This window comes from Populus alba, chromosome 15 (genome assembly GCF_005239225.2).
Source record: "Populus alba chromosome 15, ASM523922v2, whole genome shotgun sequence".
In the NCBI taxonomy this organism is placed as follows: domain Eukaryota; kingdom Viridiplantae; phylum Streptophyta; class Magnoliopsida; order Malpighiales; family Salicaceae; genus Populus; species Populus alba.
In genome coordinates this window covers 13,085,834-13,152,922 of record NC_133298.1, presented here as the reverse complement: position 1 = coordinate 13,152,922, position 67,089 = coordinate 13,085,834, and the positions used below count along the sequence as shown (strand labels likewise).

The window sequence follows — 67,089 nt, the reverse complement described above, 5'->3', positions numbered from 1 at the left end:
AAAAGGACGTTTCCCAGATAATCACAGCATGTTTCTAAGCTAGCTGGCAATGTTGCTTTTCACATGGAGGTTGGTTGGCCCTGCTTGAATTTGACCTTACATGTGGAAATATTTCTAATTTAACTAATATTTATCCTCTAAGAATGCATCTTTCTCGTATAAAAAAACATTGATGACTGATTTAAAATTACCAATAAAAATATAATATAATTTAAAATAAATATTTAAAATAATTTTTTTATAGATATTGAGATCGTAATAAATTGAATTATTTTGTGTTAATCTGGGTTAATATGTTAATCTGTATTCGGATTATGAAACCATAATAATCTCATATAAAACAAATTAAAATAAATTTTAAAGTTTAATTTCTAATAAACTCAATATTAAATAAAAAAATAAATAAAAATTAAATAAATCTCAAATAAACCTTGGTTAACCTTTCAAACCTACGACTCAAATCATGAGACTGTTATAACCTTATAGAAAGCAAATTAAAACAAATTATAAAATCTAATCTCCAATAAATCTAATGTTGAAGAATATAACTAAAATTAAAAAAAAAATCAATAAAGAAATGACATAAAAAATGACTTCAGTTAACTCGAATTAATATATCAAATTTGTGACCTGAGTCATAAGATGAAGATAACTTTTTAGAAAACAAACTGAAACAAATTATAAAATCTAATTCCTAATAAAGTCAATGTTGAATGATGAAGTTAAGAGGAAAAAAAAAAATCAATTAGAAAAGGAGAAAAAAAAACTCGAATCAACTAAGTTAATTGATCAAACTCGCAGTCCAAGTCAATGACTGTAATAACCTCATAAAAAGTAAATAAAAAAATTATAAAGTTTAATTCTTAATAAATCTAATGTTGAAAAATATAATTAAAATTAAAAAAATATAGTTTAGAAAAAAATTACTAGAAAATACACATACACATAAATAGTAAGTGAATCTGTTAAAATTAAAGATTAAGAGCGTGTTTGACAGTGTGGTAGTGGTTGCTTTTCAAATAACTTTTCGTGCCGAAATACATGCCAATGATTTTTTTTTTATTTTTTAAAAATCATTTTTAACATCAGCACATCAAAACGATTCAAAAAGTACAAACCGCACTCAATTTTAACAAAAAAAAATTTAAAATTTTATAAAACGCAGGTAGAAATGCAGTCCCAAACGGGCTCTAAGTGAATCTAATAAATTTGTTATAGAGTGTTAAAAAAAAACCATGAAGAAAGAGAAAAAGAAAAGGTCAATAATGGCCCTCATTTATTTTTTAATTAAGTAGGAAAAAAAAGTGATAGATAATTGCATGTCACAATTTAAAAAATAATTGTACCCCTTACACTCGTGACCTCTAGTCAACCACGCTTGTTAACCGACTGAACTACAGCACAAATTTATTATAAAACATTTTAAAATAAATATATCAAGATTACTTATCATTCTTATAAATAATAAATCATCATGAGAAACACCAAGGCATGTGATTTATAAATAATTTATTTTAATATAAAAATATCCATATTTTAAATAAAATAAATAGTTTAATTTTTTTTATATACGTTGAGGACTGTCCAGATAAATAAATAGAGATGGAAGCGAAGTATCTATCTTCCTTTGAGAAATTTGAATCCACTTATATATTTTTTTTGTTCATTAAGAATATATTTTTAAAAAACAAAAATGATCTTTTAAGATATTTTTTTTTGAATTTATTTTATTATTATTTATGTTTAACTATATATTCGAATTATATTAAAATCAAATAATAATAATTTATTTTTTTACTATGCATTAATTCTTAAATGTTTTTAGTAATTAAACAAAATATTTTTAATTTAGGGGGAATCCTCTAACCCATCCCAACTTGATAGGAAAAGGAATATTTATTCCATTGTGAACTCGATAAATATAAAGTGGAGATAGATAAGGTAAAACCAATCATATTTTCATCCCTACTCCCTATATATATATATATATAGATATGTTCTTGATTTTTATAGAAGGAATGGTAATTTAAAAAAAAAAAAAACCTCATGAACAAAATGAAATTCACTAGCGCATTTAACTAATTTAGATGTCATGTTCTTAAAACAAACTACATTGTGATGTCTAAAAAACATGTACCAATGTATGTTATTAGGATTAAACATGTTTTTTTTTTTCTTGTATTTACTAAATATATACTTGCTCTCTATTTTAACCAGATTGCCATGTTTAATTTTTTTTAATAGATTAAGAGAATCACTAATTAGGTATATAATTTAATGTTTTGACCAAATAATCATTTTCACACAAATAAAAATAGAAAGCCAGATAATTTCTTTAATAAGATAATAATGAAAAAGATTAGACACACACACATACATATGCGCGTGTGTGTGAGAGAGAGAGAGAGAATGTGAAAAACTAATATGTCTATAATGTATGAAAAATAACAAGGCATCCACATTAATAAACAACAGTAAAACATCTTTTTTACTGTAATTAATGGTTCTTACCAACGAATCATAAGTTTAGATAGAAAGGACTTCTTTATTGACATTGTTGAAAGAGATGTTCTACCATTGCTCATTTTAGGTGAAGAATTGTATAATGTGATGTTGAAGTACGGTGGCATTGTGTTTGATTTTCAATCTAATAAGTAAAAGTTTCATGGTTTTGATTTGATCTATAATTAGGTAAAGCGAATTATTTTTTAGGAGCTTCCTTATTAGACGACCCATTTTTTTTTTCATAACACTGTTGTCATGCACATAAAAAAAAAAATAAAAACATGTTTGAAAATATTTTCAACATGATGGACATGAAGGGAAAGACAAATAACAACATTAAAGCTAGAATAAATATAACTTTGTTTTATCACCATAAAAATATGCAATTGATTTATGTTTGGTTATAGGTCGCAAAACCCAAAGTCAGCTCTATTTTAAAAAAAAATGCACGATTACTTATCTACCAATAGCTTAAAAGTCTGTGTTTTTCTAATTGACTTACCTCGAACATATCAAGGTTAGTGAATTTAGAGGATTGTAAATTATATAGAATGAAGAGCCATGACTTTCATATGTTTATGCAAACATTCATTCTATTAGTTTACCGGGATTTATTTTCAAAAAGGATATGAGATGCACTCACGAAGATTAGCCACGTTTTTAGAGATATAAGCTACAACAAGTTGCAGACACAACACATGAAGAGGCTTAAAATGAATATCGTCCAGACGATATGCAAACTTGAAATGATATTTTCTCCATTGTTTTTTGTCTCAATAAAGCAACTACTCATACATTTATCGTTTGATGCAAAAGTTAGAGGTGCAATCTAATATAAATAGATATATCCATTTCAGATATTAGGGTTTACACATGCATTGTCCCCAGGGGGCATAGCGTGATGGCAAAGGGCTTGAAATCTACACAACAGGTCTCGAGTTCGAGTTAGGGTGTGCACCTCTTGTAAGAACCCGGGATAGCCAGGGTTTTACTCGCTCACCTGAGCCTACAAAGTGCGCTTTCCAGGAAAGTGAGGTTTCCTCGAATCAAAAAAAAAAAAAAGCTTACACATGCATCATAATTAAAATTTTATTTTATTTTATTTTTTGCATATTTCAAACACATTCTTTTAATTCCATGCAAGTATTTGTTCAACTTTAAAAGAAAAGTAAAAAATAAGACACAGGCTTTGATATGCGAGGCCTATATTATTAAAGAGATCTCAACATTTATCTCGTAAAATTTTAAGCCTTAATTAAGAACATGAATCAATTGTGTTCCAAGGCATGACGATGATGGGGAAATGTTTTTGAGTGAAAATTTGTCAAAATTCAAGATTCGATCTCTATTATTTTGATTGTTATTTATTTTATTTGAAATAATTTATGAAATTAGTTTTTTTTTTATAATTTTATTCACATTCAAATTTTTAATTTGTAAGATTTATTCACCTTATTATTTTAATAAACTTGAAAAAAAATATTAATCATTTATTTTCTAGCTCATTTTCCATGATATAGCCGAACACTGGAAAGTGTTTTTTAATTATTTTCTATGATACTACCAAACATCAGGAAAATAATTTATTTTTTAAAAATCTATTTTTTAAATAAACTATTTTTCAAAAAAAATTTATTTTTCAACAAACAATTAATGTTTTAGACCTTTCAGAAAAAGAAAATAGTTGATCATCACTTTTGATTTCACGGGCGGGGTTTAATTTTGAGAGGCTACCAATACATTGAAGATATTTTGATTAAATTTGATTTGATTTAATGGGCTAGTGCAAAAATTTACGTGATAAATAAATTATATTAATATCTTTTAGGATGAAGAGCATTTATTGCAATTTGATAGTTTAGAATATAATTGCTCAAATCTTAAAGTTTGGGGACCTAATTGAAATTGCATATATAAGTGGGGAACGTCTTTGTAGATTTTTTTTTCATGTAAAATGGTTATATGAATTGGGGAATAAATTAAAAATTAGTATTTCTAGTTTTACAAAAGAACATGAAAAGAGGGAAAATGATTAATTAATTAGTTTTTTTAATTAGAGATATTATTTAATTTGTGTTGCAAAATTGTAGGGACTGATTTATAACTTATGAGCAGGGATAGGATTTGCTTACAACATCAGGGACATTAATTGAAATAAGGTATTTTTTTCTGCAAGACGATGTGATGTATAAACACAAAGATGACATGAAAAGAAATTACAAGACCTTCGATTCATGGGATAATTTGGAAATACTTTTTTTTTTTGTCAAGAAAAACTATGCAATAGTATAAACACAAAGATTGACTGTAACCTACCAGAGAGGATGTAACGATGGAATTTGAGTACAATCTATGAAATTTAGGTTTGAACTGATTTTTTTTTTTATGATAATAAGTTGTGCATCGAGTCAATTTATATTTTTTTAAAAAAAATATTTAAATGTTTCTGATATAAAAAAAAAGTTATGTGTGAATTAATTCAATATGACTCGATGATATATCTATTAATATCTTTTCTTATAATGTTGTTGTTAAATTTATTTATCGTAAACTCTCGGATCGGGTATTACTTAGATGTGAAACTTGCAAACCTCATTGGTTGTGATATTGATCGTCACGGGGGGGAAGAAATCTAAGAATATATAGACTTGTAGAGACCCTCTATGTAGTTGTCTATCTAGGGCGATCGATCTACATCTTTCCCCATAGCCCTGGGGCTGTGTCTCGATCTCCTACGTGCGAAATCTGAGGGACTAGTTCCTATGGAGATTCCCCTTGGTCTAATTCCAGGCCTTATGACGTTTCGAAAAGGGAGTCGGTGTGGCGTAAAGTGAAGATCACGGGAAGTAGAGAAGAATTCCCTTTCTGGGGTATTCCGAAGGTGTAACCTAGACAACGAAAAAGGGCCCCGATACTTCAACTAGAAGAGCGACCAGTTGGTTCACCAAACCCCGACCCAGCGTTACACGTTTTCCAAGTCCGAAGGGATCCAGTGCCCAATTACCGACTCCTCCCGGAATTGCGTTATCGGAGCCGAGCCAGGAATGGCCGTTAGTGGACACCCACCACTTTTCACCGGTTAGAGAGGCCCTCTTTAATACATTAAGAGTATATATATATATATATAATGGGTGTCCAGGTCAGCTTGTGTGCACTTCAACTAATCCTACAAGCCCTAAAGTTAACGATCATGTAAGTCTCCAGTGACCTTGAGGTTTGTGAGACTCAAACTGGTGACCTTTAAAGAGCAAATCCAGGGCCTGATCAGTTGAGCTGCACCTCTCGGAGTTAGATATGAGATATTTTTTTATAAATATTGAGACGGAAATATATTGAATCAATTTGGATCAACTCAGGTTAACTTGCCTATCAGCATGCCGGGTCATGAGATCATAATAACCTCTCAGAAATAAATTAAAACAAATTATAAAATTCAATTTTCAATAAACTCAATATTGAAGGATGTAATTGAAAACAAATTCAATTTTTTAAAAAAAAAACAATAAAAATAACTTAAGTCAACCCGGGTTAACTTACCAAAACCGTAACTTTGATCATGAGATCAATATAACCCAATATAAAGTAAATAGAAACAAATTATGAAAAATAATAAAATATAGATTAAAAAATGACTTAAAAAACTACTAAAGTCAACCCAAGTTAAACCGCCAAACATGTAACCCGAGTTATGAGAAAAGAATAACCTTATAATAATTAAACCAAAACAATAACAAATCAACTCAATATTGAAGAATAAAGTTGAAAAAAAAAAGTAAATGACAAAAAGGGAAAAAAAACTGGAGTCAACCAAGTTAACTCGTCAAACCAGCAGTTTGGGTCACGAGACTGAGATAATGTCATAAAAAGTAAATTACAAAAATTTTTGAAGATCAACCCCCAGCAAACATAATATTGAATGATAAAATTAAAAAATTAATTAAGAACAAGAACACAAAAAACAACTCGAGTTAACCCACTAAACATGTGACCTGATTCATGAGACATTGATAATTTCATAAAAAGCAAATCAAAACAAATAATGAAGTCTAATTGTCAATCAACCAAATATTGAGAGATTAATTCAAGAAAAAAAATTAATAAGAAAAAGAGAAAAATCTCGAGTCAACCTGTCAAACCCATAGTTGAAATAATAAGATTAAAATGATTTCATGAATAGTAAATTTAAAACAAATTATGAAGTTAAATCCTTAATAAACCTAATATTGAAGAATGTACAATTAATAGTGTTTTTTGTGAGGAGAGGTACAATAAAATCTTCTCTTCTTTTATTTTTTTGTTGATAATAATAACTTTATATAAAAAAAAATTAAAACAAATAATAGAGTCTAGTTCTCAAACAATTTAATATTAAATGATGATTTAAAAAAAAAACTCAAGTTAACCCGTTAAACTCTATAGTCTAGAGATTAAAACAATCTCATAAAAAGTAAATTGAAAAAAAATTATAAAATATGATTCATAATAAATCTAATATTAAATAATATAATTAATAAAACTAAAAAAAATACTATTATAATTAATAGTATTTTACAGAAGAAATACAATAAAATTCTCTTTTCCTTGAGTTTTTTTTTTCCCTGTTAATTCTCCTTTCACAATTTTTTTTTTAAATAATCATTTTCCCTTTGATTGAGAGCTACTTGTCGTGTTCATAGCTCAATTTCAACCAATAGGTACACCGATGTGACTATGTACCTGTTCGAGATCATTATATAGATATTTTCGCAGAAGAGGTCATATTAAACATGGAATTGGGCCTAATTTTTAAAAACTAACGAAGCAAACGTGATAAGCTCAGATTTATTAAATACAAAATTTTAAAAAAAGGAAATAAAATGATGAGCTTCGTATTAAAAAAAAAAGTTCAATTTTTTTACTATGGTTATAGACATAAGAAAAAATTATAAAATGAAATAGTGTAAATATAATTTTATCCTTGTCAAACAAATGATTAAGCCTTTAAGGGTAATTTTTTTCTTCATAGGTATCATTGTAAAATTTATTAGGGATAAAATGATCCGAACATATTTTTTTGTTATAGTGTAATGACTATTTTTCTTCAAAAAAAAAAAATATATATATAAATTTTTTGGGTGAGGGGCTTTTTTTCTTTTTAAAAAATAAACATTAGAGTTATGGTTATGCCCTTGAAAAAGAACAAAATATACATGCATAGAAAAACTTTTCCATCCTTTTCTTTTTTAAAACAGTAAAGTAGTGGAATTAACCTTGCAATTTTAAAAAAAAAAAAGCTATTTGTGAGGATGTTTTGATATTTTTTTTACTAGTTTTGTTGTAATTTTTAGATTTTGTTAGGGATGGTTGATAATTTTAAAATTTTAAATATTATTAAAAAAAAATTATTGATGCACACTCGTTAGCATATAATGGCCTATGTACCATTCAAGTGGCATGTGAGAGATCGTGCAATGATCAAAGTCCTACTTTTACCATGGTGGTGGGAGGGGTGTGTTGTATTTTTTTGTTGACGTTGTAACGCGTGTTTACAGAGGAGATCTAATTGGGTTTTTATAAAGTTTTTTTCTCTCTCATTTCCTAAAAAGCACGCCTGAAATTCCAAAAAAAAAATTGGGTCCTCTAGTTTGTAGTTTTATTGATTTTAGTCATTCTTCTTTTAATTATTGTTTATTTGGCTTTTAATGCTTTTCAAAGTTTAGATTATTTTTTAATTTTATCCCTGGATATTTTATTCAATTTGATTTTTTTTGTCCGATTCAGTCCCTCTACTTTTAATTGCTCTATTTATGTGCTTTATACTTTTTTTTTAATTATTTTTTTTTTCACAATTTCATCACTTTTAATTATTTTGTATTTTTTTTAATTCATTTTTGATCTTCGTTATTTTGAATTGTTAAATTCTTATCATTTTCTTGATTTATCTTTTTTTTTTCAATTTTGTCCCTTAATATTTAATTTCATTTGGTTTTTTTTTATCTAGTTTTAGTTCTTATTCTTTCAATAACTTTTTTTTTAATTATTTTCTTAGTTTTTCTTATTTTCCTATTTAACCCCTAATTATTTTCTTTTAATTTTTATACCATGTTTGGTTTGTATTGTTTGGTTTTCGAATTATTTTATAGTTGGATATTTTACTTTGTTATTTTTTCATGGTTACCTTCCAATAAAATATTTCTTTATTGAATTTTATTTTTTAAAATTCAATATTTGACATTTGGTTATCAAGCCCTAAGCTCCGTTGTTTTTTGCGCTTTTCTTTTCGTTAACTTATCACAATTTCATATATCGAGTAATAGGTTAGTTAAGTTAATCATGGTTGTCTCATATTCTTTCCCCTTGTTTCTTTATGAAACTAATTTTTTTTTTTAACAATTTCCCACTTGACTTTAAATTATTGGTCGTTGAGTTATATGTTTTATTTATTTATTTTTTGTTGGGTTATACTAAGTGTAGGTTATTTAAGTTAATCTAGGTTAACTTTTATTTTTTTTTATTCAATATTTTATTATTTAACTTTGATTTTTTTGTTTAGTCCATTTTTTATCCTGATTTCATGTTACGAATAGTGGGTCAATTGAGTTAACCTAGATTTATTGGGCAGATGAGTATGATAAAAATAGCAGCATAACAGTGAAATCCCAATTGGTAATAGACTTGGCCTCTCCATAGTATGAAGCACTAGTTTCTACAGAACCGGAAAGAGCATAAATTTATTTTATAAAGGTTATTTTTATATCTTTACTATACACATTTATATCTTTACTATGTCGAAAAAATAATGAAATGCTGCCTAATAAACATTTATATCTTATTTTTATTTACTTGGTCAGACATTTATTTTACTAATAAAACCTTATAAAAACATGTATGGCAGATATCTATTACACTGAATATAAATTTTTTTAATTAAAATGTAGCATGTAAATTGAACTGATTATTGAATTTAGTAAATTATTTTAAATAATATGTCAAAAGCATACAAAATTTCTAAATTATAGTTAAATTTTAACTTATTAACAATCAAGATTCAGTATTAAAAACGCAAATGAAGGAAAGAGATTTCATTTATATATCCACATGCTCTTCAGCAGTAGTCAAACATTATGTGGCTTCCAAGTACGTATAATATAAAATTTATATTTTATATGCAATCTTTATTTTTTATATATTAATTTATTCAAACTTTAATTTTAATTAATTAGGCAGGTGTGGAACGGGAGCCGGGAGGTTCCTGTGGACCAGGGGCAAGGAACGTGGAGGCACGAGCATGGCACGCAGCGGGCCCAAGTTTCACACGTGCACAAATAGCGACACTAAAATTTAAGGCTGGCAAAAAAAATAAAAACTTGACGCGGGACCAGGGCACAGGCGACGACAATGTACGGACGGCGTGAACAAAGCCCTCTCTGAAGTCTGACCAAAACCAATTTGGCAAGAAGTGGAAAGGCTATGATTCTTTCAAAAGCTCATTAAGATAATCACTTTGTTAATTAGAGAGATAAAGGTTATCAACCACGCTCTTAATTATGGCGTAAGTTGCACTCCTTTGTTTAGAGAGAGAGAAAAGTTGACAACTTGAGCTTTCGGATGGGGTCTCATGTAATGTTGGTGATTTTCATGCAATTTGAAAATGTGGTTAAAATAATGTTTTATAAAAAATAAAATTTTTAATGTTTTTTGGATTATTTTGATATATTAATATTAAAAATAATTTTTTTAAAATTAAAAAAATATTATTTTGATATATTTCATAACAAAAAAAAATTAATTTAAAAAATAATAATTATTACATTTTTAAAATTCTCAAACACTTCATTGGTAATGGAACAAAATGAAGCAAATATCATAGTTTTATATTTTTGTTTATCTTGGATTTGTTAAATGGACATTTCTATATTTTTGGATTTTCAAAAGTACAATAACAAATTCTTAATTTTTTTTGGTTAAGATTAAATATGTAATAACATATTATGATATTCTTATTTTATTTTAACTTTCCCTTTATTTTTATTTTTAGATGTTTCACTTTTTTTGTTTGTATAGTAATATTCGAAGTTAATTTGTACCAGCAACAAAATCGAAATCTAGTATCTTTTCTAAGTTAATTGGAAAGAACAACGTAACTTAAACTATCCTTATTCGTTGCATTTGTTTTTTAAATTAAGGAAACTGTATTCATTAGTACTCAAATCTTACTTCAAGCAAGAAATTAAGCCCCATTTGTTTTATAAAAAAATAAGTTTTTAAAATTTTATTATATTTGTAACATTTAAAAAATTAATTAATAAAAAATTTTTAGTTAAAAAAAATTATTTTTATTTTCAAGAGAATGTTTTCATTTTAGGAAAATTTTTATATTGTTCATCTCTTTTATTTTATATGTATAAAAAACACTTTTTTCAAAAATAAATTACTTATATTCCTGAAATTTTAATCACAAGCTAAACATGACAAATCAATGTTGTGATTTGAACCACGAATCACGTGGAAGATAACGTTTTTTTTTTTTAATAGAAATATCTTGTTATTTTTTGATTTTAATCCTCAATCTTTTTATTGCTATATATTATATTTTGAATATTTTTTATTTCAATTCCATCCTTTAGAATTTGATTTAATTTAATTTTTATATAAACTTTAGTCCTCATTCTTTTTATTATTATTTGCTTTTCTCTTATCATTTATTTAATTAAAAATATTTATATGTCATATTTGATCTTTATTCTTTTTTATTGTAAATTTATTTTTATTTAAAATAATTTGTGAAATTATAATTTTTTTTAATTTCATAATCTTTCAACTTTTTTATCTGTTATATTTGATCTTTATTATTTTAATTATTATTTATTTTATTTAAAATAATTTAAGAAATTATATTTTTAATTTTATCCTCTAAATTTTTTATCTACAATATTTGATTCTTATTTTTTTTTTTAATAAACTTTAAAAAAAATTTAAAAAATTATTTTTCAGCTTATTTTTCATGACCTAGCCAAATACCAGAAAATATTCTCTATGACATTACTAAATATAAAAAAAAATATATTTTTTAGGAATTTACTTTTCAATGCAACAATTTTCCAGTAAACAAACAAGGCCTTACTAAAACTTGTATTTTTTTTTTTTGTAATTCTAATTATATATTTAAAGTAGCTTTGTTGAAAATATAGTTGTGGTGTGTGTATATGTATGTATGTATATATGTGTGTGTGTGTGTGTGTGTGTGAAGAATGTTATTTAAAGTCTTCTTTCCTTACAATATGTGATGTATAAGTTATTAAAAATATATATTTTTAATATACTTTCAAAAAATCAAATAAAAAAAAAAGGATTTATGGAAAATACCATAAGAATGTTCAAATTATTATTTCATTCTCTTTTGATGTATTCATCAATTATACTCACGCATGTATCATTAATTTGATATTGCAAATTAAAAATATGAAAATTTTTAATAGTGAGAATAATTGAAATTACATGGATGAACATCTATAATGTACTAGATATGTTTCTAGAAGAATTCTCAAAATATCCCTTATAAATCCAAAATAATACACTCCTTTTGTCCCAAAGTTATTATCCATTTGACTTTTCACAAAGATAATAAAATGTAATTAATTACATGTCATGTTATTTGTTTTAAAGGTTCTTTTTAATGTTGCTCTTATTTTGTTTTAGGATGAAAAACTCATTAAATGGATAAAATTAGTCTACTAGTGGGAGGTTTATTCACCACTAACAAATTGAGATGGGTTCAAATTTTAGTACAAGAATCAATTTTTTTTTTTTTTACATATGCTAGTAAATAATATTTAGATTTATACAATACAATCAATTTTATTTTTATAAAGTACCAAACTAAAATTTTCAAAATATAATTGGTGGTATACCAAAAATAAGTTGCAAATAAAGATATTTATGGTAAGAACTTGGTCTAATTCTAACTAATGGTGCAATATATAATATAACATGTCCCCAAATAGATGTGGATAATTTTAATTTCATAAGTAATAGTCTAGCAATTATTTGAAGGCGTTTTATAAATGATTATGCTAAACCATTTTGAATATGTACATGAGCAATAGGGTGTTCAACATTAATTCCAATAAAAATACAAAAAATATCGAATGCTTGAGAAGAAAACTCACCAATATTGTCCAATTGAATTTTCTTGATTGGATAATCAGGAAATTGCACCTGTAGTCTAATAATTTGTGCTATTAATCTAATAAATGCAATATTTAAACTATAAAGTAAACAAACATGTGACCATAAACTTGATGTCAATCAATATATATATATATATATCTTCTTGAGTTCTTTCTGGAAAAGATGATGATTCTATAACAACCTTTAATGGAGATGGTTTGGTAATTAATTTACCTTGAGAACATGTCGTATATGTATTTTCACTTGGTAAAAGAATCTTTAGGTTGTTTTATAGAATGCCCATATGAATGTCCAATAATCCTTCTAATTGTTATTGATCCCGGGTGTCCAAGTCGATCTTGCCAAAGCATAAATGTTTTTTAATCGAAACACTACTAGTGTATCACAATATTTATTTCAATAGATTTCATGATCATATAATAAATTTCATAAAAGAAAGCAAATATTTTTTTAAGAACAAGCTTTTATACTGAAATACATGAAATAATATAAAGATTTTCTTTTCTATCTTCATCTATTATTTCAATATGATAACTATTAGCATGTATATCTTTACAGTCGAGTAATTATTTTCTAGACTTAGGTGAATATAAATGCATTTTTGATGCCCGGTTTTGTGTTATTTGTTAACAAAATATTAGCTCTTCCAAAGTCTTTAATAATGTTTGTTAGACTTGATATAATAGGGACATTATCTTTGGTTAATGTAAATTATTCAAAGTATTTTTTTTAATTTGAAAATTGTATGCATTGTTACAGTGTTTACCAAACATAAATCTCCATCGAGAAAAGCCATGCTTCTATTCAAAATATAATTAAAGTTTATTATTTAACTGAAATAAAATTGACATTGTTTACTAAAAATACAATAAAATAAATATCCTAATGTAAATAAAAAATATTAATCATCCTCAAGGATTCCACCACTAAACATGTTATATGTTTTATTTAGGTTTTCAAAGAAATAAAAAAAACATCAAACATTATGATCTTTAAAATCATTTTTATGAATAAAATTAGTCTCAAATGCATTTTATTTCAAAGAGATTTGATATAAATCTGTAAGATGTTTGGGCATGTGATAAGTGCAAAAGCAATGACCATGCATACCACACCCATGGCACTTATCTTTAGGTTTATGCAAATTCTTTTTCTTTTCTTGTTTGGGTTCATTATGTCTTCACTTCTAGTAGATGATGAGTTGGCTTTTAAAGGATTATTTCTTCTCTATTTCTATTTATTTTTTCAATATCTATACCATTGGTTATTTCTTGTATTTTGGACAAAGGTTCCATTCACTTTAATGAATGGTTTAGTACTTATAGGATGAGATTTATGAATTTTCATCAAAAGCTCATTATTTTGTTCAACCACAAGAATATATGAAATTAGTTCTGAATACCTCTTGAAATTATGTTCTCTATATTGTTGTTGCAGGACAATATTTAAGGAATGAAAATTATAGAATGTTCTCTTTAATAATTGTTTTCCGTGATATTTTCACTACACAATGTTTTTTGTGAGGTAGTTTTAAAAAGAGCAAAATAACTGATTTAAAATTTTGTAACCTCAAGTGCAACCAATCATAATGAGCTTGAGGAAATATGTTAAACTTCTGTTGGTCATATATTTTCTTTATATTTTGCCATAAAACAAGATGATTTTTTATTGTGAGATATTCAACTTTTAATCCTCTATGAAGATGGTGGTGAATGAAAATCATTGCTTTTGCTTTTGTGCGATCTTATAAAAATGTGCTATTTTTTTCTTTGATGATCTCTATAAGATTCATAGCTTCCAGATGAATCTCAGTGCCAAGAATCCATGACAAATAATCATTTCTAGAGATATTAAGAATGTTAAATTCAAGTTTCATCAAATTAGACATTTTTTATATAAAAAAGGAAATAACTTATCAAATAAAATCATGAATATAAAAAGAAAAAAAAATCAGTCTTTTAAGACTAATATTTATTTAGTGTTTTTAGAAATACCAGTTTCTTCAAGAATTGTATTTAATTTATTTAATTATTCAGGGAGATACAATACTAGTTTTAGGAACTTTAAATCTTGATGAATAATAATAATAAAAAAAAACTATCAAAATAATTTATAGAACCAAATATATTCCATAAAATATGAACAATAATGAAAAGAATGAAAATTGATACAAGCCACGTAACACAGGATTTTATGCATGCCAAGATTTCAAGTAAGAGCATATATATATTCATAATAAAACTTAAAAGATAAATTCATATATTTTATTATATTTTTTTTAATACATAGAATACAAATCAAATAGTCTATTTATAGAATAAGAAAATGAGAATATTAAAGGACATTAGAAAACCTAAGTGTCATCGAAAATCAAAAGACCAGACCCAAGAGTCATAAAGTTCAAAAGACTCTAACGGGCATCCAATATATATAATAATAGATTTTATAACAATTTCCAAGAAATTTCTTTCCAACCCCTTCCTTTTCATTCAAATACAAAATACAAGAACTAAATATATTAAAAAATGGAGCATTTGACATCATTTCTATTTTTTGTTTTTGTTTTTTAAGTTGTTTTTTCAAAAATTAAAAACTTGTTTGGTTGGGTAGTTATTTTTATTTATAAAACACATTTAAACACATATAGTCTTAATTGAATATTCAAGTTATTGGTATTGATGTTCATGTTATTAGAAGTTCAAGAGTTCGTTACTCATTCCCTACTTAATCCAAAAATACACCAATCTTGATATTAGACGCCCTGAATTTAGTCTTTGCTAATCCAAAGCATTTTTTAACCCAACCTGAGACGCCCTTAATTCAACATCATCCTAATATGAGCTTGGTCCAATCCCTAGACATTGTTAACTTGCCCACTCTCAAACCTAATGTGCCCGATACTCAAACTTGAATAGCCTCATTATTGCTTATGATATAAATAGTGTTTGTTTTTATAGTTCAGCTTGTCTTTTAGGAAATTTTGATTTTTTTTTTTGCTTAAAATTAGTTTTTTAATGTTTTTAAATCATTTTAATGTGCTAATATTAAAAAAAATTTAAAAAAAATTATTTTAATTTATTTTCAAGTGAAAAACATTTTAAAATACAACATCTATTATAATATTAAACACACTCTTAGTTGTAGCTTAACCCTCCCTGTTATTGCTTACAACATAGTTCTAACCTAACCTTTCAACACCTTAAACTTGCTCCTTAGGCTCTTAGGAGTCAATACCCAAGTTCCTACTTGATTTCAAATACCACAAACTCGATCTTGACTTTATTTTTAGTGTTCCATGCTTGATATTTAGATCCAAATCTATCTCAAATCTTGATTTCTTGAGCAACCCTCGAGAACCTCGGACCCAATCAGTCTAATATTCTAATGTCTCGGACTCAAACATAACTCAACCCTTGCTATCTCGATTAAGCAACGCTTTGCATTTAATTTTTGATTCAATTCTTGCCATCACTAACCCTAACTCAAGGATTGCACCTTTAGATTTGATAGTAGCTCGATTCCAAACCCATTATCGACCAGAGACTCGGTCATCGCATAATCGTCAAACGCTATGAACTTGGTTCGAAATAGATTTACGATAAATTATTAGGTATCCATGAGGTGGTCCGATTCCAAAAGCACAAAAGATAGATCCACCATGATAATCACAATGCATCCTGCTATCATGGGCGTGGGAAACCTATGCTTGGAAAAGACCTAAACATCTCTGCAAACTTATTTAGAAATTAGAATTGGCGCGCGCTTGGGATTCCAAAGTCAATAGCGAAAAAACAAAGCTGCTAGGTACAACGTCTCAATCGCGCTTCGTGGCAGACAAATATACAAATCACCAATACATCAGACCAGATCATCATAATTTTTAAAATAATCAATCTATCAATCTTACTACAGAGAGACCCGAATCCCAAACTTTCCTGCAGCTATATCCTTCTCTCCCTCTCCGATGCCAAACGTTCCCCCTCTCTCTCGATCGCCTCCGTTAATGTTAAAATTATATGGACAGCTCCGGCGTCGGCGATTCTCCGAAATTACCGCCGGATAAGGATAGAGATGCGGAGTCGCCATGGCCGCCGATCGTGGTGGAGGCGGAGTGTTTCTCCAATATCCGGCTCACAGACGCTCCCATACTTTTGCTTGTTCATTTCCACAAGGCACTGCGGGTGGAGATAGCTGACCTCCGCCGTCTGGCAGTCACGGCCTCCGAGGCTGAGAGTGAGGCTCGTCGACCCGAGCTGGTAGTTGAGCTCCGTCGAAGATTCGATTTTCTCAAACTTGCGTATAAGTATCACTCAGCTACCGAAGATGAGGTGTGTGTGTGTGTGTATAAATAACCGATCACAAGCTTATCTATTATGAGTTTTTTTTTTTGTTGTGGTTGTTGAGAAAATTGAAGAAGAGAAATAAATGAAAAAAGGTTTTTTTTTTTTTCGTTTTAGTTATGCAAAGTAAAATTTAGCTCTAGCATTTGTCAGAATTAGGCTTGATCGAGATAGAATTTATTATCTGTGCCCTAGATTTCTAAGCAAACAAGCAGAACATGCAATTGAATTTTGGTTATATTTCTAAATCCGATGAGCAATTGGTTATTTTAGGGGGGGGGATTGTAATGTTTACTTGGCAAAATTCAGGTAAGCAGCCTCTCTCATTTCTGAATAATTATTTAATTACTTAATCAAAGAATATGAGCTAACAAATACATGAAGTTGACTTTCATAGCCACTACAGTTTATTTGCGGAGAAGTTTCGTTGAGTCAAAGCTTTTAGGAATGCTAATAAATCGGGCTTCATCCCTTCATAGTTGGGTTTGTTAAGATAGATGTTCAACATATGTAAATACTCCACAGAATTTATAACTGATAAGGGAAAGATACGTTAATCCTCATATTGAACATGTTTATATTATGTACCCAATGAACAAGAGACTGCTAGTTTTAATTTGCCTGATTGACGCACGTTAGTAACGATATTTACTTGGGACATAATTTTGAAACCAGGGGAGTGAGATTTTGATCTCTTAAAATTCAAAACGCCATGTACTTTGACTTTCATGTTCTTAAGTTTGTGCTTCTTGTTCATGTATATGATTTAGCAATTATGGGTCGTTTTCATGTGGCAGGTTATCTTTCTTGCATTAGATACCTGCATTAAAAATGTTGCCCGTACATATTCGCTTGAGCATGAAAGCATCCTTGACCTCTTCGGGACCGTTTTTCATTGGTTGGACCGATTGGAGGAAAATAAAAGTGGTTTGAAGCCCTTTCAGGAACTTGTAGTTTGCATCGGCACCATGCAGTCCTCCATATGCCAGCATATGCTGAAAGAAGAAGAGCAGGTAACCATTGTTTTTTCTTGATACTGTCAGTCACATAAATTACTGTGTTTCACCATGAACAATGCTTTTTTTTTTTTTTTTTTTTTTTTTTCTGGTGCACTCTCCAGGCAACATGCAGAATTTTTCTTCTCCACTTTGTTATCAATTGTGGTACTGCACTAACATGTTTTGTTTTTTGCTTTTGAACTGAAACACGGTTCTAAAATTTTAAAAAAAACTTCTGATTGCTATACCATTTGGTTACATTTCTGTATATGAACGGTTTGCATGGAAAAGGATAGGCCTCTTTTGGATGTCAAAGAGCAATCACTTGAAATTAGTATTGTTGCATTTCTGAGATTTTTGGCTTAGTCACTAATCACTCATGAAGTTTTCAGAATTTGCTTTTTGTCTAATGTACCTCTATTCTAAATTTGAATATCCTTTGTGCGTGGACCAGAAAGCTTCTAGAACACCATGGTGCGCCATCTGGATCATTCAAATTGGCAGCTAAATCTCCTATTATATTCAATAAAAAATTGAATTTCTATGGTGAAAAATAGAAATGAATGAGAGGTCAACTTTGGGCACCAAGTTTGTTTTTGTTGGCATCCTAAAGATAGATGAAGAAGACATGCAAGAATTGCAAACGAAAGGGGCAAAAAAATGATGCAGCTTCCCACGTAGTTCTCTGCTCTTGGTTTTTGCTACTACAACAATTGGTCTACTGCCTTCAACATTATATTAAACTAATTCATAAATATGCCTAATGTCAGATGCAACACCTAGTAACCACCTTAATATGTGCTTCAATGTACCACTATTGGACGAACATACCAACTAAGCCTTCCTGTTACCAACAACAAATTAGAGCAAGCATAGCCTTTTCTGCAACTGTAGATTATTCCTACCCTTTTGGAATTTATTTGGAAACGCAAAAAATAATTTTGCAATAATTTATCACATAAAGTAATAGTCAGTGTTGTGATGCTAGACTCTCTAGGTAAAACTGAGGGTCATCCCAGCCTCCAACTGTACATTTTCATTAAAGCGAGGAAGATGAAGGACTCAATTTAGAAAAAAACCAGGAAAAAGGATTGTACTGCTTACTTCTTTCATGATGCAGCTTCCATTTAGCCGTCATTCCTCAACTGATGCCCAACAGGATGTTGCCTCCTGCTAGCTTTCATAATTGTTGAACTAAATCCATCCAGGAGTTCTTTGGGAGATCTTACAATGAATTGCAAGACTAGGACGAGTTCAAAATAAACTAGCTATCTAACCAATTCTCTGAACAACATTCAATCTGATAATCTCATGCACTGCACATCATGTTTGATATGATTCAAGCTTTTGTTCTTTGTATTAGATATATCATAACCATGGTGTATGTATATGCCTCGGGGTACAGGTTTTTCCTTTGCTTATGCAGCAGTTCTCTCCCAGTGAACAGGCTTCACTTGTGTGGCAGTTCATTTGCAGCGTCCCTGTGATTGTGCTGGAGGATTTGTTGCCATGGATGTACTCCTTTTTTTGTCCAGAAAAACAAGTGGAGACTGTACAATGCATCAGACAAATGGTACCCAAGGAAGAATCATTGCAAGAGGTAGATCCTGAGCTAATTTCTCTTCCTAGTATAAATCAACTCTCTGACTGTGATTACCTCATATGGTGTTGAAGGTGGTAATTTCTTGGCTCCTTAGAAATGATCAATCCTCTCCTGGGGCCATCAGGATTGGACAAGGAAATCAGGATGTACCCAACAAGATGAAAAGCATACTGCAATTGCAATCCTCTAAGAGGCTTTTGGAACAAAATCAACAAAGAAGGAAACATTGTGTCCAAACTGACGGTGGAAAAAGTCTGGTTGATTATCTACATCTTTGGCATGTTGCCATCCAGAAAGAGTGGAAAGAAATTTTGGAAGAGTTGTATCAGATTGGAACGTTAATCAGTGCTTTAAGTGTAGATTCAATACTCTTCAGGCTGAAATTTCTCGCTGATGTGATTATCTTTTACAGGTAGTTATCATAGATAACTGAGAAATTTCTGTTTTACTAGACGACTCAATTTCATAAGGTTCCAGGTTGTATATTTTGATTTTTTCTTCGCTTTTTTTTTCCTTGCAAATATCTATTATCTTTTTGTTCATTTTATATATTTCTTACAGGATGTTTTCTTGTAAACAGCATTGCATTGAAGAGGTTCTTTTACCCTGTGTTAAAGCTTGCGAACAAGCACATGTTCCCTTCCTCCAGTGAGCAGTCCTCCATTGAAAATCACATAGAAAGCCTACACAAGTTGCTGTATTGTCAAAAGGGCTTACCATCGTGCAAGTTTGTAGAGAAGCTTTGCCAAGAAATGAAATCTTTGGCGATGGATGTTACCAAACAATTTAATTTTTATGAAACTGAGGTACTGTTTTGTTATCTTCTTTTCTTTGTCGTGTTGCAGAAGTCTTGATCCAACACTAGTCAGTGATTAGTCATTACATACCATTCACCACATTGTCAAATGACAGATTCCTGTCTTAATCAGGTGTTTCCCTTTATTAGCAAGAACTGCAGCCTTGAAACACAGCTGCAGATTTTGTACAGGAGCCTTCATGTTATGCCACTGGGGTTACTGAAGTGTGCAATCACTTGGTTTGCAGTTCACTTGGCCAAAAATGAATCCAGGTCCATTCTTGATAGCATGAATTTGGGAGATGTTTCAGCCAACAAATCTTTCACTTCTCTTTTACTTGAGTGGTTCCACACCAGTTATTCAGGCAAAACCTCCATGGAAAATTTCTGCAAGGATTTGGAGAAAGTGTTCAGGAGCAGATATTCTATTCTACCTGAGCAAATCAAGGATGTTGTTTCCTTATCCTCACAGACTCAGGCTTGTAAAGAATCTAAATCTATTAATATAGAACTGGTCTCTGCAAACAAGGGTAAAAATTTTCTTTCTTATGCTTTATCTCCTGGTTCCCACAAAGGTAAGGCACGTGACACATCCTACACTAGCGAAATAAATCTGCACATATTTTTTCCTGGAACATTATGGGCATCGGATGCTTTTCTTAAATTGCCTGGTGGAGAGAGTTCTTCAACTCCAACTATCAATCAACCAGTACCGATGGATTTCATTTTTCTCTTCCACAAGGCTCTCATGAAAGACTTGGAAGACCTTGTCTTTGGTTCAGTTAAACTGGCTGAAAACATCGGATTCCTAACAGAGTTCCACCGACACTTCCATCTCCTGCAGTTTTGGTATCAATTCCATAGTGATGCAGAGGATGAAATTGTCTTTCCAGCCCTGGAAGCTAAGGAAGAAGTTCGAAACATTAGCCACTCCTACAGCATTGACCACAAGCTTGAAGTTGAATACTTTAATGAAGTTAGCCACTTGTTAGATAAGATGTCTGAACTGCACATTTCCGCTTCTATTGATGATTCAGAAAAGCAGGATCAGATATTGGTGAAACACAATCGACTATGTATGAAACTCCATTATACATGCAAGTCAATGCATAAACTACTGTCTGACCATGTTCATCGAGAAGAAGTTGAACTTTGGCCCATGTTTAGAGAATGCTTCTCCATCCAGGAGCAAGAAAAGATCATTGGACGCATGCTAGGGAACATTAAAGCCGAAACGTTACAAGATATGATACCCTGGCTTCTTGGTTCTTTAACACCTGAGGAACAACGTCAAATGATGTCTTTATGGCGTCATGTGGCAAAAAATACAATGTTTGATGAATGGTTGCGAGAATGGTGGGAAGGGTCTGACATAGCTCATGTGGCAACGGAGTTGAATACTTCATGTACTCCTGATCCTCTGGATATTATTGCAAGATATTTACCTACAGAAGCCCTTGACAAACAAGGTGATGATCTCAATGATACCATTGAGTTTTCACAAAGAGACTTTTATAGTGTTAATATTGAGAAGCAAGAAGAAGAAAGTTTCGATGATAAAGTAAGTATACATGATGGAGATCAAAACAATGATGAATGTTCAGAATGTAAAAAACTACTTTGCGAGGGTGACAAGGAGAGATTTAATGAAGTTTCTAATCTTACAAATAAGACTGATAAACCAGGCCAGCCTCTTCAATTAACTCTGAAGTCCAAGTATCACGAGCGGCTTCTGAAAATGAGTCAGGACGATATGGAGGCAGCAATAAGAAGAGTATCTCGCGAATCATCCTTGGATCATCAGAAGAAATCATTCATAATCCAGAACCTGATAATGAGGTGGGTTTAAGTTTGTCTTTATTGTTATAATTTTAGAATTTTACCATAGTGAAAAATTTATGATACTTCATAAGCATAATGTGTTGGTCTACTAAAAAAATGGCTTACATGGCATCATTAGCGCCTCCTTTCCATACCGAGGAAAGACTACCAATAAAACTTATGCTTTGATTTCAACCAGAATCTTTACTTGATTGAAAAAGATAATATTCTGTCTGATCAATTACTTTTAAGAGTTAGTGCACTAGGTTGGAGCAACAGACCAATTTATGCTATTTGGTACATCAAGAAACCAAAAAAAGATGATGTAAGCAAGAATTATTTAACCCCAGTCAAACATCAATAGTATATGGCTACTTTACAATTAATAAAAAAGAACTTGATTGAAACACTTAATGACACTTGAAGTTGTCCATGATTGCAAACATATAACCACATCTATTGATGTTTGCTAATTAGAGTCATCAATGTTGGCAGACACTGTTAAGCTCAGGCACTGCATTCTTTTTCTTTCTTTCTGTGACCCCTCTGCCCCTATCTGCTAATGGAATATTAACAGCAGCCTCCATATTGTTTCAGCCGTTGGATTGTTCATCAAAAGATATCTCATACAGAAGTAACCATCTCAAGTAATGGTGGGGAAGAAATTCCAGGTCAGCATCCATCTTATCGGGATTCTCCCGAACCAATCCTGGGTTGCAAACATTATAAAAGAAACTGTAAGCTTGTCATGCCTTGTTGTGACAAGATTTATACGTGCATACGTTGCCATGATGAGTTGGCTGATCATTCAACTGATAGGTATGACAAAACTTTGAATAACATTCTATTTGTGGCCCTTTGAATTTGTTGGCCTTTTTTCCTTCAGTTCTTTACATGTTTATATTACTTATGCAGGAGAGCTATTACAAAAATGATGTGCATGGAGTGCTTGATTATACAGCCAATTGGAGAAACATGCTCAACTGTCTCCTGTAATAATTTATCGATGGGAAGATACTATTGCAGGATCTGCAAATTGCTTGATGATGAAAGGTGATGCATCCTTACAAACTTAACTTTTCTCAAATTTACTATAATTTATCTTGTTGAATTGATAATCTTCAAACAATGATAAGCTAAAAAATTTGTCTTTTTCCCCAGTGTTATCAAAATCTTCTTTCATCTCCCAACACTTTTCTTCACCCCCCCCCCCCCCCAATTTATCTGAGAAAACTTATTGCAGCCAGAAGGTAGATATGCAATATGTATGATAATCTATAGAAGTCAGAAATCTTCCTTAAAATTAACTGAATCAGGCATTATCAATTCCAATTTTTGAAGAAACATGGTGAGCATATCAAGAATGAAAATCAGCAAATCTTGGTCAGAGACACAAGATTGAGGAAAGGAAGAGAACTTATTTTGACTAGTTGTTTGACAGTGGTCACTCTGGGGAAATCTTTGAGATCTTATAACCTCATTAGGTGCAAGAAACTCTGAATATACATGTTGCATTTGGATGTCATAGGTTGAAGGAGGCTTTGAAGAAGATGAGGATAAGGAGAGCAAACAGTACTGGCTGAATTCCTATAGAAGTTGGATGAGCAAACTACAAAGTTGCACAAAATATTGGGCACTAAACTTAATAGATACTGTATTTAGTTCTGCGAAAGGGTGCTTAAGTATGATTAACTGAGATGCCACAGGATCTTAAAAATAAATTAGGTTTAATGCTTTGGAGATTGTCTACGGAGGTTATTTTTCTCTTAAAAAGAATAAGAAATTTAGGAAGAAGAGACTTTCCTATGGTCTTCATGATTTAGAGAATGTTTATGATAAAGAGTGCCAAGGAAATATTTTGGCAGGTGTTGGAGAAATAAGGAACCCCATCTAGTAAATAACTTGAAAACAAAGTATATGCATTGCAATTTTAGCAATGACATGGTTATGTGGTGGTTATTAACCAATATACAGTAAAGTTGATAGAGTCTGAACATTTTCAACTAGTCACTAAACAAGAGGAGAATAAAGATGAGGATATTACGGGTGCCGTAGTTGGATAGGCGGATTAAATGGAGAAATGAGATTAGAATCTTATGCATAGAAAATCCTAATAGGTTAAAGGTAAATTTAATAAACCTGTTAGTAGACATTGATGTAGAACAAGTAGATGGACTGTGGAATGGTAAAAGATATGAAACCTTGAATCTACTTAGCTGACCAGAATCCACTAGGCTAAACCTTGAAAACCACAAAGGGTTCTGTCTAGTTCTTAATTTTGCCAAACTCAAACACTAAACAGGAAGTTATATGTGCAATGTGCTTTCAATATTTTATGTAATCTTTACCCCAACATTCCTCTTTTATTGTTCATCATCTTCCTTTTATGTTGACAATTATATATGGTAATAGTGCTCTCCTGCATCAGGTCTGTGTATATTTTTTATTTGAGTTTTTTTTGTAAAGTCCGAACTGTCAAACTTTTAACATGGAATATGTTCAATAGGGAAATCTACCACTGCCCTTACTGTAACCTCTGCCGAGTGGGGAAGGGATTGGGCATCGATTACTTTCACTGCATGAATTGCAATGCCTGCATGGCAAGGTCTCTTTCCGTTCATGTATGCAGAGAAAAATGTCTGGAGGACAACTGTCCAATTTGCCATGAATACATTTTCACATCAAGCACCCCTGTAAAAGCCCTTTATTGTGGTCATTTGATGCACTCAACATGTTTTCAGGTGCCTGGCTAAGCTAACCTGCCATTTTCATCAAATAATGTATATTTATATAATTTTACTGGTGTTTCTTATGCTTCTGCTAGGAATATACTTGCACTCACTACACCTGCCCAATCTGTAGCAAGTCACTTGGAGACATGCAGGTCAGTTACCTTATGCTTTTCTGTCCTTTTCGTATTCAGTTTCTTATTCTTGTTTTTTTTTTCCTCGTTATATTCCATTCTCTCTTAAGCAGTTTGTTTACATTTTTTTGATGTTTGAAGTATTGCCCAAGTACTAATATCATAATCTTATAACATATTCTTGATCATCACATTTCCACTTTATCGTGTTTTCCCCGAAGTAATCAATCCACTCTGAAAGATGATTTGTTCAATGCTAAAACTGAAATTTACTGTGAATAAAATTTACTGATTTGGAAAAGAAGGAAACTGATTTGCTGAATTTAAAAGCTCATGATTATTGACAATAAGTTCTTCAAGCTAAAGCAGTTCTAACATATATTTGACCACTTTTGAGGATCAAGTGGTCAAAGTTTAGTTTGACCTGTCTTCCAGGGCTCATGTCATCTCTGAATTTCAGGATAGAACCAGGGCAGTGGTATAACCATGAAAAGCTCTTGTTTCTGTGGCTAAGTATCAGTACAACTCAGTAATTGCTGTGAAATTGTTCAAGTGATATCATTTTAAACTTTAAGGATCAGTGTGTATAATTTCCAAGATGAATTAATTCCTATCAGCGAACAAATGAGCAGGCAAGACATTAAAGGTTCTAGTTTGTATTCAGTTCTGATTCAACTTTAATGTAAGAAACTATCTTCATTGCTGCTCCAGATATGCGTTTCTATGGAGAAACAACTCTCTGTGTACGTAGTTGTGGTTCTCTCGACAGTCTTGAATTTCTCTGCATTCATTTTTGAGAATTTTGTGGTCTTATGAAAGGTCATCTGTTTAACAGGCTTCTTTGTAAGCAATTGAATATTCAATTCACATGCTAGTTTTATTCAGCTGCTTTACTATTGTGGGACGTCTTGAATTTCATTTACTATACTGTTTGAATATCTTTCAGGTGTACTTTCAGATGTTGGATGCATTACTGGCAGAAGAAAAAATTCCAGATGAATATTCTGGACAAACTCAGGTTTATAGATCTCCTTCCCTCATTATTCTTGCGAAATGTTATCAAATATATCCTTTGATTGATTGTGAAAGGGATTGCAGGTTATACTCTGTAATGACTGTGAGAAGAAAGGAGCTGCTCGTTTCCATTGGCTATATCGCAAATGCCCATACTGTGGCTCATACAACACCAGGCTTCTATGACTCTTGCTGATCCAAAGTGAGTGTCAACAATTTCTTTCCTCAAGATACCGCATGGAATGATGAGCTTTTTGTATAATTGTTTGTCACTTGGCATTAGATGAGAGTGATAATAATTTTGTTGCAGCTTCATAACTTGTTCTAAGGTAGTCTTTCTTCGATGAGATATGTAGTAATCCAAAATTCTTCGCTAAAAAGAATAGCCGTTTTTTTCAAGACTGCTTTTATAAAGTTGCTTGGATTTTCTGTTTTCTCTTGTTCTTCTAAATATAGCTCATACATACTACAGTAATGAGAAGAAGACTTGTAACTTCTTTTGACATAATCGATTTGAATTATTTTTTTTCCTGTTTGTTTTAGAAAAAAAACAAAAAAAACAAAAGCATGTTTATATACTGATACAGCATATAATTTGACTAGATCCTTCTGTAGTTATGTACCCCTTCCTGACTTGAACGTCATATAGTGGAGCCATGAAGTTTAAACAAGCACAAATAGCCAAGCCACCTCCATTGTATTTTCTCATCCTTTTCCTACTCCCTGCTGGATGCTAACAATACCTCCATCGTTTGTCTAATGAAATGTCAATCAACGAAGTTTGCTTTTACTTCTGTTCATCTTGAATCTGTTTCATGGAACTTTACACCAGAATACCTTCAACCAAAACGACCACTATATTATCCATCTACCACATACTGAAAATCTTGAACTAGCCCCTTCAACGACACCCTTCTCAAAGATCTTGATAACTCGGTCATTGATTTAGAAATCGGTGGTCTGCTGCTGTAGAAATTGTGCCGCATAATGTTTTCATATCCTAATTAGCAAATTAGTAATTCCTTAGTGCTTCAACAACCAATGGGTTTCGTGTAAGAATAAATTCATACTAGTAAAGAAATTTTGAAGTAATCTGGGTAGGGTTTGCCGTCATTGTTCATAATATATTGATCCACAAAAACCTGATCAACATATTCTCCAAAAGAAGTTATGTATTTGATCACTGAAAACTAACGCGTTGAGGGATTATATAATTGACTAAAATAAAATCAAGTTATGCATGCTAGAACTTCATTCTAAACAGTGAAAAGAAAACAGAACCTCAAAATTGTGGAATGTACTCTATGGCATTAATTAGAAGGGGGGAAAGGTAATGTAATTGAAATAAAAAGATATCTCAGTTCTCTTATCTTGTTCCTAATCAATTGATACTGGTAAGACTAAAACATGCAGCAGCACTCTTCAATTCATTCTCTGCAGCATGCTCCATAGATGGTGCGGTGTCCTTCAATGATTCTTCTGAGCTGCATGCATGCATACATAAAATTTGCACCATAAATTAATCAGGAAACCAGTATGACATTAAACTAAGACATGTATGAAGATCGAATAGCTTTTAGCACAGTAAGTTTAATCGAAACAACTATCTCTTCGAATTGCAACCCGTGGAAGGAAAGATGAAAGAAAAAGAATGAAGAGAGATAACACACCTTGATTCATAGGGTTCTTTAGTTTCAATATACGATTGCCTGTCATCAATAGAATCAAAAAATGGATGCATCTCATCATAATCTTGAACAATTTCTTGTTGGGTGGCTAGTGGCTGTGAAGCAGCTAGCTGAGACTGAATAATTGGCATGGAATTGATGTTATAGTTAGTAGCATAAGGATGTTGACCCCAAAGTGAGTTCCCAGCATTATCATTAGAATCCAAGTAATTAGAGCTGTAACCGGTATTACTACCAACAATAGAGTAGGAGTATTGTTGGGTCAAGCAAGGCTGAGGAGGCGCCATTCCTAATTCTAATTGGGATGGAACATCCTCAGTCAAAGCTGCAATCTGATGCTGATGCTGCTGCTGCTGCCTGTACATCTCAAGGTGCGCAAGGACAGCACGGAGCTCTTCTTCGGCCTGCCGAATCTGGAAATGCAGTTTACAGATGATCCCCCAGCAGCCATGAACGGGAAACCTGTCGCGAATATTGGCCTGGTAAATGATAGAACGCATTGCTTCCTCGTGTTGGCGAGGATCAATATTCTCAAGTATCTTGAGGATTTTGCGCACACCAAACAACTTATGAGTATTTTGGAACAACCTCGGTTGGTCAGGAGGGAAGTAAGGCGCTAGAGGACACTCAGAGGAGCACTTTCTCCTTTGATACTTGCACGAAGCACAAGCTTGGCTGGTGCCTCCCTTAAGAGTCATGTTGTGAACATCAAAGAAGATGATAAGAGCATGAATGGCTAATGAGAGAGAAGGTATACATTAAGGAAGTTTATTAATAACAGTGGGGAAGAGGGAGAGGGAGAGGGAGAGAGACGTGTGATTGTTTTAGTAGTTGTTTAAACTGAAATGGTTAAAACGTAAAACATTTTGGTGCTGAACAAGTCTGATAGGAGCGGATTTGCTGGATGTGAAGAGACTGAGTAAAAAGAGAAGATTAACGAAGATCAAAGAGAGCGATTATGGCGGAGGTTGGTTTTTATTTTTTCCTTTCTTAATTAATTTCAAGCATATATTATTATTGTTGTTGTTATCATATGACACGGGGAGGGACAACCGTAGCAATTCTAGCTTCCACCGCTCCTATCTTTCTGCCTCATCTTTCTATGACTATATATGGAATGGAATGGTCAACTCTGCCACTTGATTACTCTTAATTAGTGTACTGTTTACGTGGCCTGTAATAGTTCTACATGCCTGCAGGTTTGGACTGTTTTACCAGGTGCGGGGATTCCTTCGGCCTGTCCAAAAGTCTTTCCCGTCTTTAAGGTTGTCATGGGGTGCCATGGAGTTTTAAAGCTCTGCTATAGTAAGCCTTGCAATTGAGCCTCTAATAGCTAGCTTGCCCTTGATACACATATATATGTCAAGGGCACACTTCAGAATGTTCCTTTGATAAGGTAAGGTTAACTGGCCATTTTAAATTTAGTTTTTAATGTTCATTTAAATAAATTGAGCTTGAGCTCTAGCTCGAGTAGAGTTTGACTTATTTTTTTTTTAAAAAAACTTTAATTAAAAATCTCTGCCAGTCCCTTGAATTTTTCTCTATCGATAAGTATCCCAACTTGTTAAAATCTATATCCTTAACAAGGAGTAAATATCCTCTTGATTTAGAAGACTCGATCGCACAGATTTGGTACAGTTCTGAATCATTATAGCGATTCTTTCTGATTCCATCGCTGTAGAAAACGTTCAAATGCATTTGCTAAAAAAAGACCGAAAGCATTTGCGATTAAAGAGATTATACGATTAAGATAGTATCTGACCAAAAACTGGTTGGCTTCTTGCCTCTGCTTTCACCGTCCGATAGGAGCAAAATTGATTTGGTTCATGATTACGCCCGTGTCTAGTCCAACGTTAATTCTTGTTGGCTATCGGCGGCGTAAATGATCAGGCGGTTCTTCTAAACCAGCATTAGCATTTTGCCCGGTATAATCTTCTGGTTGGGATCCTTCTTGCGCAGGGCTTCCAAGCCCTCAAGCACGCCATGGAAGCAGGCAGCTAGAGCGAGCAGCTTGCGATTTGACGACCAATTCAGAGACTACTGGATACTAACAGTGAATAATCAGGTGGTATCAGTTACCGGGTGGCTAAGTGGCTTGAGGGATTGGTTTGCTAAATAGACACACGGTACGGATTGCCACCTCCCGTTCATAGTTTTGACATAGATGATAGATCTTGATCTTAAAGATAGAGCCTTGAAGCGGTGACTTCTGCGACCTGCTCTCTTTGTATGCTCGAAAAAAAGAACCTTTAGAAGGATTTGAGTTGCTAGTTTAGTATGACCAGTTATTTAAGCTGAACGAACAGTTTTCTTCATAAATTGTAGGCGTTTTTTTATCCAGGAATTACTACACTAAGATATATTGTCCTCGTAGAAAAGGCTAGGAAAGATTCATTGCTAAAGCTAAAGATTCTCTATGTGGTTTCTGTTTCTATTTGAATCTGGTTTTCAAACAAATTTCTCGCTTTGTTGGTTCAGTAATGTCAATGGATCATAAGATCAAGCCAACCGTGAAGTCCCAGTTAAAAAACAATCTTCAAATGGGTTTTGATCTTGGTAACGACGACATGAAAGACAAGCAAACCTTTTGGAATACGATCAAATGCCTACAATCTTCCTTCAACAAGAAGATCTCGCAAAATGTCAAGTCTGTGCATACAAACATAGAACAGAGAAATGACAGCAAACAGTCTTGAGGGATTCTAGACAGTTGAATCTCTTAAAAAATCTCTACATTTTGTTCAGCCAACCAATCTAGTCTAGATTTGAAGATGTCATTACAGGGATTAGAGAAAGGGGAATTCGGGGGTTTTTGGTTCGTTTCCCTGCCGAGTCCTTGTGATTTCTATTTGAGGGGATTGAAGCTTTTATAGAAGGAATGAGTATGTTTGAGATTTTTTTTTTTTTTTACGTGGGTGTTCGGGCCATCCTGCGCGTACCACGACTAATCCCATGGCTCACTGAACATCCTGCAAACTCAGTGAGCATGTAAGGCATCGTGGGGGTGACAGGCGTGCACGGTGAGGTTTGAACCCAGGATGCAGAGAAAGGAAACAAGTCCTTTCAACTGCTGGTCAAGACCTCAAGTGCGAGTATGTTGAGAATTAATTGTAAAGAATGTTGCAGGTTATGAAAACCTAAACCTCGCGCTTAAGAGGCAAATCACGCACTGTTTTAAATATGAATTAACTAGCTGAAACTAAGTGGGTGTTTGGTATTGTGGCTGCGGGTGAGGTTCACCCGCAGCCACAATTTTTTCTGTTTGGTAACCTTTGTACCACAGTTTTTCAATGGTGGACCCCACCATTAACTGTGGTGCAACCACAGGTCTCAAGAACCAGCTCTCGGCTGCTTCTTGAAATGGAAAAATGGATGAACAGTGGAGCATGGCTCTACTGTTCATCCATTTTCTTCTAAACAGTGGAGCCATGCTCCACTGTTCACATGAACAGTGGAGCATGGCTCCCTGTTAGAAGACGTTTTCTTCTAACAGTGGAGCATGGCTCCACTGTTCAGTGAACAGTGGAACCATGCTCCACTGTCACCATGTTTTCTTTTCTTTTTTTTTTTTTTTTTTTTTTTTTTTTTTAATCAATATAAAAAGTTTATTTATTTATTTATTTTTAAAAAATCAGTGAGCAAAATTTATTTTTTCCTCCAAAAAACCAGTTCAGTTAATCGTAAACAATATATTTTTTTTGTTTTTTTTAAATTAGTTTAAGATGAATTAAATTTATTCGTATTGTAATCTCAATTTTATTTATGATAATATTTTACCTAATTTTATTGCACGCTCAAAAAATCATGGAAACTGTAATTGTCGAATAACTTTTGTACGTAATGAAATTGTAATTTTTTTAAAAAATTGTGTTTTACTCGAAAAACTAGTATTTAATATTATTTAATAACACTACATAAATTAGAAATATATCGCATGATGACATAGTATTTATGGAATTTGATCGCAATTCCAATAATAAATATATCACAATTTTTATTATTTTAATAACACTACATAAATTAAAAAATCAGTTTTTGTTGTTGCGCGCTTAAGAAACCATGAAAAATATAGTCCTTATTTGATAGATTTCGTATGTAATGACATTACATATAGTTTAATGAAATAATAAAAAATATTTGATATTAATATTATTTATTTCATGATGTAATAAGAATAGTTAAATCTACAATATTTAAATTAAAAATCATTAATATTAGTATATATATATATATTAATTATTTTATAACCTCAATTTGAAAGCATTTTTTTTAACCAAACACATTAAACTACTTTTTGTTCAACCTCAATTTCAACCACAGTTTTAACCAAACACCTATTTTTCCAACCCAACCTCAATTAAAAGTACTTTTTATAAAATTACTTTTTTAAAACCACAACCACAATAGCAACCGCAATACCAAACACACCCTAAAACGTTTGACATGTTAGATGACTGATGTCACATGCCACGTCATATTTTATCAACATGGTAGATTAATTTCAGTGTAAATATAACATGGGAAATATTCCTTCATTTGTAAAAAGTAAATAAACATGAGGGCATTATTTATACTAGAAATAAATATTTACGTGTCATTGTATGAGAACACTAATTATTCATTTCCATTCAAAGAAGATAAGTTAAAACTGATTATAAATAATATGATTAATCAAAAAGTTCAAGATCAACTAAAAACAAGGAAAACATAACGATGACCAATCTTGAAAATAGAGTCTATATAATCAACTAAGATGATGTTTTCAGCCATAAAGGAAAAGTTCATTTAATTAACTAGAGTATCTAAATCAATCTTGAACATGAACCATCAATGTATATAAAAAGTTAGGGTTATATAATAGATTAGGACTCGTGTTATTATTAGAAAATTAGCTTTGTTTAAGTTAGAATACATTTTGTTTTGGGATTCGACATGGAAATTTCTTACTCGATATGAATTGTCTTCATAGAATTAGGCTTAAGAGATTACTTTGGATTATAAAAACTTATAACAATATAAATATGATCATATAATTATTGTAAATGATCATTAGCCTTGTAAAGTTTTCATTTAATTTATCTTTCTTACTTTTATTTATTACCTTCATTATTTTTCAGTACCTTTATTTCTTTTTTTCTATAGTTTTCGTCTCTTCTTCTATATGTTTCTTTTATCATTTGGTGGTAAGTATTCCTACACCACTTAGATTTTGCAAAGATGCCACTTACTTTTACTAAGGATTAAGTTTTTTTTTATTTAAAAAAGTTAATAAAAAATATTTTTTTCTAAAAAACAAAAGCATGAATTGGAAAGAGAAATTCTTGCTAAATTTTTTCTCTCCATAATTTAAATTATTTGATTTCTTTAGAATACTTATTTTAATTTACATAGAATTCAATAAAATTTTTTTTTCCAAAAGAACCTCGCAAAAACACAAGGGAAAACTACCTAACAAAAATAAATAAAAACAAATATATTGTGAGAAATTCAGTGAGATGTTTTGATTTTTTTAAAAAAATCCATTAATTAAACCCCCCCCCCCCACCACCTTTTTTGAGAACAACTAGTTTTCTCTCTCTCCTAATATCACATTAATGGAACTTTGTAATAAAATGTTCATAACTATATAAAAGTACTAACTTTGAGTCAAAACATTTATTTGACTAAAATACCCTTAATTTTTTTTATTAACTTGATAACCAAAATAGCAATTTTAATACCTACTTTAATTCTTTTTATATATGAAGCTAATTATTAGTAGATGTGTTAATATTTTCCTTTTTTGGTACCGTACAAATTAGTAGTTGTATTAACATTTCCTTTTTCTATATGAATATAATTATTAATAGTTGTATTTTCGTTTTTATAATGAGTCACCATTAATCAAAGTCTAATAATATTTATTATTTTTTCTCATTGTACATTGTCTTACAAATACTCTTTGTTTGTTTTTTTGCCCCTATAAGTATCCCAAACATATGAGACACCTTGAAAGCTTAAACAAAAATCGAAAAGGAATCGGTTTACCAATCCTATACTAATATATCAAATTGCTATTATTATTCTTTTTATTAAAGCTCACTTGCTATTTATTTTATTGACTAATCCAGCTTTATTAGTTAAAGGAAAAATGCATTTAATCAATTAAATTAAAAAATTCATAAGATTTATATTTGTGCCTATAATCTTAATTATGTCAAAATTCAAAAATTATTAAATTGGATCTGTTATAAAATCTATAGTTATACATATTTAATGCTTATTAAAATCTCTTAGACTTTATGACTCTTTGATTTAGTATTTTGGTTTTCCATGACACTTGAGTTTCCTAGCGTTTTTTAATGTTCTCATTTTTTTTCCTATAAATAGACTACTTATCTTGTATTCTAAGGATTAAAAAAATATATATAAGAAAAAATATGAATTTTTCTCTTTAAGTTTTATTATGAATATGCATGTTCTTACTTGTTCTTTATTTTTTTAACATGTTATCAGTATAATCATTTTACTTAATTTATATTGAAATCTTGGCATGCATGAACTCTTATGTTATGTGGCTTGTATCAATTTCAATTTTTTTTCTTTTTATTATTGTTCATACTTTATGAAATATATTCGGTTCTGTAACTTATTCTGACAAATTTTCTTTCATTTTTATTCATCAAGATTTAAAGTTTCTAAAGAACTAGTATTGCAAGTTCATGAAAAATTAAATAAATCAAACACAATTCTTAAAGAACTTGTATTTCTAAAACTAAATAAATAGCAGTCTTAAAAGACTGATTTTTTTTTCTTTTATATTCATGATTTTATTTAATAAGTTGTTTTTTTTTAAAAAAAATAATGTCAAATTTGACAAAATTTGAATTTATTGCTCTTAATATATCTGAGAATAATTTTTTTGTCATGGATTCTTGACGCTGAGATTTATCTAGAAGCTATGATTATTGGAGAGACCATCAAATAAAAAAATAACGTATCCTCAAAGGATCCGTGCAAAAGCAATGATTTTCATTCTTCACCATCTTCATAAAAGATTTAAAAGTTGAATATCTCATAATAAAAAATTCACTTCTTTCATGGCAAATCTAAAGGAAAGATATGACCACCAAAAGTTTATCATATTTTCTCAATCTCGTTGTGATTGGTTGCACCTAAGGTTGAAAGATTTTAAATTGGTTAGTGAATATAATTTGGCTCTTTTTAAAATTATCTCATAGCTGAAATTAGATGGTGAAAATATCACAGAAGACCAAATATAAAAGAAAACATTCTTTACTTTTCATGCCTGAAATATTGTCCTGCAACAACAATAAAAAGAATGTAATTTCAAGAGGTATTCAACACTAATTTCATGTCTTCTTGTGTCTTAACAAAATAACGAGTTTTTGATGAAAAATCATCAATCTCATCCCACAGGTTCTAAACCATTAACTGAAGTTACTGGAACATTTGTCCAAAAAAAAAAAAAACAAGGGTATAGATATGAAAAAAATAAATAGAAAAAGGAGAATAGATAATCTTTCAAAAGACAACCCATCATACCACCAAAAGTGGAAACACAATAAACCCAAACAAGAAAAGAGAAAGAATTTGCATAAACCTGAAGATAAGTGTCATAGGTGTGGTATGCATGATCATTGGTCTTACATTTATCACGCACCAAAATATCTTATAGATTCATATCAAGCCTCTCTAAAACAAAATGTAGTTGAGACGAATTTTATTCATAGGGATGATTTTGAAGGTCATAATGTTTATCTTGATGTTTTTTATTTCTTTGGAAAACCTAGATAAAACATATAAAATGCTTAGTGGTGGAATCCTTGGGGATGATTAATATTTTTTATTTGTATTAGAATATTTATCTTATTTTATTTTCAATAAACAATATCAATTTTATTTCGGTTAAATAATAAACTTTAATTATATTTTGAATAGAGGCATGACTTTTCGTGATGGACATTTAAATCTAGCAAATAGTGCAATAACACACACAATTCTCAAGGAAAAGATATACTTTGAATATTTGATATTAACCAAAGTTAATGTCACTACAATATTAGGTCCAACATCATGATTAAAGGTTTCAGAAGAGCTAATCTTTTGTTACCAAATAACACAAAACTTAACATCAAAGATGCATTATATTCACTTGAGTCCAAAAGAAATTTACCTAGTTTTAAAGATATACATGCTAATAGTTATCATAATGAAACAATAAATGAAGACAAAAAAAAGAATATCTTTATATTATTTCATGTATTTCATGTTAGAAGCTTGTACTTGAAAAATTGCATGCTTTCTCTTCTGAAATTTATTATATGATCATGAAATCTATTGAAACAAACGTTGTTATACACCATAAGTGTTCTGACTAAAAAATATTTATGTTTTGGCATGATCGACTTGGACATCCAGAATCAATAATGATGTGATGAATTATTGAAAACTCATGAACATCCTTTAAAGAGCCTGAAGATTCTTTTACCAAGTGAAAATCCATGTGCTACATGTTCTCAATGTAAATTAATTACCAAACCATCTCCATCAAATGTTGTTATAGAATGACGATAATTTCTCAAAAGAATTCAAGGAGATATATGTGGACATATTCATCCACCATGCGGATCTTTTAAATATTTTATGGTATTAATTGATGCGTCAAGTAAATGGTTACATGTTTGTATACTTTTTAGTCAAAATGTTGCATTTGCTAGATTAATAGCACATATTTTTAGACTACGAGCACAATTTCCTGATTATCTAATCAAGAAAAGTCGATTAAACAATGCTGGTGAGTTTACTTCTCAAGTATTTGATAATTTTTGCGTTTTTATTAGAGTTGATATTGAACATCTTGTTACCCATGTATATAATCAAAATGGTCTAACAGAGTCATTTATAAAATGGCTTCAATTAATTGCTAAACCATTATTTATGAAATGAAATTTGTCTATATCTGCTTGGGGACATGTTATGTTACATGTTGCATAATTAGTTATAATTAGACCAAGTGCTTACCATAAATATTCTTCTTTGCAACTTATTTTTGGTATACCACAAAATACATTTCATCTATGAACTATTAATTGTGCAGTTTTTGTGCTTATAACAACCTTACAAAGAACTAAAATTGGTCCACTATGTAGAATAAAAATTTATACTGGTTTTGATTCTCTATCTAGTATTAGATTCCTTGAACCTTTAATTGATGATGTTTTTAAGACACGTTTTGAATATTGCTATTTTGATGAGAACATTTTCCCATCATTAGAGAAAGAAAAGTTTGTGCCTGAAGCAAAACAAGAAATTACTTGGAATAACTTGAGTTATCTCATTTTGATTTAAGGACAAATCAATGTGAACTTGAAGTTCAAAAAATAATTCATTTATAAAATATTGCAAATGAATTACTAGATGTTTTCACCAATAGTGAAAAGGTGGTTAAATCTCATATTTTATCTGTAAATGATCCATCTAGAATTGAAATCCTTGAAGGAAAAAAAAAGGTAATATAATAACAAATGAATCTAAACCATGTATGAAGCACGAAAGATTTGTTGGTGCTAAAGGAAAAAAAATCATAGAAAACTAAAAAAATGATGGTTCTCTTGAAGATTCCTCATCCATAAAACATGCAATAAATATTGTGTCAAAATCATCTTCTAATATTGATCATCCTGAAGAGGCATCTCTTGAAGAGATACATCATACAAGTACCTAAAAATAATGAGATCTCTATAAACTATGTTCACACAAAAAAGATTTTAATCAAAATAAAATTATCATAAATGATGTATTTGCATTTAAGGTTGCTTTTGGAATCACCGGAAGTGATGATGAAATTGAACCACAAATTGTAAAAAAATGTCAACATAGAAATGATTGATCAATGTGGAAAGAAGCAATCCAAACAGAGTTAAACTCACTTATAAAATATGAAGTATTTGGACATGTAGTTCATACACCTAAAGGTGTTATACTCCTTGGATATAAATGGGTTTTTGTTAGAAAACAAAATGAGAACAAAAAAAAATTTCAATACAAGGAACGACTTGTTGCACAAGATTTCTCATAAAGACCTGGCATTGATTATGAGGAAACTTATTTTCTTGTTATGTATACGTTTAATAGATGTAGTTACAACATATCCATATGGAAATCCATGATGGGTTCAAAATGCCTGAAGCCTTTTATGATATACCCAGAATTGTTTATTCTATTAAACTATAAAAATCTTTATATGGGTTGAAGCAATATGGTTGAATAAGGTATAATTGTCTTAATAAATACCTCTTAGAAAAAATATTTGAGAATAATGAAATTTGCCTATGTATTTTTATTAAGAAAACCACATTTGAATTTGCTATTGTTGTAGTCTATGTTGATGATTTAAATCTTATTGGTATTCTTGAAGAGCTCATAAAAACTATAACCTATTTGAAAGATGAATTAAGATGAAAGATCTCGAAAAGATAAAATTTTATCTTGGTTTACAAATTGAACATGTTTCAAATGAAATATATATCCACCAATTAGCGTATATAAAAAAGGTTCTGAAGCAATTTTACATGTATAATGCTCATCCTTTGAGTACACCTATGTTTGTTCGATTACTTGATGCGGAGAAAGACCTTTTTCGACCGTTAGAAAATGATGAAAAATTTATTGGTCTAAAGGTATCATATCTTAGTGCTATTGGAGCACTCATATATCTTGCAAATTGTACAAGACTAGATATAATTTTTGTAGTCAATTTATTGGCAAGATATAGTTTGATTTCCACAAAAAGACATTGGAATATAGTCAAATATATACTTTACTATCTCTGTGGAACAACTAAAATGGGGTTATTTATAGTGGATTAAATTCATAATTGATGGATTTGCAGATGCATGTTATTTGTCTAATCCCAGAAAGAAAGATCACAAATAGGTTATATATATATATATATATATATATATATATTCAAATAGGTTATATATTTACCTATAAAAGTATTGCACTTTCTTAAAGATCTATCAAACAAATATTAATAGCTACTTTGTCAAATCATTCAAAAATTATTGCAATCCATGAAGTAAGTCGAGAATGTATATAATATATATGGCTAAGGTCAATTATCCACCACATAAAAGAAAAATATGAATTGTCAACTGTTGAAGATAGTCTCACAATATTATTTGAAGATAATGTTGCTTACATCACTCAACTTAGAGGAGGCTACATTAAAGAAGACTGTCCATAATATTGGAATGTGTCATCTTAAAGATTTATAATAAGTTATGTACTTTTGAGGTGAAGTTAATACTAGTTGTACTCTTTTTTCATTCGCTTATGTTTTTTCCATTAAGTTTTACTAAGGAAGGTTTTAATAGGGCATTTTAGCATTTTTATGGATCCTAAAGTATTCAAACATAGATCTTGAAGTATATATATTAAACCTTTTATTGAATTCTGAAGTATTCAAAAATCACACAAAAATATTGTACTCCTTTTTTCTTTGCTTAGGATTTTTTCCCATTGGATTTTTCTTTGTAAGGTTTTAATGAGACACATTTTTAGTACATGTTCATTCAAGGGGAAGTGTTATAAGCTCTACAATTATATTTATTGAATGCCCATTAGAATTCCTTAGACTTCATAACTCTTGAGTTTAGTCTCTTGGTTTTCCATAATACTTGGATTTTGTAGTGTCTTTTAATGTTCTCATTTTTTCTTCTATAAATAGACTACTTATCTTATATTCTAAGGATTGAATATATATATATATATATATATATATATATATATATGAAAATGTATGAATTTTTATTTTAAGTTTTATTTTGAATATGCTTGTTCTTAGTTGTTCTTTATTTTTTTAACAGGATCTTAATTATTGCTTGAAGAGATTATTAGTTATTGTCTTATGTTATTTTTTACTACTTTTGCTAAAAATGTTTATACTTTTGATCAAACTCTATTAATATTGAAAAAAAAAAACTTGGTAACTAAAGGTACCATAAAAGCTTTATTTGTGCTTTTATCTTTAACATTTACATTACATATAATAAAAAGAACTCTTTCAAGTAAAAGGATTTGTAAAAAGTATAGTTTAAATATTATTGTCATCTAATTTTGAATCCTCAAAATTGTTTTATTAAAATACATATTTAAAAATCCAAAAACAATTAGAAATTTAAACTTTGGAAAACTAAATTAGTGCAATAAGAGGTTCAATTGCAAGAAATTTAAACTTTGAAGGCTAAGTGAGGGCTAAATTGAAACTATTCAAGACCAATGACCTTTCTGTAAAAGACAAGCAATATTGGGGGCTGTGCAGAATTTTTCCAGGGACTAAATTGAAGAAAATCAAAGTTTAAGGTTTAATTTGAGACTAAATTGAACAAATTAGAAGACAATAAGTACTTTGTAAAAGGTGTTCGACTTCAGGCATCTCAATTGATTTTCAGCAGGGGCCTAATTATATAAAACTAGTTAGTTGTCTCAATTAAGGACGTTTAAGATTAAATTGAAACAACAATGACCAAATTGAAATTTATCAAAATCGCTATTAGAAAACCCTAGTTTTTAAGGTTTAAGTAAAGAACTTGTCACTCATTTTTAATGAAGAGATTGAGTGATACGTTGTATTTCCCTGTTTTACTGTCTTCCTCGTCTAAGAAGGCTGATCAAGTTGTCATGTTCAGGCGAATGAATGTGGCATCTTCGACCATCTCAGGGACTCCAACCACCACCATTCGATATAGAAGATTCCCTTCTACATGTTTGTGCCATCATTTTTAGATGTTTATGCCCCACTTGCCACTTAAAAGCCCTCAACTTCTTGTTCTAAGGCAGCCTTGTCTGAGTCAGCCAAATTCAGCAATGTTACACTCAACTTTGGATCGATGGTGAGAAAGTTACAGGCCACCAAATCAATCATGGTTTGATCCTAGGCGAAGAATAACACCCCCTCTATAAGATTTATGCCTTAGTCTGCTTCACTAACCTTCCATTTGCCATGATTAATTTATGGAAAGTGCACATCTAGTCTGTCATAACCTAATTTTGACCATTTTTATTTTAATTATTATTATTATAAAAAATGATGATAAAAAAAAATAATGAAAAAACAAGTAAAATGAAGAATGAATTAAAATTTGGGTTAAGGGCAACATGATTGGAAGTTTTGAGGTTTAATTAAACTTTGGAATTAATCTAATTAAGCTTGAAATTAATTTAATTAATCCAATCAGGAGCTTAATTGGAGAATTGATAAGTTTTACACTTAATTGGACTTTGGATTTAATTGAATTAATGGAATCAGGGACTTAATCGAAAAAGTATCAAAGTTTGGAGTTTAATTGGGGTCTAAATTGCAAAAATTAAAGTCCAAGGACTATTTTGTAAAAATACGCTGAAATGCTGAGGTCCAATTAAAGTTTATCCAGGGGCTTGATTACAAAAATTTCAAAACTTCAAGGACCAAATCATAAATAGCAGTTACAACTGTTCACTGTCTTCTTCCTCTGTTTCATCAGTTTCCAGCCAACACTTAAGTTTGATCATTGAAGGCGTTTAAAGGGTCGGTTACAGGGCATTTAAGAGGCCAGCCGTTACCACCGATTTTGGCCTTATAAAAGGAGAGGGAGTCGCAGCCAACAGCAGGGGATTTTTGGACTGAAACCGGGGGGGAAAACATGGCAGAACCGAAAGAAAAAACCACAAACGACAGAAACCAAACCCAGGGGGGAGGAACCACAGAACCGGGGAGACTAAAGGAAAAGAAAAGGAGCAGACATTCGTTCCCTTGGTTTCTTCTCAAAGAAACAGAGAGGTGAACGAACCCGAATAGAGGAAGAACGCAGAAAAAAAAAAGCAGGAGACCTTGAGAAGACAGAAACAGAGAGAAGCGTTGGCCAGCCAACGCACGAGCACCTTGTCTCGGGTTACACCACCTCTTGAGCAGACGAACACAAAGAAAAACGGAGAGCACAGACGAGGAGAGAGCAAACACAGTAGAGAGAGAGAGAGAGAAAGATCAGAGAAGACGAAGGAGCCCGTAAAGGTAAAGAAAAGAGAGCAGAGAGAAGGAAGACTACAGGAACACCAAGAGGGGAACAGAAAAGAGGAATAGCACCGACCGCCCTCAACTTCGTCTTCACCTTCAGGAGCAGCGTCTTCAGGAGCAGCAGATCACTGGTAAGTCTTCTCTTCTCTCCCATGCATTTTAATTCACTGCTACAGTAGCAGTGAATTATAATTCAATTGCTACTGTAGCAAGTGAATTGTAATACCCAGCCGGGTCACTGGTCTAGACCAGTGACCCAACGGAATCAGCTGGGTCTAGCCCAGCCCAAAAAATTATGATGGGCCGGGCCAGGCCAAGCCCAGCCCAATAAAATAAAAAAAATAAAAAACAGAAAATAAAACAAAATAAAAAATATGTATGCATGAATAAAAATAATGTAAATTTAGTGGTTTATTCACTGACGCCAGAGTCAGGAATAAAAATACCGGTTTAAATTTATATTATTTTTATTCGTTGTATTTTATTTTATTTAGCTAGAAAAATAGAAAATATTTGCATTCATAAAAAAATAAATTTATTATTATTTATTTATTCACTGGCGCCAGAGTCAGGAATAAAATAAAATATTGATCTAATTTATTTTATAGCTACGTAATATTTACCAACGACAGAGTTGGAAATATTCGTAGTTGAGTATTCACTAGCGCCAGAGTCAGGAATATTATAAGCAAATTTTCATAGCATAAACTAATAAAATATTTAGCAATTTAAGACGAAACTAGCAATGCAGCCTGCCTTAGGCAGGACGTTTAAGGGGTGATAATATCTTCCCTTTTACGTAACCAGTCCCGAATCATAGAATCTCTGTTGACCAGTTAGGGTTCCTAATGACCATAATACTAGGTGGCGACTCCTTAAACAAGACACTTTTTCCTAAAAGAACAGGATGCCAAAAATGCATTCTTTTTCCAATTTACGAGAATATATTTTTAGGGCCGCCGCGATGTCGGGTGCGACAGAATGACGACTCCACTGGAGACTAATGGACTAAGCTTTGCCTTTTGTTTGTCAATTGCTATAATGTTTGTTATGTTGTGTTTATTTGTTTATTTTTCTTGCATTTATTGCTTTAGCATGCATCCTTGTTTATATTGTCATGCATCATATTAAGAGCACACACTTTACATCCTAAGATAAGTGGGGAAGTAACTGTACCCCAATGGCTTTAGCCTGGATAAGACTCGTGAAACCATCCAACTATCGCTTGATTGTTTACTTGGAAGTGGTTGATATGCCAAACTGATATTACTCAGGGCCTCTATCTTCACACTACTTGTAAGCCTCATATCGACCTTTCATGGACGATCACTGAGCATGCGAGAGACCCTTTTGAAACTAGATAATGACCAAACCCTTTGATGCATTCAACAATTAGGATCTTCTTATTAGATTGTCATCCCGTCAAGGGCAAGTCCGCATTTCTTACGCATTTTTTCTAATTGCTTCAGAATTTTCGCATAATTGCATGATTTATATTTAGCAGATTGAAATATAGGTTTCTCATTGAAACCTATCTATAACACTCGTTAGACAAATGAAAAACGAAGAAAAAGCCTAGTTGGAAGCCCAACGTCAAAAAAAGGTGGACAATCTTAAAGAAGAAGTCGCAAGGCTTATTAGTCCACTCGAGCAGCCCTTGAGAGATAAATCCAGAAAAGCAACACTTATAGCTCAGCCTGAACCTATGCTCATAAATCCCTTCAATCCACATATTTTGGAGGCAAATAGGTTGTCATCAACCAGCATACCCTATGAGATTGATTCTATAAAAAAGGAATCTCAAAAGGGTAAAAGTGTAAAAAAGAATGGTATGAAAAAATTAGTTGCCCTGGAGCAAAGAATCTCCATAAATAAAACACACGAGCACAAAAAAGAGTTAAATCCTCGACTGCAGCAGAATCTCCATAAATAAAGAAGAAGAGATCGAGAGAGACGCCGCAGAATCTTATGAATTCATAAAGTATAAATTCCATCAGATTACAGCAAGATTGAGTCGTGCTCGGCCAAGTTTCTGGCAGCATCATCATCATATATATATATATATATATATATATATATTGGTGCAAGTTATATCCAGCAAGGCATCTAAAAACAAAAATCAGCAATAGAAAATTCAGCATTATAGCACATTATGCATTATGCAGATCATAAACAATAACCAGAAGCTGCAGATTTAGTGTTGAAGACCCTGGGATCAAGATGTGATCTATACAAAAACTCTTCAAAGGGGAATCCTAATTTTTGAAAAAGAAGGAAAAACTACATCTAACAGAAATTCCAAGCTTACAACTTTCACAGTATATGCTTCTGCCTACAACTGGACAGTATTAGCCACTGCATTATGGTATCATATGGCTCCTTCAATGCATTTGCTCCCAGCAACCAAGCAATTACTGCTCTTTATGTACCAAGCCACCATCCCATGCGAAAATTCCATGGACAGAAACCCAAATTACCCTGACAAAAATATTCAGATTCAAGGGTGCCAAAAAGTACCCTTCAAGCTCTTCTGTTAACCTATTCTTCATGTAAAAGAAAATCTCTCTTGATACATGGTTTTTCCCAGCACAAATGAAGTATACATGGTTTTTCCCTGCACAAATGAAGTTTTCCCTACAAAAACCGCCTGACTGTATCATAAGACTCTTGATTACATGCAGCGTCTCTCTTGTGTCAAAAACTTATTGTTTTCAAAACCAATGCTGCAGTATCGGGTTCAATTGCGTTATATTACTATAAACAACTCCTCACTACAAAAATGGCAAGCCATGGTAAACTTGATGCTCTCTGGGTCAACAGATAATCCACAAATTCCTCCAAAATCACTAGTTTCCAGCTTCAAAGAATAGAACCTGAGGTTGCAAGTGTCCTTTTCCACACATGGTAAGAACATCAGTCCAGCTACCAATTACCTATTAATCAAAGAATAAATTGTAAGACAAGATAGCAGATAAAACAATGGCCAGACACAAATCAAGAAGTACCTTAACAGTCTTGTCATCATACATAATCCACTGATCATGATCTTGACTATAGGCAAAGCAATGATAATGTTGCCCATAGTAGCACACCTGAAGATACAAGGATCATGAGGAATGATTTTAGTACAAATTCATATCCCAGCAACCAGTGACTAAATCAGACATCCAGAAAATAAGCAGGAGTACCAAGAATATTCCAGTTTAAAAAAAATTAAACAATTACTGCTCTTCTCATAATCCCCCCTGGTTCAAAAAACTTCAAGTTCTATAAGAATTTTCTCCAGTGTTCCCAATAAAGACTTTAATTTGATTCCTTGTTTTTGAACTGCCATAAAAATGCACAGCTTGTATAGTCATTCTGTTTCTTTTTTTAGTTGATGAGCCACATCTATCTTCCTAATCGAATGCTTAGGGTGTATTTGCTTTCAGAAAACAGCTTTCTAATTCATCTGTATTTTGAAAATATTTCTCTACAGAAAAATAACAAGACACATTTAATAAACATTAGTTTTCTATTTTGTTTTCTAAAATAGAAAACAAGGCCTCCTTTGGTTTGCATTTAAGACAATAAAAGAAAGGAGAAAAAAAGGAAATTGATGAATACAGGGCCCTTTGTTTAAAAGCAGAAAATTTGTAAAATGACTCTGTAGTTTTCATTTAACGATGAAACTCAAAAAGTATAAAATACTTGTTTTCAAAAAAACAGTGAACATTTTTAATTGGTAAACATGTTTTCCACAGTTGAGCTTTCTAGTTAAATTTTTCCACAAGTTATGAAATTTTCAACAACTACACCCTCAAGGTTTCCCCATGTTTCCAGTTGATGCATTTGATTTTTATATCTTTCTCCTGTTGTCTCTAGCAAACTGGTGCTTGCATGTTGTCACTTTTAGTATTTTTGAGTACTTATCTTTTCACCCTAGTATAAAAAACTCATCTTTCCTTCTGGCATGATTTAACAGAACAACCAAACCAATCTTTCCTAATTAACTGCATTTGTAAAGTCTTGAATATCAATATCTCCATCAAGATAACATGATAAATGGTCAGTCAAATTTATGTATGACTGAATCCAAGCTATGATAAATGGTCAGTCAAATTTACGTACCACTGAGACCAAGCTACGTATGTTCTTTGGATCCAGACCACGATAAAAAACACTGATATCTATCTCAGTATTTAGAGCTGTCAATGTTGCTGTTATATCATCAATGCTTTCACAGGTTTTCTGCCAGCCCAGCACTGCAGGAAAAAGATGTACATGATTTTGGGTTTCTAAAATAGTGTGCCTCTTACTAAGCAAAAATCTCTAAACAATTCAGAAAAAACATTCACCTGTTGTAAAAACATGTGGTGGAGTTGACAGAATATGATGGGTGTAATTGGGCCTCCCACAACCACCAGCCTCAGTATCACAAGCTAACTGGTGATTCATTTCGACAAGATTTAAAAGCTCATCAAAAGAGCTTTCAGCACACATGACCTGGAAGGAAAGAAGAAAATATTCAAGGGGTAAAGTAAATTAATACACCACATAAATTGAAAGAACAAAAAAACAAAGGAAGGAGAAATAAATGATTGCATAAAATTTGTTTAGCAGCAACACGTACCTTCATTGTTCGGAGGGCACTGGCATTTATATTATGAAAGAAAGCACTGTACTTCAGGTGTCTAGACTCCACACCACAACTCTGGCAATTCATTTGTTCTGAAATGTCCATTCCAAAAAGAGAGTGCACTATACAAGCATTCTTTTTTGTACATTCCCAAGACTCCATGCCACTGTGTTCCACTGCCTCAGAATCAGAACCATGCAAACCAGATGTAAATGCTCGATGAAGGCAGTCAAATATCACAGCCAAAACTTCAGATGCGTCATTCATCTGTCCCTGTAAATTCAATTCCAACTAACTCAGCAAAGATATCCTCATATACAAATTCTTGCATTGTAAAGAGTGAATGATGAAAAATCACAGTTAAGTAAAAAGTTATGAAAACCAAGGAGGCCAAACACAGTTCTTAAAAATTACCTCCTGGAAGAAATTACTATTAGGATACAAGTTGCTCAAAGCTATCCTCAGTGATGTTGGAGCAACTGCTTCTCTTCGTGTATCCATGGATACAATGCTCATAGCAGTAAGAATATCATACAAGGCACAAACAACACATGGATCTCCCACATGAACATGCTCTGATCGTGATCTACTTAAGAACTCATCTCGAAACCGTCTTAAATGCCACAAGGACTGAAGTTATAAAAGAAGCAACGAGAAACAGTTAGGCACTGAATAGTTAAATGAAAAGCACACGCAGAGTAAATGGTGAAATAGCAATGAAAAGCATATATAAATAGAATAGTGAAACAGCAGAGATGGCATTGTGCTGAAAATACCTGTATGATAACATTCAGAAAGCAATTGTAATCACCAATATCATTCTTCAAGCCAGTGCCAAATACATCAGTTCCATCCACATTTACAGTTGCAACTTCATATGGTGAAGTAACAGAATTACCAAGTTCAGAAGAAATTGTTTGCTGTGCTTTCAAACTTGACATCATTGGTATCTTCTGATTTGCTTGAAATGTGTCTGGAAAATCAATGCAAATAGATTAATAGAGTTTCAAATAAATGGATACATATTACGTTTCTAACTTCACTTCGGAGATTAGGGAAAGGAAAAGAAGTGCTGAACATGATGGTAAATTCATTCATTTGCCTAAGGCAAATGCTACCTGGCATGATTCAACCAAACTCAAACAACTAATCTAAAGACAAGGTCAGAACCCATTTGATTCTGATTCAGTAAGATGAGGGATGGCTAGATATTGAGTAAAACAATATTGCAAATTACTATCACATCATATGAATAAAATATTTGTTTGACCTAGATGCTCATCGTGCCCACCTCAAATAAAGCCACACATAATTTTCTAAACCTGAAAGGTACAGTGCTGACACATACACTAACATAATAATAACTATTATTTTACAGAAGCTAGCAAAAATTACAAATGCAAAATTGAGTTCAGAAAATCATTTTTTTAATTAATCAAGGAACTAACATCCCAGCTCCCTGGTGTGACTAGCATACCCAGAAACCCAACCAGGGGGGAATTGCAGGCAAATTAAATGTGAAACCATTCTCTTTTCAGAAAATAATTAGTTAAGTAAACAAAACATATAATCTTGATTATTTGACAAAGTCAATCAACCCAATAAACAGAGGAAGCCTTATGGCCTTCTTTTTGTAGTGGTGAGTGAAATGTATGTGAAAGAAGTAAAGAAATTCACTTAAAAAAGATTGTTGGAGACACCATTCCTCCTGTCTACATAGAGCTAAGTGACTTTGTTTTCGTGTTTGAAATTGCGTTTCAAAAGTGCATATGGTTTGAAAAACATCAAATTGATGCTGTTTTAGTGCTTTCCAATGGTTTTGATATGCTGATGGCAAAAATGAAAAACAAATTTGAAAAAAAAATCATTTTAATGCATTTTCAAGCGAAAAGCACTTTTAAAAAACACCTTGCACCACAAAATCAAACACACTAAAACAAACGAAGAGAATCTAGGTTTTGTAGATGGAACCCATTCTGGTGAACATAGACTTCCTCCATAAAATTCTAGGTTTTGTTGTTAGAACATCTTGTTTCTATTCTCAAAGAAATTATACCCTGAACCAAATGGGCAGGGGCAGAACCAAATACAACAATATCTTCAATGGCAAATAAAGCCTGGGGATAGACTGCCCCACATGTGACACCAATTTTTTATATAGTTGACCACAACAGAAACACAGTGAATTTTTATTTTTGGCACAGGAAGCTGAACTTGCCGTTAAAATAATGGATGAATAAGAATTATACATGCGTGACAAAGTTGAATATATGCAATTCTACCATTTCTGAAATATAATGATGTTAAAAAACCACAAAGAAGCATAGATAATACATAAATTCAGAATCTATTACAGGATTTATATCCTTTATCAAAAGAATATATATATATATATAATTGCAGGGTTTAAACCTAGATGCAGAAATCCTCTTACATAAAAAGTTATCTGAGCTTCACGTAGAAGTCTACAAAATCAAAGAAGATTGAAAAGCACAACTGGTAGAGAAGTGGAGTTTCATGGGACAAAGGGCATCCAACGAAGACAGTATTATCATGTTCCCTTAAGGCTCATCTAGTTGGTATAGTTAACAATGTACAATCATAAAATGTAGTGAAGTAAAATGAAAGCAAGCAAATGATCAGAAGAAATTTACCAAGGCTTTGGCGCATGGCTTTTTCAAGGTCAGCTTGAAACCTTTCCTCATCCTCCTCCTCTACTTTTAACTGTCTCAGTGTCTTAGTTGCACTGTCTCCCAAATTTGAAGTAACTGGTTTAAAATATGGAAACCCGCATAAAATTAGGTACATCATGTAGATAATCAACCACAAAATTGCTCAAGGTATAATGGCTGACAAGCATGTAAGGAAGCCCTTAGTACAAAGCAAGCAAGCAACCAGAATGAGAGGCCAAAGCGATCATCACACATCTACTATATCTTGGAGAGTATAATTAAAAATCCCAGCAAAGTGCAGAGCAGAAGAGAATTTTAAACAACTAAAAAGCAAAATGTGTATGCTACTCTTAACATTCATATGAAGACATCAAGAACAACAGACAAATAATCCATAAAGTTATGCAGATTTCACTCCAACAAACTAGAAACCTCTCAATAAGCCCAGTTCAACAAACCAATACTGTTTATCATAATCAAATTTATATGTTAATTTAAACCTAGTCTGTTTATGATATCATGAGTCATGAACAATTTTTCCACAGAGATATGCAGGAAGAGAACAGCACACCATCAGCACTACCTAATTGTTTTTTACTATTACCATATTTAAAAAGAAGGGTAATTATCTTGGTCTACACCCACAACATCTTCTCTTTGTAAAAGTGGTTCGCTACTTCATTTTGCACCACACTTGGAATTTATGCTAGCATGTCTTTTCAATGTCAGGAATCTATTGAATGGCTTAACTAAGGAGAAGTGCGGGCTTGGAGAGAACTAATAGGGAGGAGAAAAATCTAGCCTTAATTACTTCAACAATTCTTTGGCTCAAGCAAGGCAATGTAGCAAGAGGGCTTCTGAAGGAGAGTATTTCCTCTCTCTGCCACTTTAAATAGGTGGATTAAAACTCTATATTAACTTTAGATGTATAGAGCAATATTTGGAAGATTGTCTTTTCATTTAATAAATTCTGTAGATGCACTTTCTTGCCTTTGTTTTTCAATGAATCACTCTCTTGTAAATGAGTTCAAACTTTTATCAATGAGCAAGTGTTGAGTAATCATAAAATTAGTAGCAGATTCCATCGGTATAGTTCCAAGGGTATCATGTCTTTGGATTAAAATTTTAGTTTCAATAACCATCAAGGAAGTATTCCATGTATTGTCATTTTAATAAAAGCTGGAGTAAACAATAAAATGATCTAAGAAAGAAAAAGACAGATTAAAGCTGCTGCTGCTTCAATGGGGTGAGGTGACATTGTAAAAAGGGTAGAGGGAAATAAAGATATCACCATAAATTAGATGGAAAAAAAAAATAATATGTCATCCACTTTGGGTAATCTTAAATCCACAACCATGATTGAAGCAATTTAGAAGATTAAAATCCATTGTAAATGCATGCTTCCATGCATGATAGCTCTTGATTAAGAATAAAAAAATAATAATCAAAGTGTATAAGCACATACTGCTTCCGATTTCAGAATTTTCTGTTTCAGATAACATGGGTTGATTTTTTCCATCAGAAGATCTAGAGGAACTCTTCTGCCGCCTACTTCTCCTTCCTGGCCGTCTATCAGAAGGACCACCCTCCACACTTCCTCCAGTAGATAGCTCTGAGAAATAAAGACAACAAAAATCATTTAAAAACATTACAGCCAACCCCAGTCTCATTCAGAAACTTTATAATATAATGCTATCCCACCACTGGCTGTTGTCATGGGCATGACTTCTAAATTGTTGGGCAACCCCCTCTTCTGTGTCATCTGCTCCTGAAAGTGATATTTGATAAGATTACATTTGGCATTTCATAGGAATTTTTTTAACTCGGCATTCAAACTCAGAATAACCACTGTTTCTCTATTCAAGAAGCGCATTTCCAATGGATTCGAACCTAATATTGATTCTCTATCCCTTTACAATATCTTGAATGAATAAATCTCAAACTAATGCTTACCAATGGCTCACGGGAATCAGCAGCAGCAGGATCAAAGCAATAATCGTGTAGTCCCCCAGACAACTTCTCTGGAAAAGTTAGATTAGATTTCTTGTGCTGTTGCTCAGCAAGATGCTTCTGTTTGGCTTCATTCTCTATTCGTCTTTGATGCTCTAAAGATTCTTCGAGCATTCTTTCCTCCTCTTCAATCTCATTTTTCCATCTAAATTCCTCTTCCTGTTGTTTCAAATCATCATCACTTACAGAAAGACGACTCTGAGAATCTGGATAGTTTCCATCAGATGCATCTGGAAAGGAACTGCAGAGAGGAATGAATAAAACATTATAAAAACAAGTAGTATGCATTACTTACTTGTATTTACAACAAAATGGCACAAATTAAAATGGAAGCACTTGTCCTAGAAACAGAAATATAGAAGTGCAAAGCAACACAAATAGATAGGCATACCCCCTCCCATTAGTCACATCTTGAAGCAATTGCTGCTCGCTAGCAGCAACAACCTACAAAGCAAAACACATTAGACTGGGACAATGCGCCATGTCTATGTCTTCTACGAAGTCAGAAGCCAGCAGAGAAAGAAACACAACAAAAAAAAGAAATTAGAAACCTTTGAGTCCTTGGTTTTCTTGTACTCTTTGTTCTTTCTCTTATCCTTCCCCTTCTCTAATGTATTTCTTGAATTATCACTACGTCCTTGGGTACCCTTCTTAGAATCAAGGGCAAGCTCCGCCAAAAATGCTTCTCTTGCAGCATCAGACTTCTCCGTGGCATCCTTCTCGGCTAGATCCTCCAAGTGTGCCTGGAAAAGAGAGATTAGCATGAGATAATATGCAAAGTTACAACCACAAGAGATAAGAAACACCCTATTTATCACTGCCCAATACAAACCCTCATGTAGGACTTCACTAAGGGTAGCAAGATTGATCGATAATCAAGGGCAGAAACCGACTCGAGCTTGAGTTCCAACTGCTGCATTCCAGTGACATTCCGCATGATTTGGGCATCAATTTTGCTGAGCTGCGCAACAATAAAGGTGAATTAAAGTCACAAGGATCATTATCAATTTTTTTTTTACTAAACAAGTGGTTCTAGAACTAACATACTGACCTCTATTGACAATTGTTCTTTCTGTCGCTGGATAGCAATTTCTATGCAAGTTTCTACTTGATGCACGTGGTCCTTGGTTCTCCAATTACCATCCTCACCAGATTCCAAGTCACAAAACTGAGAAGTTATGCCACCATAAGTATCCTCATACCTGAATTGATTGGCATTCAGAGTATCTGCTTCTTTTAACACATTTAATATAGCATCTAACTCGAATCTACTGCTAATGAACAACGCATCATGCTCATTCTCAACAAGCTGCTCTCTCCGCTGCCTAAGAACAGAATCATAGCTTCTATGTTCAACAAGCATGTCAGTCTCCCTCTTCTTGCCTTCTTCAAGACAGAGATCCTCCACAGCCTGCAACGCTTGCTCATAGCCTAAATGTTCACATTTCCTCTCACAAAGGCTCTGCAGATGGTAAAACTCTTTCTCAAGAGTCTGGAGAATTTCCATACCTTGATGCATTTTCTCTTCTTTTGTACGGATCCATGATTGTAATTGCTCTCCACTAGAAAGGCCAGCAAATATCCATGATAGCATAGCATCAGCGTCAGGTTGAACCCCATTTCCATAGGCAGCAATAGTCGAAGTTGCTGTGGTGGCATCATTGTCAGGACATGTGCTAGGAGCATATTCCAATGACAATAAACGTTCATCCAAGCAGAGACAAGGCTCATCACCATTTAGAACAATCTCCTCTTTAATTTCAGGACCTTTAGCACCAGAATTTGAGCCATCTACAACAATACTTTTCTCGGGAGACCTGCCCAAACCACAGTAATGAGATATTTCCTGTAAGAATTTAAGGATCTTTTTGAGTTGGGATGCTCCCAGAAAGCAAATGCAATTGGGTGTCTGGCCCACACCACGGTTCAGAGGCCGAGAACCAGAAGCAAGATTCTGTAGTTCATCCATTGTTAATTGTATCACCTTATTAAGATGGCTTGCAGCAAGATATTTATGTCCAATAAGTGCCTGAAATACATCATGAATTTTTTCGAGGAGCTTCGCTCGCTCAGAATCCTCTGATATTGGCCAGCTATCAATAGTGTATGCAATAGACGACTGGTTCCCATCAAATTCTTTACCTTCAATATTGTAAACTTTGTCAGAGTTGCTACTGCTCACAGGACAACTGTTATAATCATCCCTCAAATTTTCCTTCTCTGGAGAAGAATCCCGTGCATCTTTGAAAAAATCATCACGGTCCTCATTACGGTACTCTGAGCAAAAATCCTCGCCAAGTTCTCCATTATGGCATTTCCCTTGATTCCAAGGCATCTTAACCGCAGAGGAAATGTCTAATGGTTTCCAGGAGCTATTAAGAATCATCTCAATCCACTCATTGTCTGCACTCTGAGGTAAAACTTCCTGCATCTTGGGCATAAGACTCCCCATGTGCTCTTGCACAACATGATGCAAATGACTATCTGCGTCCACAAACTTTTCATTGCATCGACAACACACCCAAAACCCCCAGCTCTTATTCTCCAAGCCGTAAGCCAACAACTCATTCAAAACGTCACTGGCCAATCCATCCTTGGATGACCAAAAATAACCCTTCAAATCACTGACCTTAATTTTCAACAACTCCCTCTTCATTTCCAAGGTCATCGAATTCCAATAGGACCGAACCCAGTCCTTTCTCTCAGTGTTAGTCCCATTCTTCCTCGCATTACTCCCACATTTCCTCCTCTCCCCTCTCCTATCACTCCCTGGCGTTACCGCCACTCCTTGATCACTCCTCTCTCCCTCACTGTGTCCCAAACCCATCTCCGACTTCTGCTGCTGCAACAACCTGGCGGCAGCAACCCTGACTTCAATCTCTTTCCTCCTCTCTTCCTGCGTCTTAGTAGCTTTCTTAATCTCATTCGGCCGCCTGGTTTGCACCAACCTAACTTCCATTGGATCTTCAGTAGCTCTTCTTATAGGTATTAACCTAATCTCTTCACCAGTCCCCAAATTCTTCATCCAAGTAGAGATCGAAGCAATGTTGGACTTATGTTGCAAGTTTTTCAACTCACCTTGCACATGAGCGATCCTCCCTTCCGCTGTAGCTATCTTCTGCTGACTCTCCTCCTGCAAACTCTCCTTCGCAGGATCAATAGGATTCTCAATTTTCAAAGCACGATCACACTCTTTCATTACCTCTTCATACTCTTTCCCATCACTCGCCGCCTCGTAGAGCAAATTCGCATAGAAATGAGCGAATTCGATCGAATTCGGAGACAATTCCGCCGCTCTACGAGCAGCTTCAATTGCGTTCTTTAAGTGCCGCTGTTTACTGTTAGGGTCATCGATTATCGAAGAAACTTTAACACACACCGTACCGTGAACACGGTGGATTAAGGCGTCGCCGCCGTGTTTAGCACACGAGTCCTTCATGATACGTAGGGCTTTCGTGTGGTTTCCGCGACGTAGCGCATTCAAGGCGCGGCCGCACTCTTGCTTGATCGTTGAACCGTCCGATTCTGGAGTAACCGAATTCGGGTGGTCGGGTTCTTCCGACGCCGCCGCTGGCGACGGCGAGGGAGGGTGTTTGGTGAGAGAGGTTGGTGGGCGTTTTCTATTCCCCATGGAAATTTGAATGGGTTTGTTACGAAAAGAACGGATGCATGTAAATATGTACAAAATGCGTGAGCATAGAGTTAAAAAGAGAGAGGCTTACTTGGAAATGCGTAGGGTTAAAGAAGGGATTTCACTAGGGGGTTCCGGTGACGGGGTCGGCGACGAAATCTAGGGAGAGGGTGGGTGAGTAAGAAGGAGTAAGGGAAAGAGGATGGGTTTTGACGAGGAAACTGAGTAATTAAGGGTATTCAAAATATTGTTTAGCACCCACTCTTTTGATTTACTTTACAGAATATAACTGTGTTATCCTTCTCTCTTTTTTTCTTTTTTAATTTCATGGTGAAAGAATGTTAGGTGTGATCATGTGTTTGGATGCGTCGAAAACTTGAAATTGTTAATTTTAAAATTATTTTTTATATTAATTTACATCTAAAATATAAAAAAAAAAATTAAATTTTTAAAAAACACTATTTCAAATACATTTCTAAATAATCTCATAAAATTTTATGTGTGCAAGATCCAGTTTATTGTTTTTAAAAAAAATAAAAACAAATCTAATAAAATAATAAATGAGATAAATATTAGATTTTAATTAGGTTAATCCAAGTTTTTACCGAATCAAACATTATTTTTTTTTCAACTCATATTAGTTTAAGTTTCAAATTAGGAAAGTTCCAAGTTAATACAGGTTTCGTAACTATGGGTATAAAAAGGAAAGACATATGTGAATGTGATTAATTAACAGACTATTCTGAATTAATTTTTTATTATAATTGAATTTAATTTAATTAATTTAATTAATAAATTGATTTCACATATTTAAAAAAAAAACTCATTTTATTTTCTGTATTTTTCTCATCATCTTCAATTTATTTCTTAAAAAAAAAAAGGCTAGACGGGTATTTTAAAAATATTAATTTTTTTTTAGAATTATAAATCAAAAAGTTGAAATTCTAAATTATTTTTATAATATTTTTATAAATTTAATTTTTAATAAAACTCTTGTTATTACTTTATTATTATTATTATCATGTTATTGTTATTGCTTTATTATTATTATTATTATTAAATATAAAACCAAGAGATTTCAATGTTTTGCTGTATACATAGATTTAGAGACTCTTTGGTAGTGCGGTAGAAAATTAATTTGCAAAAATTTTGAAATTTTTTTTTTTGCTTTAAATTAGTATGTTTTTAATGTTTTCAAATCATTTTGATGTGCTGATCTCAAAAATAATTTTTTAAAAATAAAAAAAATATATTATTAGCATGTTTTTCTAAATAAAAAGCATTTTGTTTTGAAAAATAACAACAACCACACTCTCAAACATGCTCTTAATTGCTACATTATTTTAAAAAATAATAATAAGAGGCTATAGTGTTTTACTATATAGACAAATACATGACACCGTGTGTTGGAGTATATTGATGTCATTTCCCTTTACATATAAAAAAAAAAATCATTGAACTTTTTTATTGTGGCAATATAGTTTTTTTAAAAAAAATTATTAGTTATTATCATATTAATTATGAATAAACTAGTTTTTTTTTCTTTTTTAAAACATGGTAAAATAATTAAATTATTTTTAAAAGTGAATTTTTTAAATTAATATCTAGAGGTTTTTTTTGTATTTTCATCATAATTTTTTAGTTGTAATTAAATTGACTAAGTGAGCAATTTGATATTTTAATAAATATAAAATATCATTAAAAAATAAAAAGTGGCTAATGTGTGTTACACACATGCCAATATATGAAGAGCCTCCACCATTTTTGGACTTCGTGTGAGGCGTCTCCTAATGGTCAAACATTAACTTTCATGGTGGTGTTAGGAGAGACAAAGCTTTTCTAAGCAAGGTTATCAATTCCATTTTAGTAGGTATTTCGTTTTTTCAATTGAAATGGAATGTTTTCAGTTTTGAAGTGTTTCGGCGTGCCGTTTCAGGGTTGTACTGTTTATATATATATATATATATATATATAGACACACACACACACACATAATGCCAAACAAATATAATTTCAAAATTTAAAATATTTCTAAATAGTCAAGGTTAAATAGATCTTTAACTTAAAGTAATTCAACTTAAACAAAATATCAAAATATTATGAAAGTAAAATGTTTTAACACAAATATTTTAAATATAAAGTTAGGTCAATGTTATCAAGGCTAATGAAATCTAAAGCAATTCTTGTTTTGCTCAAATTCCTACAAAGTATAAACATGAAAAAAACAACATGAATATAAATCATATATAGTAGTGATAAATCTAATTTAAAAAGAAATAATATCATTGTTAATGAAAATAGCATAGTTATCAGACTCGAACCAGTAGTTGACCCGGTAAAATGACTGGGTCACGGGTCTTGTAGGTTCACTCGGGTCGACCCGGGTCAAGAAAAAAACACACATTAATATGGTTTTTTGACATAAAATATCACATTAATATATATGCTAGCATAATTAACAAGAAAATATCACATTAACATATGTACTAGTATAATTAATTAGCATCAATAGATTAGAAAGTGCATTTATCTTCAAATAAACAAACATTTAACATAATTTAAAGATAAGGATAATAAAATAACAAGTTGTTCTAAAGATATATAATTCAACATAATTGATATAAGGTGACAACATTCAAACTCTAGTTTGCATTAGAATCCATAAATCAACATCTTCAGCTGCATAAAGAAAACAAAAGATTTTAGAATATGTTGAACACTTAACACTAATATAATTAAAAAAAAAAAAAGAATTGTAAAGTACAAGACCTCATTGGAATAACCACATTTTTTCTACACAACATCTTTACTTTGGTTGAATATAGGCATTGACTTCTTCAGTGTCCATAGGAGCAAAATTTGAATCAAATACCAATGGAATTGAGCCAAACTCATTAATGCCTATTGAAACATCATCATGCTCTTGTGTATCTTCATCATCACAGTCATCTTCAATCTCATTTATAGTTATCAAATCTACAATTGAAACATACTTAATCAATAAACATTAGAATTATGACACAAAGTGAAAGATCAAATCTTCCATTACCTTCATTTAAAGTATCTTGAATAGTCATGGTTGATAAATCACGACGAAAGATCTCTACTTCTTCAATTGTTAAAGATGATGGATCATCTTATACTATCCAATTTTTAGTGTCAGAAAATGCCTCAAAATTAATTGGATCATAATTCCATCCTTTCCAATAATTTCTATAAAATCAAAGTTAAGGTACACAATATAAGTATCAATAATGCTATGTAATAATATAAATAAATTTTGAAGAATTAGAGAAAAGAAAATACTTTTGTTTTAATCTCATATTATAGTGGACATAAACTAGGTTATTAAGTTTGTGATGCTCCAATCGATTTCTCTTCTTAGAGTGGATGTGCTCAAAAATACTCCAATTCCTCTCGCATCCTAAAGAACTACAAGTTTGACTTAAAACTTGTATAGCTAGCTTTTGGAGATTTGGAGCACAAGTTTCATACAGCACCCACCATTCATCTATATACAAAATTAATAAATTAGATTATATCAAGATAATATTTTTAAATTACTTAGAATATGAAAATAATAATATACCTGGAGGTAAAAGGGTGCGATCATTTTTCGTAGACACTCTACCAAAGTCATGTTTTGCATTCCTAAACAACTTCATTTCACTTGTAAGCTTGCTTAGCAGAATTGCATTTCCATTTGCATACTTCTCAACAACATCTAGAAGTCCAGAAATTGTGTTTATATATCTATCCATTAGATTGATATCATACTGAAATCGAGGATTCAACCAAATCCCGTTGCATAAAGCTTCCTATACAATTGTCCATCCCATCTATTATTAATGATGTCTATGAAAGGTTGCACCTTAGTTCTTTTCTTTTGAAATCTCCTCAACATTTCTTCCTTTGCAGAATGGATAGCCTCATATAAATATCTCATAGCAGGTTTATCATCACTATCAACAATTCGTAGAACTCGAACCGATGGTTCGGTCATTCGTACAATTGATGCACATTCTTCCCAAAACATAGAGTTCAATACATTATCAACAAACCTTTTTCCTTTGCTATTTTTAGCATAAGCAGATGAGACCCATTCTCTAGATGTCAGCATAGCTCTCAAATTATCTTTGTGTACTAAAATGCTTTGCAAAGTTATGAAATTAGTAGCAAAGCGAGTAGGAGCAGGTCAAAGTATTTCTTTCCCTTCAGTGAAATTCCTCATCAAATATAATGGATAACAATGATTATAAATATACTTTATAATACTAGAAGCATGATCAATAACATAACAAACTGATTGTAGCTTACCAACATCTTAGAGTATGAGGTTGATGCAATGAGCAGCATATGGAGACCAAAATATTGAAGGAAATTCTTCCACCAACAACTTGCAAGCAACAACATAATTAGAAGCATTATCAATCACCATATGCACAATATTTTCAGGCCCAACAAATAAAACAACCTCTCTAAACAATTTATACAGTAACACAGCAATCTTTGAGGCCTTTGATGCATCTACTGTTTTTAAAAAAACAGTTCCTTTAGGGCAATATACTAATTAATTAAAGTTCTCCTCTTTTGATATGTCCATCCATCAGCCATTAATGTGCAACCGGTCTTCTTCCAAGTTTCTCGTTAACTCTCAACAAAAATCTTCACTTCATCAACCACTTTTGCTAGGTAATAACCAAGAAGAGCATGAAAATTTGGTCCTTTATAACCAGGACCCATGGCTGTTATACAATCTATAGCATGCTGATAGTAAACAGAGTTTTCAGTATTGAATGGCACACATACATCAATCATCCATTTTGCTATAGCAAGATCACATCGTTTGATAGCTTCTTTGTTTTTCCAACAACTTTGAAGAGACTTTTGAGCACCATGATTTGTTCTTGGAATAAAATATGCCCCTAATGTTATATTTTCTTTATGTTTTCCACAACTTGCAGACGATTGTTTAACAGCACCAGTGATTTTACTCTTTCCTTTGTTGGCAACCTTCGGTGGTAACATTAGCTTCTTACCATCAGCTTCAGCATCATCATCATCGCCTTTACAATCATCCTCTAATTGTCTAATCATCCTCTCCTCATGCTCTCTTTGTTTAGCGCTATATGGATTGAAATCTGCTTCCATTTCTCTAGCTCTCCTTTTCTTTTTAGCATTCCCCTGAAGATTTAGAAGCATTTGATGACGAACATCCGAAGGACATTTACGGCATTGTTCCACTTCTCCTTTAGTTCCAGCTAAATGTTGCTTGAATCGATTAATACCTCCACCCACAAAAACTTTGGCACAATATAAGCATACTAATTTGGTTTTCTTACATCCCACACTAAGTTCAGAAGCTTCTCTACAATGACCCCATGCCAAATCTGTTTTTCCTCTTATACCACTTGATCTTGATATGGAAATTGAAGGTTCAAATGATGGAGTAGTTGAAGGAGTGCTATTTGAAGTGCTACCATGTTGAGAAGCCATTTTACAAACCTATAGTAAATCAAATCAAACTAACATGATGAATAAAAAGGTTGCATGTGTTGGAAGTGGTACTTGCAGTATGCAATGCATATGAAAAAACTTGAATTAGTAATGTGACAACATATTTAAAAAGAAAGGTAGCGTGGAAGTTCCAAAATAATTAATCTATGGATATACATGTTTCTTCTACTCTGCTGCCAAAGTGCTTATTTGCCTGCTATGGATTATTGCAACAAGGTTATGTGGTGGTGTCATATAAGATTCCCTTGCCATAACTACTGCATGGACTTGATCGAAAAACTCAACTATTGAAGGTTCACTATTAGTTACATTTACAAAATTATCAATACCCATCAAAGTTCAAACCTGATAATCACCCTCTATCAGTTCATGATTCAATCCTAAGAGGCCCCAACAAGATATGAGGAGCAGCTTCTCATATGTTTATCCATGATTGGGTGAAGCTCATCCTATGGAACTACTACTGAAATCACCACCTGAAGCTGGCATGAAAAATGGAATCATGGCATGAAGCTGCTGAGTTTTTAAAGCATACACTCCCCTCCTTAACATTTATAAAAAAGGAAAAAGAAATCACAGCTTAATGAATCGAAACTCCATTTCTAACAAAAATGCAATGGAAAGTCAATAAACAGCAGCAAAGTGGAAAACAAAAGAAGAAAACATAAACGAAAACCAATTGCCCCACCAAGCTTGAATTTATTAAGCTTGAGAAATAATTTACATTAGCGTGTACAATGTTATTTACCAATTAGAAATCCAAAAGGCAATTAAATGACGTGAGCTTCATTTTGAAGATTGAATCAAGTTTCACTAATAAAAGCTAGAATCTGCAGATAATTGTACATCATTAATTTGATTAGGAGACCCTGAATGCTTTTTTTGGCTACTTGAAACTTTCAAGTATTACAACAACAAGACAAATGACATTATTTAAGTATTTATTTCAATAAAAATCAACAAAATTAAGCTAATTTTTTCACTGGATAATCGGCAAGACACTAACAAAAAAATAATTAAAAGAAAATTCTTAGGAACCAAACAGCGAGTGGCAAGGAAAGGAAAAAATAAAACACTGTGAAGCAGAAAAAGGAAGCACCTGGCTTATAGCAGCGGAATCGAGCTTCTCTTCACTGGTGCAGAATCTGCAGATTGCAAAGTTTGACAAGATCCAGTAAGGGGCTAGAAAGAGATTAGCAGAAGAATAAAATTTGATTGTTCGAACTGTAAAGAAAGAAATTAGGGTAAAATTTTAGCTTTCCTTTTTGCTTTCCCAAATTTCCTGATAGGTGAGTTAGTATATATATTCCGGGTCTCACCCGGGTTAGACCGGGTCATCCGGGTCCAACCAGGTCAATCCGGGTCTGGCTGGTTTTTTCCTTGCACTTGTCTTTTGTGTTGCCCGGACCGGTCCAGGCCCCGGGTCGACCCGCCGATCTGGGTTTAATAACACTGAAAAATAGTAATAATAATTTTTAATATTATCATTAATATCATTGTTATTGAAAATAATAATGAAAAATAGCTTTTTATACTTGGGTGATTTAATTAATTAAATTGAACAAGGTTCAATTTGATTCAATGGCTTTTCAAGAGTGGAACGAAACATGTGGAATGAAACCGGAACGTTTTGACCGAAATTTAGCTGAAAAATCCAGAATTGATCGAGATTTAAAATGAGATGAAACTTATTTCATTTTTTAAATTGGTATGGAATGTTTTGGCCATTCCGAACAAAACAGAACGGAATTGACAACTTTATTTCTAAATGGTGGGGCACGTGTTGGCAAAAGAGTAACGGTGTGGCTCCAATTAACTATTTTCTCTTCTCCCTTTTCTATTTCTGTCTCAGGTTTCGTGTTTGCCTTTCCAAAAATTAAATATGTTATTTTAGTTTCTATAGCATCAATTTTCGTGTTTGCTATTTGTTTTACTTTAAATTCTTTTTTAAAATTTATTTTGTTTTTCAATTTCATCCCTTCAGCATTTGACTTCATTTATTTTTTTTTTATTTATCTAAATCGATCATCATTTTTTTATTGCTATTTTTTATTTTTTTATCCATTTTTTGATTTATTTTATTTTTCAATTTTATCCTTCATTATTTAATTTCATTTAATTTTTATACCAAATTTGGTCTCTATTCTTTTGGTTGCTATTTTTTTATTTTTTTAATTATTTTTTTGATTGATTTTTTTTTTCAATTTCATCTAACAATATTTGGAAGTTTGAGAATTTTGCTTTGTGATTTGACTTTGGTTTTTTTTTTAGATCTTTTTAAATTATTATTTTAATTTCCATCCTTTAATATTAAGTTATTTGGCTTTAAGCTTTATGATTTTTGCCGCTTTTCTTTCTATGAGTTTATCTCAATCTCATATGCTAGGTCGCGAGTTAGTCAAGTTAATTTTGGTTGACTCGAGGTTTTTTTTTAGTTGATATTTATTTTTAGTTTTGTCTTTCATCATTTAGTTGTTTGAGATTTAACTTAAATTGTTTATTCAATTTCTTGTGTATGGGGTTATCCTAATCTTACAACCATCTAGGAGTTGTTCCAATGATAAGAATTTGGAATCAAGGGGTTTGCTTCCCATGTAGTTTCAGGTTCAAACTATATGGTTGTTAATATGATGTTACTAGAGACTTATATGATCCTTGATTTCAGGGCACGTGAGATTAGTCGAGATATGCACAAGCTGGCCCGAATACCTACGTTAATAATAATAATAAAAGGTTAAATGAAGTAAGACTTTCTTTTATTAGATATAATTGTTTAGTTTCTCATAATAGAAAAACAAAAATGATAAATACAAAAAGAATATAAACATGGTTGCAATAACAAATCCAGGATTAATTATTTTTATTTATCTCGAAACAATAATCAAATACTATATTATTTTATGTGGCAATTTACGTTAATAATATGAAACTTTGAATTTTGATAGTATTGCTTTGTAATAATATGGACAGATCAAAGTCTAGAAAACCCGGAAAGTCTAAAAGAGAGAAATCATTGTCTTGGTCCTCTTGGAGCTCTCTAAAGGGTTGGTCATGCTAAGGGGCCTAACAAGGGAGGAGTTAAGGACTCAAAGCAATGGACTTTTGTTTGACAAATAGATGGCCCATATTATATTATAATTATAATTAAAATAATAATAATAATAATAAGTCTGTTAGTATATTATTGTGTTCAAGGCATAATTCACAATAGTATAATTACTGTATTGTTGCTTGGTTATTTAATTTTTTAACTTGGTTTTGGGATAGATTGGTTTATTTACCATGGTATTAATGTTTTTTAAGAATTGTATGAAGTTATTTTTGTAATTATTTTTTTTATTAAACAATAAAATTACTCATTTAACCCTTGAATTAAATAATCTAAAGCCTACAATATAAGGATATTTTTTTGTATTTTTATTTTTAATAAAATAGTATAAATACTTTTAAACCTTTAACTAATTAAACTCTCATCGGAGAGTTTTTCTTTCCATTTTACTTTGTTTTTATTGTAAATTTCAAGGGTTTCAAGAGGCATGGTTGTAAATTACAATTTCTTTCATGTGGATGGCTTCCACGCCATTATGACAGCATATTAGGAGTCATCCAACCACCAAACACTGCATTCTGAGGTGTTGTTTAGAAGATCTCGGCGTCCCCAGCTCTATAAGGCGACATGTGTCCCACAATTCACCACGGTTTTTATCTTGAATAATCTATAACATTGGTGTCTTTTCAATTCTACTCTTGTTATATTTTTTTAATTTTTCAAATTTGACCTTCATTTTTTTACTATTTTTTTTTTTTTAGTCATTTTTTAAATTGATTTTTTTTTTTTGCATCCCTATCAAATTTAATCAATTTTCTTTTATTGCTAATTTTTTTGTCTTAACAAGTTTTTATTTGAAATCATTTTTTAAATTGATTTTGTTTTGTGATTTCATCCCCCTTTATTGTTTTTCCTATTAAATTTAATTCATGTTCTTTTGATTATTAATTTTTTGCTTTGACCAATTTTCAAGATTTATATTTTAAAATTGGCTCATCATGAATTTTTTGATTGGACCTGGATCAAAGATTTCATGGGTTGTGAGTTAGATTTGACCAGATTGAGGATGTTTGTCTAGATTCGTTTGGTTTTTACATATGTTTTTCAATTTCACCCCATATAATTTTTTTAATCTTTAAAACTTGGTCTTTATTTTTTTTAATTGCTATTTTTTTAGATTATTTTATTAAATTACATTCTCCTTGGGTTTATTCTATCAAATTTTATTCTCAATCATTTTGTTACTTGTACAGGTTTTTTGTTAATATTTTTATGTAAATCTCATCATTTGAAATTAAATTGGTTAAGAATTATATTTATTGATTGAATTTGAGTCAAATATTTTACATAATGCAACTGTAACCAAATACAATACACAAGTAATCATTTTGTTTTGGATACCACTACCAAACACAATTCTGTCTTTTTTTTTTTTCCTGTTTTTTTGGTTCTAAGAAAAAAATTAAACGCTACCTAATGTATTCCTAAAAATCTAATTGGTTCCGGTTTCCCCCCGAATATTATGGGTCATTTTCCAATCTATCTTTTTATCATATATTCTCAAATATCATCATTTGAGAAGCTCAATCCAACCTAATATCATCCATTCTAGCTCTTTTTGTTAGAGCATATTAAAATTTGCAATATTGGATCGTTTGACTCAAATTTTGTTGTTGTTTCTAGGAAGTTTACTTGAAATTGGTCTGTAACCAATATTCTATTACTTAGAACTTTCTTTCTTTCTTCATACATAAAGTGGAGTATCCTAATATTGTATAAATTTGGGGTCTTAAATGATGGAAAACAAGTAAGTTAAAGGGTTTCAACGTGAAAAATTCGAGGCTATTAAAAAAAAAAAAAAAAAAAACAGAGTGATACTTCAATTTTCTAAAATACTGAAGTTCGAAAAAGAAAAACAAGAATTTTTTATTCAAATACAATATTTCTCCATACACAAAATTAAAAAACTAGTTTTCCAAATTTATATCAAGTTTAGAAAACACATTTTAGAGGTTTTTTACAGTTATTTTAACAAGATTGTTTTACCTTTTTTAAAATAAAAAAACATGAACAATATATATTTTTTTTCTTTTATATACAAGAAAAGGATTAAAATTATTTTTTATATTTTCATATTTAGTTAATGTCATAAATTTACTTTTTATTGTAAATCTAATATAAAGATTTTCTTTTGTGAGTTCATAACTTTTCATGATAATTTTTCATTTGAATAAAATAAAATTAATAATTTACAATTAGATTATTGTGAATATAAATATTAAGATGATTATTATAAAATACAGTTTTGATTTTTTATGAAATACAATTGTAATTTGGATGTATTTCTTATATTTTGGGAAATATCTTGTATTATTTATTGCATTTATTGATTGGAGTGCTGTTGCCAAATATTACAAAATTACAGTCCTAGGATTAGGATGAAGAAAGAAGGATAGACAAATAGTTACAGCAATGCAAACACTGAATTGCCATGAGACATCCCTTACATATCCACTCCAAATAATCAACCGCAAGGGCCTCACAGAAGCAGCAAAAGCTGCGGTAGAAATTAGCCCTCACAGAAGCAGCAAAAACTGCGGTAGAATATAGCTACCAAGATGTCATATAATATAACTAAAATTGCTGCTGCAAATAACAACACATATTAGCCAAGTGATACAGCTTCACAGGTACTCCAGCCACAACAAAATTGTGCCTACACTACAAACAATCACTTACAATAAATGCATCCGCTCCACGTAAGATTGGAGCAACCATCTACTAAGAGGTTCTCCGCACCCTACAAAACACCCAGTATTGCCGTTTTCTGTGAAAAACGGAAAGCTGAAAATATGCAGCAATTCCTGCACTGCCTGTCTCACAAGGGAAGATCCTGTCACCCTGCTCCGACGGCCCCATCCAGTCACTATATCAATACGACCGGGGCTAACACCTGAGACTAGCATCTGGCGGCGAAACCAGGCAAGTGTTCTAGATAAAGCTGTTACGGCAGTGCCGTCAGACATAACATGGAGGTTAATAAGCCAATAACAAGAACTTTTTTCTCTGACTGCATCTGGATATACATTCCTCTGTGCAGCCATCTCCCAGACCGAGCCAGCCTCCTCCTTGAGCCCTGACTTATGAAGGAAGTCCACCACTGCATCTACAAGTCCCCTCTTGCTCTCTCTATCCTCACTATGCATCATATCCAAGAACTTGCTCACATGATGCCTCACATTTTGACCATCAGGTCCAGCTGACGGCAAAGATGAAAGGAACATATGTGCAGGGTGGCCAGTGACTGCCATGAGCTCACAATAACATCCCATGTCATAAGGTGATCGTGCCTCTGTACAACAACTGAGGAGCAGGGTGTAAGTCTGCAACGATGGATTTAGACCCAAGTTCAGCATGCTTTGCAGCAAGTTATAAGCATCTGGCAGACGATTCACCCTCAGGAAAGCACTGAGCAGGGAGTTGCAAGTTGGCACATTTGGGCACAAACCATCATGGAGCATGGCTTGATACCATTCCCAAGCTTTTTCAACATTTCCAGCCTTTCCCCACAAGTCAACCAGAAGGCCATAGACAGGTTCATCAGGCACCCAGTTCTTACGTTTCATCTCAGAAAAAATCGCTTCTGCTTCATCAAGATACCCACAGTGTCCAAGCACCTCCATCACTATGCTGTAAGTCACTTTGTCAGGTTCGAATCCAGCATTCTGCATGTCA

The 67,089-nt window shown here is 32.0% G+C and overlaps 5 protein-coding genes across 20 annotated transcripts in view; 1 reads left to right on the top strand and 4 right to left on the bottom strand.

Moving 5' to 3' along the window:
- The first annotated feature begins 16,390 nt into the window (after nt 1-16,390).
- LOC118033483 (zinc finger protein BRUTUS-like At1g18910) lies at nt 16,391-29,283 on the top strand. Of its 4 annotated transcripts, XR_004684863.2 has the most exons (14): nt 16,391-17,003; nt 17,813-18,028; nt 19,419-19,613; nt 19,688-20,028; nt 20,197-20,422; nt 20,546-22,251; nt 22,831-23,052; nt 23,149-23,286; nt 24,740-24,974; nt 25,058-25,117; nt 26,043-26,114; nt 26,195-26,312; nt 28,170-28,765; nt 28,998-29,283. XR_004684863.2 is itself a non-coding variant. In XM_035038489.2 (13 exons), the coding sequence occupies exons 1-12, from the start codon at nt 16,692-16,694 to the stop codon at nt 26,294-26,296; spliced, it is 3,825 nt and encodes a 1,274-aa protein (XP_034894380.1). In that variant the 5' UTR covers nt 16,392-16,691; the 3' UTR covers nt 26,297-26,312; nt 28,998-29,283. The 4 variants fall into 4 exon arrangements, 3 of the variants coding, with proteins under 3 accessions (XP_034894380.1, XP_034894379.1, XP_073260880.1); XM_035038489.2 differs by lacking the exon at nt 28,170-28,765 and having other exon boundaries at nt 16,392-17,003; XM_035038488.2 differs by lacking the exons at nt 28,170-28,765; nt 28,998-29,283 and having other exon boundaries at nt 16,392-17,003; nt 26,195-26,544.
- On the bottom strand, nt 27,492-28,496 carry LOC118033484 (LOB domain-containing protein 27). The gene is made up of 2 exons (XM_035038490.1): nt 27,781-28,496; nt 27,492-27,594 (listed from the first exon to the last, which is right to left on the bottom strand). The coding sequence occupies exons 1-2, from the start codon at nt 28,494-28,496 to the stop codon at nt 27,492-27,494; spliced, it is 819 nt and encodes a 272-aa protein (XP_034894381.1).
- A 14,681-nt stretch (nt 29,284-43,964) lies between the features above and the next one.
- On the bottom strand, nt 43,965-55,071 carry LOC118033485 (uncharacterized). Of its 2 annotated transcripts, none has more exons than XM_035038493.2 (15): nt 52,209-55,071; nt 51,990-52,118; nt 51,709-51,900; nt 51,549-51,601; nt 51,101-51,398; nt 50,849-50,909; nt 50,613-50,759; nt 49,130-49,243; nt 47,252-47,448; nt 46,890-47,105; nt 46,470-46,748; nt 46,195-46,342; nt 45,968-46,101; nt 44,863-44,949; nt 43,965-44,790 (listed from the first exon to the last, which is right to left on the bottom strand). In XM_035038493.2, the coding sequence occupies exons 1-15, from the start codon at nt 54,786-54,788 to the stop codon at nt 44,704-44,706; spliced, it is 4,722 nt and encodes a 1,573-aa protein (XP_034894384.1). In that variant the 5' UTR covers nt 54,789-55,071; the 3' UTR covers nt 43,965-44,703. The 2 variants fall into 2 exon arrangements, with proteins under 2 accessions (XP_034894384.1, XP_034894383.1); XM_035038492.2 differs by having other exon boundaries at nt 50,849-50,915; nt 52,209-55,070.
- Nucleotides 55,072-57,257: 2,186 nt separating this feature from the next.
- Nucleotides 57,258-61,574, bottom strand: LOC140954625 (uncharacterized). 3 transcript variants are annotated; one of them, XM_073404870.1, is made up of 5 exons: nt 61,405-61,574; nt 60,651-60,787; nt 57,838-60,293; nt 57,558-57,764; nt 57,258-57,467 (listed from the first exon to the last, which is right to left on the bottom strand). In XM_073404870.1, the coding sequence occupies exon 3, from the start codon at nt 60,282-60,284 to the stop codon at nt 59,436-59,438; it is 849 nt and encodes a 282-aa protein (XP_073260971.1). In that variant the 5' UTR covers nt 60,285-60,293; nt 60,651-60,787; nt 61,405-61,574; the 3' UTR covers nt 57,258-57,467; nt 57,558-57,764; nt 57,838-59,435. The 3 variants fall into 3 exon arrangements, with proteins under 3 accessions (XP_073260971.1, XP_073260969.1, XP_073260970.1); XM_073404868.1 differs by lacking the exon at nt 60,651-60,787; XM_073404869.1 differs by lacking the exon at nt 60,651-60,787 and having other exon boundaries at nt 59,106-60,293.
- Nucleotides 61,575-65,818: 4,244 nt separating this feature from the next.
- The window catches only part of LOC118033486 (pentatricopeptide repeat-containing protein At1g18900), a 4,670-nt gene continuing 3,399 nt past the window's right edge, over nt 65,819-67,089 (bottom strand). For all 10 annotated transcript variants that reach the window (XM_073404909.1, XM_073404910.1, XM_073404912.1 and 7 more), the window contains one exon: nt 65,819-67,089. This exon is cut by the window's right edge and continues 1,727 nt beyond it. In XM_073404909.1, the coding sequence (XP_073261010.1) occupies nt 66,090-67,089 (1,000 nt within the window). In that variant the 3' untranslated portion in view covers nt 65,819-66,089.

Bases quoted from the DNA above. Each gene is read 5' to 3' on its own strand.
- LOC118033483 (XM_035038489.2), top strand. From the start codon at position 16,692: ATGGACAGCTCCGGCGTCGGCGATTCTCCGAAATTACCGCCGGATAAG. The intron at 17,004-17,812 runs GTGTGTGTGTGT...TTCATGTGGCAG, and splicing joins ACTCAGCTACCGAAGATGAG to GTTATCTTTCTTGCATTAGA. The intron at 24,975-25,057 runs GTGCCTGGCTAA...TGCTTCTGCTAG, and splicing joins TGCACTCAACATGTTTTCAG to GAATATACTTGCACTCACTA.
- LOC118033484 (XM_035038490.1), bottom strand. From the start codon at position 28,496: ATGACTCTTAAGGGAGGCACCAGCCAAGCTTGTGCTTCGTGCAAGTAT. The intron at 27,595-27,780 runs GTGTGTTATCTC...GCATGCATGCAG, and splicing joins AAAGAACCCTATGAATCAAG to CTCAGAAGAATCATTGAAGG.
- LOC118033485 (XM_035038492.2), bottom strand. From the start codon at position 54,788: ATGGGGAATAGAAAACGCCCACCAACCTCTCTCACCAAACACCCTCCC. The intron at 51,901-51,989 runs GTTTGTATTGGG...TCTCTTTTCCAG, and splicing joins TAGTGAAGTCCTACATGAGG to GCACACTTGGAGGATCTAGC. The intron at 44,791-44,862 runs GTACTTCTTGAT...TTTGATTAATAG, and splicing joins ATGATGACAAGACTGTTAAG to GTAATTGGTAGCTGGACTGA.
- LOC140954625 (XM_073404870.1), bottom strand. From the start codon at position 60,284: ATGGCTTCTCAACATGGTAGCACTTCAAATAGCACTCCTTCAACTACT.